Source organism: Archocentrus centrarchus, chromosome 2 (assembly GCF_007364275.1).
Source record: "Archocentrus centrarchus isolate MPI-CPG fArcCen1 chromosome 2, fArcCen1, whole genome shotgun sequence".
In the NCBI taxonomy this organism is placed as follows: domain Eukaryota; kingdom Metazoa; phylum Chordata; class Actinopteri; order Cichliformes; family Cichlidae; genus Archocentrus; species Archocentrus centrarchus.
In genome coordinates this window covers 9,418,912-9,491,000 of record NC_044347.1, presented here as the reverse complement: position 1 = coordinate 9,491,000, position 72,089 = coordinate 9,418,912, and the positions used below count along the sequence as shown (strand labels likewise).

The window sequence follows — 72,089 nt, the reverse complement described above, 5'->3', positions numbered from 1 at the left end:
AGCCAAGCCAAGCCAAGTTTATTTATAAAGCACTTTAAAAACAGTAACCACTGACCAAAGTGCTGTACATAAAACACATCAGGACAAGACAAGATAAAATTTAAAAAGGTAATTTAAAAAATATACAAATAAATAAATTTTTACATAAATAGAATAAAATAAATAAAAACTATAAAATACACAGTTTATCCTAAAAAATAAATAAATAAAATAAAAACAAAACAAAACAGCAGCTCATACTAGTCAAAGGCCAAATGAAAAAGATATGTCTTAAGAGCAGATTTAAAAGTGGCCAGTGACGAGGCCTGTTTAATGCCCAATGGCAGTGAATTCCAGAGTCTAAGAGCTGCCACAGCAAATCCTCTGTCTCCTCTGAGCCTCCGCTGTGTCCTCGGCACATCAAGGTGCAGTTGGTCAGCTGATCTGAGTGACTGGGAAGGAGCATGTAAGTGCAGAAACTCAGAGAGATAAGGTGGAGCACAGCCATGTAATGACTTAAAAACAAATAAAATGGACTCTTTGGTAGTGTAAATAAACTTTTAAAGGTCTGACTACTCCAAGCCTATGTTTAGTGTTTACTGTGAACATTATATTTCATCCTTTTTCCTCCAGCAATTTACCTAACATAACACAATTACTTTAAATAATGACATATTTAGGTATACTTTCTAAAGAGAGAGAAAAAAAGAATTAGTAACAAGGTTAGAGAATTAATTTAAAAAAGAAAATTTGCATAACTGATTGTTAACTAAAATGTGGTTTTCTTTTTAGTGGCTTTATATTATTTTAATGTATTACATTTTAATGTAACATTTCCTTTAATATGCTGTTCTTTGTTGAAAAGCTCTTTTAACTATCTTTGGTATGAACTGTTTTGTATTAATAAAACTCATATTTTCCTCATCAAACAATTTTGATTTGATTTTTTGGCAACTAGATGGAGGACACTGGAACATCCAAAAAGGATCGATTGATGTGATTTTGTAACTGTGCCCAAAAACTATTTTTAATATTTCATGAGAAGCAATTATAATGATGTGAAGCAGTTACACAAAAATAATGGTGCAGTTTCTGTTCATATTTGCTTGCACTTTTTTATATACAGAATAATAGGAGATCTATGCTGGGGCTTTACATGAATTACCGAACATCCTTGATACTGGTGTTACAACCTATTTTAGATGTTTCTGAAATTTCAGTTAAATTTCAGTTAAGATTTGGAACAGTAATCTGAAGTTTGGAGAAAGAGCTAAGCTAAATTTGAATTTCAGTGTTAACACCTTTTTAGGCATGCAACATTAGTACATAAAACCTAATTACTAGCTAACCTAATTTGGTTAAGAGCTGAACAATAAAGAGAAAACGATCCAAAACCCTTCAAATAATTGAACTAAATTCATATCATAATTACAAGACTGCCCTGGATATGAAGCTCTGGCACCCTGTGCCTCTTGAGGTTCAAACTGCACAACCCTCATGCAGGAGCTTTTAATCCAGGCTTAACATGGTAAGCTCCTCCTATACGATAAGCTGTGGTGGCCACATATATGCACATTTCACACCAGAATGCCCCAAGCTCTTATTGTGAAGAGAGAGACCGGAATAGATCTGGAAAAGGCGGGAGAGAGAGGCCTGGAATAAAAGGGCTTGACTTCTCCTTTTGAGAGGCAGTCATATTTTGAGTCCTAGCTTGTTGTGAGTTTACCGCCAATAAAGCTGAGACTACATACCTGCTCGTGTCTCCTTCCACGGACTCCTACATTGGTGACCCCGACTAAAGAACATGTCGGCTGACGACAGCTCAACGGCCGCGGCTGCTGTTTCCTCACCAGCTGCCGCCGTTTCCTCACCAGCCGCCGCCGTTTCTCCCGCTATTTTTGCGGCCACGGTCAAGCTCCTGGAGTTCTGGCAGCACGATCCAGAGCCTTGGTTCCAGCATGTGGAGGCCCAGTTTCACCTCCGCGGGATCACCTCAGACGACACCAAGTATTACCATGTCGTCGCGGCGCTGGACTCTGCTTCTACCCGCCGGCTGATGGGACTGCTCCGGAACCCGCCGCATGCTAACAAGTATGGAGCGCTGAAGGAGAACCTGCTGCGGATTTATCAGCTTTCAGACGAAGAGCGGGCTGATCGCCTGTTGTCCCTGAATGGCTTGGGAGATGGTAAACCCTCCGAACTGATGGAGCACATGCTGGTTCTGCTCGGCCCGGGCGACGCTTCGTTTCTCTTTACGCATCTGTTCCTGCGCCAGGTCCCCCCTCCCGTACGCACCGCGCTAGCCAGCTCCGCTCTGATACGGGCCAAGGATTACCGCGGGCTAGCTGAAGAGGCGGACAAGATTTTGCTGGCATCCAGGCATTCCGGAGTGCATGCACTTTTACCGAGTGCGGCTCTATCAGGGACGGAGACTAGAGAAGCTGGTGCTGTGGCCGCCGTCGCAGAGCGCCGGAGGAAGGAGAGCGTGCTCTGCTTCTATCATCGCCGGTTCGGAGTGAAGGCGAAGCGCTACATTCCGCCGTGTACCTTCCAGCACCAGGGAAACGAGAGGGCCAGTGCTCACTAGCAGCTGTGTGCGCTGGCAGCTCGGACAAGCTGCTCTTCATTGAGGACACTGCTTCGGGACGCCGTCTGCTTGTGGACTCGGGTGCTCAGCGTAGCATCATGCCGGCTTCAGCTGCGGACGCCTTGGGGCAACTATTTTTTCAAAGGTGGATTTGGTGAGGGGATACCATCAGGTTCCTGTCCATCCGCATGATGTGCCCAAGACCGCGGTTATCACTCCTTTTGGCCTTTTCGAGTTTTTGCGAATGCCCTTCGGTCTGAAGGGCGCGGCACAGACGTTTCAGCGCCTCATGGACTCCGTTTTGCAAGGTATGCCATTTTTGTTCGTCTATCTGGATGACATACTGGTTGCCAGTCCTTCCGCCGCGGAGCATTCAGTGCACCTCCGCCAGTTGTTTGAGCGTCTCAGTGAGCACGGTTTGATTGTGAATCCAGCTAAATGCCAGTTCGGTCTGCCAGCCATAGAGTTTTTGGGACACCTCGTTTCGCCCCAAGGGGCGTTTCCCCTGCCCGCTAAGGTGGAGGCGGTTTCTGCTTTTCCGCGCCCTCCCTCAGTGAAGCCCCTGCAGGAGTTTTTGGGGATGGTGAACTTTTATAACCGTTTCATCCCCCGGGCTGCTCACCTCATGCACCCTCTGTACAATGCACTTAAGGGCAAGAAAGGCAACCAAGAGATAGAGTGGACACCTGAGCGGGTGCAGGCATTTGACAGTGCCAAAGCTGCTCTTGCCAACGCTGCCCTGCTGGCCCACCCGTCTTCCGAGGCGCCTGTTGCCCTTACTACCGATGCCTCTGATTTTGCAGTCGGGGCCGTGTGCGAACAATGGGTGGGTGGTGCTTGGCAGCCCCCCGTTTCTATGCCTCACTCGGAGGACCTGCCCCCAGCTGCTGTTTTTTCCCCTGCGAGGGGGCAGTCTCGCCGTAGTCGGGGCTATGCCCCTCCCTTGTTTTCACCACCTGTGGTCGCCAAGCACAGCCGTAGCGGCCGCCTTGTTAAACCCCCTAGGAGATACTCTTGATGTGGTATTTTATTTTTGCTATGTTGAGTTGAAAATGGTTGCTGTTTTTTATTATTGTATTGTTTGCCATTCTGTGTGTTCAGGGGGGGGCCTGTGTGGTGGCCACATATATGCACATTTCACACCAGAATGCCCCAAGCTCTTATTGCGAAGAGAGAGACCGGAATAGATCTGGAAAAGGCGGGAGAGAGAGGCCTGGAATAAAAGGGCTTGACTTCTCCTTTTGAGAGGCAGTCATATTTTGAGTCCTAGCTTGTTGTGAGTTTACCGCCAATAAAGCTGAGACTACATACCTGCTCGTGTCTCCTTCCACGGACTCCTACAAAGCTACCATTAATTGGCATCAGTCACCATAGCAAAATTGCAAACAATCAAAACACCAAATATTAAGCAGTATCCAGAGCTAATGATAAAACTGTGATGCCATTAATTTGTTTGATTACAGCTTGTGTATATAAGGCTTTGGAGACCACTAGCTCTGGTTTGGTATTCTACACTGGAAAAAAAAAAAACACCTGACAGTAAGATGAAAACAAACAACACATCCTTTCATCCTAAACCAGCTACCACTAGGTGCCCTTGTGACAATGAAGAGTCTAAAAATAAAAGAAAAAATTAAATCCTGGATTCAAGGGACAAAATTAGTTTCTTCTGTAGGGTGGCTGGACTGGGCCCTAGAGATAGGGTGAAGAACTCTGTCTGGTGGAGCTCAAAGGAAAGAAACTGCTCCACCACACTGAAATTAGTCAACTGAGGTGGTTTAGCACGTGATCAGGTTGTCCACTTGGTACTTCTCTGGGCACATCCCAGTGACTGGGATCTCCCCTGAGAAAATCTAGAGTTTGCTGGAGAGACTATATATCCCTTTTGGCCTGGGAAAACATTGGGATCCACCAAAATGAGCAGCAAAGTATTGCCTGAGACACTGTAAAACCGTTCCTGATTTGGTGGTTGTCTCATTGTTGACCCTCAAATGCAGCTGTTTCTGTAAATACTAAAGCAGATATAATTTATTAAAAACTACATCTTGTACTTAATTGAACATACCAATATCCCAGAATTTTAAATGACTACATCAGGAGTCACCAACCTGGTTCTCCCTGGGCACCAAGTAGTATGAGTAGCCCGTGGAGTTGTTCCAAAATTAGATAAATCATTAAGTGATATAATTTTTAAAAAGCTGTATGTATCAATTTGGTAGCCCTTCGTATCACTTAGTACCCACGAAGTAGCTCTTAGCAGCCAAAAGGTTGGTGACTCCTGGACTACATGCTAAACTCTTTATTTAGCTTCTTTTATTTATTAGCAATGTAGTTCTGTAATTTATTTTTATTTATTTAATTTTACTTATCAACTTTATTTGAATATGTAAAAAACTATTTCAATCTAAGATAGAATATAATTACGACCTAATATTACTCTTTACATATTGTTACACTGTTTTGATAAAATGGAGCAATAACATCAACAACAATAAATAAGTAAAGCCATATTATTAAAACATTTAAAATATAAAAGTGATACTTAAGGCAACAGTTGGATTGTTTTTGCAAACAAAAGATTTTTGGTTTTTTTTATATTGGCCCTGCTGTCCTTACAGCAAGAGGGAAGGACAGCAGGGGAGGGGCGAGGAGGTATGGTCAGGCCTCAATGTCACGGTAGGCCTTTGCTACAGTCATGGCGGTGAGCACTGGAGAGCAGCAGCATGTGGAGCAAGTTTAAAGGTATGAAAAGTAGATTTAGACCTTTAGACCAATTTTTTATAACAAGGTAGTGTCTGAAAAGCAAAATCTACCAAAACATGAAATTTCAGTATTTTTCCCCTGATGGTATTTTTTTCTGACTCTCTGTTAGTTAGCTAGGTGTGCCCTTGAAAATTTAGAAAATGAGTCTAAGCTAATTAGCCGGAATTAGTTAGCCTCATGTAAATTAGACATTCAGAGCTGCTTAGCTTAGCTTAGCTTTGCTTAGCTTCGCTTAGCTTAAATCAGCTTCGCTTAGCTTAACTTAGCTTCGCTTAGCTTCGCTTAGCTTAACTTAGCTTCGTTTAGCTTAGCTAAGGCTTTTTTGGTTAAACTTGGTCTTTGACAAACAAACTTTAAATAGTTTAGGTCATTTTAGCTTTCTATGCTATGATGATTCCAATTTGAAAACATAAGTTTATTAGCAGCCTTACAAATTTAATGTGCAAGCTAACCATTGAGTTAATTAAGAGGTGCTAATTAAACAGCAAAACTCACTGAGCATCATGCACAGCACTATCATTTTTTCTTTAAACAATGTGACACACATAAGCTGCAGGGTCTTATTTATCTTCTGGGGCTTTGCAGTGAACTGTAACTTAAAAGTAGAAATGTTAAATTTCAACGTAATATGTAATCTTTAAAAGTATATAATACTCTATATAGTTCCATCTTCTATTTCTGCTTGAGCAATGTTATCATGCGCTTTGATAGGGAACCAGGGGAATAACAAGGTTTTTAAATCCCTCTTTACAGAGAGAAAACAGGTTTGATAGTAACAATGAAAACATCTATAAGGAGAAGAAGAGTTCAACCTCAACATGACGCAGAATACTATATTAAGCTGAAAATTGACAAGACTGGTCTAACAGAACAGTTCATCAACCCATGCAAAGGTATGGTGTCATTTTTACATTTGCAAAGTTAGATCACCAATAAACTTTTTTAAAAAAAGACCAATATTTTCTTCTTTTAAAGGTCGTGGTGTAATTGCCACACAGCTTTTCAAACAGGGAGATTTTATCCTTGAATACCGTGGAAAGCTTTCTAAAGCGGATCCTTACCTTCAAAGAGATAAATTCAATGATACAGTAGAAGTTTTTTTGTTTGATTTCAAATGGAAAGGGACCTGCTGGTGGTAAGATATATTTCATATTACAATATATTATGGACCTATGTTATACTTTTAAAATGGGTTGTCCCAAGATCTTAAAAACTATGCAAAGGTAATACAATACAATTTTAGCAACTACCTGTAATTCATTTGATATAGACATCTGATATACATCTTACTGATTTACTCTGATGTTGATGTTGTTTTCTTCAAGCATTGATGCTTCTATTGAAGACAAGTCACTGGGACGACTAGTGAACGATGACCACCGAAGGCCTAACTGTAAGATGAAAACAGTTGAAGTTGAAGGGATACCACATCTTTGCCTGTTTGCCCTCCGAGACATTGAACCAGGAGAAGAAATAACTTATAACTACGGAAAAGCTGATTGGCCTTGGCGCAAGATGGTAAGCCAATTTACTGCACACAATGTAAAATGAGATATGTTTTGCCATATTTTAATTTGACTCAAACATATACATAAACTGTGCATTTAAAACACATAAAAATTCTTCAGATCAAGGTGTTCTTATTTTTAACACTGAGATTTAAAGTCTTGTTTTTATTTTAACTAGGTATCAGTGTTTTGAATGTCAGTACACATTTTGGCAATTGCTTTGCTGATGTTTGAATGGCCCATAGTATAAATTAACTCTACACATGTAAATAGTTATCTATCTGATAGTTTTAAATAAAAGATATATTCAGCACAAAAAAATTGTTTTGCATAGTCACAGACTGCAATTATAGGCTCTTGAGATTTTTGGTTTTATTTATTAACTTTCTAGTAGCAGTAGATGACAACAAATGAATGCAGGTAAATGCAATGTTCTGAAATCCTCATGTCACTTTGGAAAAGACAGGATACAGAGCAATTTAGAATTCAAATTTGGATGAAGAAATCCATGGCCAAATCATAACAACTACTGCATCACCAAAGAATCTATTATTTATTGTCCAAAACAACCCACACTCTTGTAAGCATGATGTTCTGAAATCATTCATTATGTCAATGTTTTAAAACAACAGAAAACCTACCAATCAGTATCAGTACAGAGACAGAGAAATCTATCCAAAAGTCATGGAGCATACCTTAATACAAGCAATTCTTTAAAAATCAGAGAGTTAATTTTATTTATCAGTGCCCTCAGCCGGATTTTGATTTATTGTCCTCATTTAGGTTAAAGGAGAGTGTATTTGTATTTCTATATGATTTTTAGTAATCAGAAGGTTCATGGATTTATCCATTCCCTCAGTAGAATTTCTCTGTGATTGTCCTCATTTAGGTTAAAGGAGAGTGTATTTGTGTTAGAAATGTCCCCAAAAGTCGATAAAGTGAGGCGTGCTGGGGACTATGTCTAGATATGTTTTGGTAGATTTTAATGAAGTTATGTCTTTGTTTTCAGGACAAATCTTCTACCCCTGAAGTCAGCAACCAAACTGGCAATGATGAACACTGTGCTCAGGTAAGTTTCATCTGCACAAGTCCTTCAGTATGTCTAAGATTTAAAAATACAGGACATATACCAATCCAAATCAGGACCTAGATGAAGTAATCTATCCTAAAATCATAAAACATGCCTTAACAGCAGCAGATTTTTAGTAATCAGAGGGTTCATGGTTTTATCCATTCCCTCAGTAGACTTTCTCTGTGATTGTCCTCATTTAGGTTAAAGGAGAGTGTATTTGTGTTAGAAATGTCCCCAAAAGTCAATAAAGTGAGGCGTGCTGGGGACTATATCTGGATATGTTTTGGTAGTTTTTAATGAATTTATGTCATTCTTTTAAGGACAAATCCACCCCTGAAGTGAGCAACCAAACTGACAATGATGAACACTGCGCTCAGGTAAGTTTCATCTGCACAACTCCTTCAGTATGTCTAAGATTTAAAAATACAGGACATATACCAATCTAAATCAGGACCTAGATGAAGTAATCTATCCTAAAATCATAAAACATGCCTTAACAGCAGCAGATTTTTAGTAATCAGAGGGTTCATGGTTTTATCCATTCCCTCAGTAGACTTTCTCTTTGATTGTCCTTATTTAGGTTAAAGGAGAGTGTATTTTGTTAGAAACATCCCCAAAAGTCGATAAATTGAGGCGTGCTGGGGACTATGTCTAGATATGTTTTGGTACTTTTTAATGAAGTTATGTTTTTGTTTTAAGGACAAATCTTCTTCCCCTGAAGTGAGCAACCAAACTGGCAATGATGAACACTGTGCTCAGGTAAGTTTCATCTGCACAAGTCCTTCAGTATGTTTAAGATTTAAAAATACAGGACATATACCAATCCAAATCAGGACCTAGATGAAGAAATCTATCCTAAAATCATAAAACATGCCTTAACAGCAGCAGATTTTTAGTAATCAGAGGGTTCATGGTTTTAACCATTCCCTCGCTAGACATTCTCTGTGATTGTCCTCATTTAGGTTAAAGGAGAGTGTATTTGTGTTAGAAACGTCCCCAAAAGTCAATAAAGTGAGGCGTGCTGGGGACTATATCTGGATATGTTTTGGTAGATTTTAATGAAGTTATGTCTTTGTTTTCAGGACAAATCTTCTACCCCTGAAGTCAGCAACCAAACTGGCAATGATGAACACCGCCATCAGGTAAGTTTCATCTGCACAAGTCCTTCAGTATGTCTGTCATGTCCTGGGCCGGTGGCCCAGTGTTTTATGTTTTCTTGGTGTGGTTTCCGTTTTCTCAGGTTGTTTTGTTATCTGTTAGAGTTGCCCTCAGTTATTTCTAGTCCCTCGTGTCTCTCTGTATTCTGTGTCAGGTTTGCGTCTCTGTTCCCTTGTCATACTTCCTGTTTTATTTTGATATTCGTCCAGCCCCTGTCTGTTGTATTCAGTTTTGCTTCCCTCTGGTCTCGTCTTAGTTATCAGTGTCACCTGTGTTCCCACCTGTTTCCTCTTCCCTCATCAGCCCTTCTGTGTATTTAAGTCCTGCGTTTTCTATGCCTGTTGTCGCGTCGTTGATGTTTTGTGCCCGCATGTTCCTGTGTTCCCTGTGCCTGCCCTTCGTCTCCCTGTGCCTCCCTTCCAAGGTTTTTGTATTTGTGTTTCCCCGTTGAAATAAATCCCCTTTTAAGTTATGTTTGCTTCTGGAGTCCTTCATGTTGGTCCTTCCTCGTCCGTTTCCTCCCCGGCCATGATAATGTCTAAGATTTAAAAATACAGGACATATACCAATCCAAATCAGAACCTAGACGAAGTAATCTATCCTAAAATCGTAAAACATGCCTTAACAGCAGCAGATTTTAGTAATCAGAGGGTTCATGGTTTTATCTATTCCCTCAGTAGACTTTCTCTATGATTGTCCTCATTTAGGTTAAAGGAGAGTGTATTTGTGTTAGAAACATCCCCAAAAGTCGATAAAGTGAGGCGTGCTGGGGACTATGTCTAGATATGTTTTGGTACTTTTTAATGAAGTTGTGTTTTTGTTTTCAGGAGAAATCTTCTTCCCTGAAGTCAGCAACCAAACTGGCAATGATGAACACTGTGCTCAGGTAAGTTTCATCTGCACAAGTCCTTCAGTATGTTTAAGGTTTAAAAATACAGGACATAAACCAATCCAAATCAGGACCTAGATGAAGAAATATATCCTAAAATCATAAAACATGCCTTAACAGCAGCAGATTTTTAGTAATCAGAGGGTTCATGGTTTTATCTATTCCCTCAGTGGACTTTCTCTTTGATTGTCCTCATTTAGGTTAAAGGACAGTGTATTTGTGTTAGAAACGTCCCCAAAGTCAATAAAGTGAGGCGTGCTGGGGACTATATCTGGATATGTTTTGGTAGATTTTAATGAAGTTATGTCTTTGTTTTCAGGACAAATCTTCTACCCCTGAAGTCAGCAACCAAACCGGCAATGATGAACACCGCCATCAGGTAAGTTTCATCTGCACAAGTCCTTCAGTATGTCTAAGATTTAAAAATACAGGACATATACCAATCCAAATCAGGACCTAGATGAAGTAATCTATCCTAAAATCATAAAACATGCCTTAACAGCAACAGATTTTTAGTAATCAGAGGGTTCATGGTTTTATCCATTCCCTCAGTGGACTTTCTCTATGATTGTCCTCATTTAGGTTAAAGGAGAGTGTATTTGTGTTAGAAATGTCCCCAAAAGTCAATAAAGTGAGGCGTGCTGGGGACTATGTCTGGATATGTTTTGGTAGATTTTAATGAAGTTATGTCTTTGTTTTCAGGACAAATCTTCTTCCCCTGAAGTCAGCAACCAAACTGGCAATGATGAACACTGTGCTCAGGTAAGTTTCATCTGCACAAGTCCTTCAGTATGTTTAAGATTTAAAAATACAGGACATAAACCAATCCAAATCAGGACCTAGATGAAGAAATATATCCTAAAATCATAAAACATGCCTTAACAGCAGCAGATTTTTAGTAATCAGAGGGTTCATGGTTTTATCTATTCCCTCAGTGGACTTTCTCTTTGATTGTCCTCATTTAGGTTAAAGGAGAGTGTATTTGTGTTAGAAACGTCCCCAAAAGTCAATAAAGTGAGGCGTGCTGGGGACTATATCTGGATATGTTTTGGTAGATTTTAATGAAGTTATGTCTTTGTTTTCAGGACAAATCTTCTTCCCCTGAAGTCAGCAACCAAACTGGCAATGGTGAACACCGCCATCAGGTAAGTTTCATCTGCACAAGTCCTTCAGTCTGTCTAAGATTTAAAAATACAGGACATATACCAATCCAAATCAGGACCTAGATGAAGTAATCTATCCTAAAATCATAAAACATGCCTTAACAGCAGCAGATTTTTAGTAATCAGAGGGTTCATGGTTTTATCTATTCCCTCAGTGGACTTTCTCTTTGATTGTCCTCATTTAGGTTAAAGGAGAGTGTATTTGTTTTAGAAACGTCCCCAAAGGTCAATAAAGTGAGGCGTGCTGGGGACTATATCTGGATATGTTTTGGTAGATTTTAATGAAGTTATGTCTTTGTTTTCAGGACAAATCTTCTTCCCCTGAAGTCAGCAACCAAACTGGCAATGATGAACACCGCCATCAGGTAAGTTTCATCTGCACAAGTCCTTCAGTCTGTCTAAGATTTAAAAATACAGGACATATACCAATCCAAATCAGGACCTAGATGAAGTAATCTATCCTAAAATCATAAAACATGCCTTAACAGCAGCAGATTTTAGTAATCAGAGGGTTCATGGTTTTATCCATTCCCTCAGTAGACTTTCTCTATGATTGTCCTCAGTTTGGTTAAAGGAGAGTGTATTTGTGTTAGAAATGTCCCCAAAAGTCAATAAAGTGAGGCGTGCTGGGGACTATATCTGGATATGTTTTGGTAGATTTTAATGACGTTATGTCTTTGTTTTCAGGACAAATCTTCTTCCCCTGAAGTCAGCAACCAAACTGGCAATGATGAACACTGTGCTCAGGTAAGTTTCATCTGCACAAGTCCTTCAGTATGTTTAAGATTTAAAAATACAGGACATATACCAATCCAAATCAGGACCTAGATGAAGAAATATATCCTAAAATCATAAAACATGCCTTAACAGCAGCAGATTTTTAGTAATCAGAGGGTTCATGGTTTTATCTATTCCCTCAGTGGACTTTCTCTTTGATTGTCCTCATTTAGGTTAAAGGAGAGTGTATTTGTGTTAGAAACGTCCCCAAAGGTCAATAAAGTGAGGCGTGCGGGGGACTATATCTGGATATGTTTTGGTAGATTTTAATGAAGTTATGTCTTTGTTTTCAGGACAAATCTTCTTCCCCTGAAGTGAGCAACCAAACTGGCAATGATGAACACCGCCATCAGGTAAGTTTCATCTGCACAAGTCCTTCAGTCTGTCTAAGATTTAAAAATACAGGACATATACCAATCCAAATCAGGACCTAGATGAAGTAATCTATCCTAAAATCATAAAACATGCCTTAACAGCAGCAGATTTTTAGTAATCAGAGGGTTCATGGTTTTATCTATTCCCTCAGTGGACTTTCTCTTTGATTGTCCTCATTTAGGTTAAAGGAGAGTGTATTTGTGTTAGAAACGTCCCCAAAGGTCAATAAAGTGAGGCGTGCTGGGGACTATATCTGGATATGTTTTGGTAGATTTTAATGACGTTATGTCTTTGTTTTCAGGACAAATCTTCTTCCCCTGAAGTCAGCAACCAAACTGGCAATGATGAACACTGTGCTCAGGTAAGTTTCATCTGCACAAGTCCTTCAGTATGTTTAAGATTTAAAAATACAGGACATATACCAATCCAAATCAGGGCCTAGATGAAGAAATATATCCTAAAATCATAAAACATGCCTTAACAGCAGCAGATTTTTAGTAATCAGAGGGTTCATGGTTTTATCTATTCCCTCAGTGGACTTTCTCTTTGATTGTCCTCATTTAGGTTAAAGGAGAGTGTATTTGTGTTAGAAACGTCCCCAAAGGTCAATAAAGTGAGCCGTGCGGGGGACTATATCTGGATAAGTTTTGGTAGATTTTAATGAAGTTATGTCTTTGTTTTCAGGACAAATCTTCTTCCCCTGAAGTCAGCAACCAAACTGGCAATGATGAACACCGCCATCAGGCAAGTTTCATCTTCACAAATCAATCTAATTGAATTTAGGTTATTTATATAGCTCTAATTCACAACAAATGACGTCTCGAGCCACTTTACCAAAAGATAAAGAAATAAATCATTTCAATTCATTCACATATACATTCCAGTCGATCCTAGTTATCAAGCAGTACAGTAAACTTAATTTTTCAGTCATTTAAAAAGTTTCTGTCTAAGTAAATTCTACAGATTTCATCCAGTTATTCACCGTGATGTTCTAACAGCCTTCATTTTGGCATTGATTTCGAAAGACAAGACATTGACCAATCAAAATCAGGAGCAAAATGAACACTAAAGAGATTTCACTGTAGATTTTTGTCTCTTTTAGTGATGCTTAACCAATAACATTTTTAAACAAGAACTTGAAATTGATTTAACAAATGCTTCAAAGTTACAATAGTTTTTCTTCAAAAGTAATTAATGGATTAGAATGGTAATAATTGTGTGGTAACAATCCATTTGTGAAATTAGATGTCTTTTTTCAGTTGAATAAAATATACAAACTAGATGACTGTTTCTTTTTTTTTCTCTTTTTTTTTTTTTCTTTTTTAATTATTTAGTCACGGTTAACCAAGCTGCGGCAGCATCATGAGAAATGCCTGAAACGTCACAGAATGGCAGAGGAGGAGCATAATGCTAAAGAAAAACATTACACCATGATTTTAATGAAACGTGCAAAACTAGCGCAGGAACTGGCAAAACTGGATGCTCTTGTGAGTACTGTACTTGATTATTTAGCAAGTGTGTACAAACAGGCTTGAATATATATTTTTGTAATGGATGACAACATTTCTTATGTTAAGTGTACTGGACATGCAACACTCTGGCCGGGCCGGGCAGCGTTTATATTTAAAGTTGTTGCTGATTTGATTTTCTCTTTTACAAACTAACATGCCATTTTACGTTCTTGTTCACAGCTAAAATCCCAGCCTGAAAATACTACTGACATGAGTTCTCAGCATGATATTCAGGTACCATTACAACTTTCAGCCTATAAAAGGGATATTCAGATGTTTGATGAGTGGGACAGGTAGTGTATGAATTGTGATGTAATGACAAAAAGATTTATGTCAAATATTTGTCTACTATATAATGCATTTTTTTTTTTAATCTTCATAGCCACTACCTTCATCTGATAGTTCCTTCTTGGAGGAATTAAGGACCAGCGAAAGATTGGAAAAAGAGCAGCAGGTAACCGAAAGTCTGGTAACAAGTCTTTAAATTTAACATAGTTCATTGCTGTTCAGTCTACTTCAGTGTTATTATTCCTTTCATCTCCTTCAAAAAACAAAAGGCATATTCAAAAAAGAAATGTACAGTTTGAATTTTTTGTTGTACCAGTATTACTTTTATTACTTTTACTGTTTTTACTTTTCTATTACTTTTACTATTTCCTTATTTGGATTTTTAGTCCACAATAATAAATTGTAATAATTATAATATTTCTAGACACTCAATCTTTTTGTTAATCCTTATTTAAGGCAAGAGTTCCTTCTGTATTTTCCACATCACCAATTCAACCTGAAAATTGCTCTGTTGAATACTTAAAAAAGAGGCCATCAAGACAAAAACAGGTATTTTTTTATATTACTGTTGATCTTTAAATGGCTTTCACTTTTAAACTTTTCAAACCCAAATGCTTCACTTATGCCCTAAATATTAAATCGATGTTATTTTTCCTTAAGGTCTCTACATATACAGAAACATCTTTTGATGAATCTGATTACACAGACTGTAGTGATGCTGATTATATTCCAGACTCTGAAGGAAGTTCCTCTCAGAAAGACGAAGATGTGCCTCTTAATCCAATTGCAAAGAAGCCTCTGCCTTCTCTGCGATACCCCTATTTATCGCCATCAAAACAAGATATTTCTTCAGAAATTTCAGTGAATAGAAATGTTACCATTAGTCCTAAGAAGAAGATCTCTGAAACTCCAAGAAAGAGAAGGTTCTTATCCCAAAGTGCAACAAATAGCAATGAAAGTACACCAAAGAAAAGCAGAGTTGAAGAGATTTCGGACTCAATCAGAGTGTTACCACCTTTAAAGTCTGGAAATCGCCGTGTGTATAATAAGAGAAACTATTGTCTGTATTGTCTCCAACCCACATCAAAACTTGCACGACACCTGGAGGCTGTACATAAAAATGTAGAAGAGGTTGCTCTTGCCTTTCAATATCCCAAAAATTCAAGAGGGAGACGCAATAGGTTGAACATGCTTAGAAGACGTGGAAACTTTGCCCATAATGCCAGTGTGGTCAAGAGGGGAGCCGGTGAGCTCCAGGCCTGCTATAGACCAAGGAAATCCAGGGGTGCCATTGATTTCATTCACTGTTATCACTGCCAAGGACTCTATGCTAAGAAAACACTGTGGAAGCACATGAGAAGATGCCCAGCAAAGAAAGAAAGTAATGAAGACTCCAAGAATGGGAAGCAGAGAGTTCGATCCAAATGTGCACTGAAAACTGCTGTTGCTCGTGACATTGGAGAGGGTTTGAAAACTGTTATTTCCTGTATGAAATATGATGAAATTACTCAATTAATTCAAAATGACCAACTTCTTCTGCAGTTTGGACAGCACCTGTATGATCTGAATGGCTCAAGAAAGAACAGACATGACTACATAAGGCAAAGGCTTAGGGAACTTGGGCGACTGCTTCTTACGACTCGGAAGAATACTGCCATTCAAAAGGCAGAGGAACTGATTTATCCTGCGAACTTCAATCATTTGATATCTGCAGTGAAAGAGTTGGCTGGGTACAATCCAGAGGGAAATACCTTCCAGAAACCTTCCTTGGCTCTAAAAATTGGCAACAATCTGGGAATTATCTCTGAGCTTGTTGAGACTGACAACTTGTCCTCAGAAGACGGAGACCCAAGCCTTGTGCAATTTGCCCGAGAATTTAGGATGATCAAAAATTTTAGATGGAAGGGACTGATCACCAGAGGTGCAACAACAACTATGAAGGAGTCCAAGTGGAATGCACCACAGATTTTACCTTTGACAGATGATGTCAAATGTTTGGATAGTCATATGGAGACTGTTAAAGCTGGTGCTGAAAAAGTACTGAGATTGACGCCCACTCCATACCACTATGCAATGCTTGCCAAAGTAACACTTGCTCAAGTGATCATTTTTAACAGAAGAAGAGAAGGAGAGGTATCACGAATGGAGTTGTCCACCTTCAAAGATAGAAAAAAGTCAGAAATCAATGTGGACATGACTGCTTGCCTGACCCCACTTGAGAACAAAATGTGTGATTTCTTCACCAGAGTAGAAATCCGTGGAAAATGAGGGAGAGGCGTTCCTGTTCTCTTAAAACCATCCATGGTCTCTGCAATGGAGCTCCTTGTGGAAACGCGTGAATCTTGTGGTGTTTCCAAAGAGAACATCTACATGTTTGCTAGACCAGGAGCTTTATCTGCCTATCAAGGAGGAGACTGTATCCAGATGTTTGCAAAGGAGAGTGGTGCCAAACACCCTGAATTCTTAACATCAGCAAGGCTCCGAAAGCACATAGCAACAATGTCACAGGTGCTTAATCTTCAAGAAAATGAAGCAGACCAACTAGCAGACTTTCTGGGTCATGACATCCGTGTGCACAGGCAGTATTACCGCTTGCCTCAGGGAACCCTTCAGCTTGCTAAGATGAGCAAAGTGCTTTTGGCAGTGGAGAACGGAACTCTTTCACATTACAAAGGCCAAACACTCGATGATATTGAAATTGACCCTGAAGGTAGGAGTGTACATTTTGCTCAGATGCTCTGAAATGTAATGCCTACTTAACTGGTTTTATCATCATTATTATTATTATTAAATGCACTAGTGGTGGTTTGTTTTCTTTTAACTTTTAGAAAAAGTTGATTTGCAAGATCTGGATTCCTCAAGCGATGAGAGTGAGTCTCTTCATTCAGCTGTGGAGACAACAAATACACAAGAAACTGAGACAACAGATCAGGATGAAGACACTGGACCAGGGACTTCTTCAGGTCCAACAACTTGTTACCATCCTCCCTTGAAAAAGGGTCAGTGATAAATTTGTTTTGGCTTTTTTGGCATAGACAAACTATTGTAATGGAAAAAATATGGCTCACTGAATGTTGAAGCAGCAATGTGATATATAGTTGTGATTAATTAATTTATTCATTAATTTGGGGGTCGGGGGGAGGCGTTTAATATTTCAAACATTTAAATAGTATATTGATGCCTGTTATCTTTCCTTCAAAGGCAACCAAGGTAACTCCAAACGTAAGTGGGAAGACAGTGAGGTACGTGCAGTTGAAAGACACATGATGCGTTTCATCCACACATGCAAGGTGCCTCAGAAGCTGGACTGCATTCGGTGCATCAATGCAGAACCCTATGCACTCAAAGACAGAACCTGGACTGGGGTAAAAATTATGTTAGAAATCGCATTACTGCCTTGAAGAGAAGAGCTTGTGCAAAGGACTGAGAGCTGTTTGTTCATTTTCAGTTCCATTTAAGTTCTCTGTTTTTCAGGTAAAATGGTTCGGAATATGTTTTGAACAATTTTAGGCTCAGTGATTAGGTGTATTTTTACCTAAAGCCTTTCCTCATTCTGAGGGGTTACAAAAAACAAAAAACTTTTTTTAAGTTGACAGTTTTTAAACTTAGTTTTCATTATGTATCCACATCATGTTGAATGTATTTGGAAGCAAAGTTCTTATTTTATTAAAGTTTGGTTGAAGCAGGCACTCAGTGGTCCACATGTATTTTCTTTTGTAGTACGTTTCTGTACATGTATAGTGTGCATGTTAACTGCTAAAACAGAGTTGTAACAAAAGCCACAGAACATTTAAATTATTCTATGGCACAACAAGTTGGACAGAGCTGTAATTTCTTCAAAACAAATAGAGACCTGACTTTGAAGTTCTGGCAAGCCCCTTGCATGTTGTCAAATTAGCAAACTGAATTGTGAAATAATTACTGTAGGATTGGATAGAAAAATATGACCTTTTACATTGTGACACTGAACAGTAATAGTATACTGAAAATTTGGGGTGGGTGGGGGTGGGGTCTAGTGAAAATATTATGTTATACTTACTTTGAAAGACTTTAAGAAAAGTAAGGCCCCCAAAACTAACATAAAATAGTTTGTGTATGTGTATATTGCAGAAGACCCCAAAAGGAAGTAAGGTCCCCAAAAGTGGCATAAAATAGTTTGTTTACCTGTGTATTACTGAAGACCCCAAAGGGGACATTAAGCATTCCCAGTCCCCAATGAGAAGGTCAAAATACTGCATGGAGAAAAATAGCCTAAAATGAGAATCTCAAGTGATATATCTTTTCTGTGAATCTGGAGGTGTATAATTCAGTTCCAACCTTCCCGCTAAACCATACAGAAAGCAGTGTCCCCTAAGGTTGGGAGTTAAGAAATGCGACCTCAATTGTGACACAAGGGAGTATGTGTGTGTGTGTGTGTGTGTGTGTGTGTGTGCGTGTGTGTGTGTGTGTGTGTGAGAGAGAGAGAGAGAGAGAGAGAGAGAGAGAGAGAGAGAGAGAGATATAGATAGCTAGATCCATAAAATATCAGTTTCCAGTGGTTTTGATATGGATTTCAACATTTTTTCAAACTGTTTTCTCCTCAAAAATTGTCTATAAATGTTTGTCCAAAAGAAAGAAAGAAAAAAAAAAAATAAAACAATAACTTACATGACCTGTGATTGTAACTGATGCACTTCATGCATCCCCTTCGTTTTTTATACATCATTAATTTTGTTTCTCCGGTTTGTTTGAGGATTTCATCTTCTTTTTATTTACTGCAGTATCAGCCAAATCACAACAAACAGTCACCCAAGGCACTTTGTATTGTGGGTAAAGCCTGTCTGTGGCTGCCCCCACCCGCGAAAGAGGAATGAGTGCAGGGAGCTTCACAGGATCATAGTTCACATGGAAAGTAGTGTCCGCAGTCTCTTCTGTGGCCAATGTATAAGCAGCAATTGTTTTATGGGTCTCGGAAGGCAAAGTGCGTGCAGCCCAACTCGTTACTTGCTCAACATAGATCTGTTAATGTGGGTAATGAGTCCGTGAGCCAGGGGTCTTCTGACATTAATTCATGGAGTCTATGTGCGATGACCTTCCCCTGCTTGTCACAGGGTTGCCGAAACACTGAATGCATAATTCCAACACACGCTTATTGGTGTCCTGCTTAAACACCTCACTGGGCTGTTTAAGCCATTGTTCGCATTGGTCCAGCTCCATTACTTTATCTTTGGGTGGCATAGAAACAGGAAACGTAGGGCCTGATTTCACAGCCGGCTCGAAAAACTTGTGTTCTTTATTGGCCACTTTGTTAGGCACAATGCCCACAAACTTAGTTCAGTCTTAGCATTAAGAGGCATATTTACAAAAACACACATGGGCTCTCCCTGGGATACACTAGATGGGGGTGATAACGTGATCTTTCTGATCACGTTATCACTTCGTGTTTAGTTTATGCTAACTTCAAAGACAGTGTCACTAACAGAGGCTAACAGCAGTATAAACACCAGGGCTCACTGACTGAGGTCAGGATGTCCTCAGCAGCTCACCTCAGTATCACTGACACTGCTCAGCACTTACATTGAACTCCTTTAACAGTTTTCCAGCCTCCTCCAGAGTAACGTGGAAGTTTCTCACTGGCACACTGACAGAAACTCAGCTGTTTGTATTTAAAGTTAAAGGGTAAAAGTGGGCATTAATAAATGAATAACTCTGCTCTGGCTATCAGAGAGCCATCATCTATCAGTGAAGCTGATCTTAGATCAGATTATACATGTTTACATTAAAGCAAAGCTGATGTTTCTGTGTGGAAACCTTCTGAAGCATTTTGTATCCAGTAAAGCAGAAATAATAAAATCCTCAATAAAAAGTGAGCTTGTTGCAGCCCATCAGTGTGATGTTCACTGAACAATGACTTCAGAAAGGAAATGCTCATAAACTCTGGCAAAAACTTTATTCATCTAAAACACTTTAACAACAGTTCAGACATCAGTTTTAGGCAATTAAGCTCAAAATCATTATTTACACGAACCAAACTAAGCAAAGACTGTCTTCAATTCATGTTTTGAGTTATAAACATCCTCATATATCCAGCCACCCCACAGAAAGAGTGTAAATGTGTGGGAACCACTGAGAACTGAGTTTGACTCACCGAGTAAGAAACTGCTTCACCTTCTGTTTGCATCTCTGGACTTAAATCTCTGCTTCATCTGTTAGTCCAGTTTTTAGGAAATGTCACAGTTTCACATGTCGAACAAAAAGCTCTGGCTCCATAAAGTCCTCCATCCAAATCTGTTTGTGTCTGTGGAGCAGCAGTAACAGCATCTTCTTTCACAGGAACAGCAGCACACCTCCATCTGTCTGCTGCAGGCTGAAGGCTTTAGGATGTGTTCAGGGGCAGCCTGGGAAACACGACTCTGCATCTGTAATCACACAAGCAGCAGCATTTCAATAAAATTTAATTGAACACATCAGTTTACAGTGTTAGTGTCAGCAGCAGCCCTAAAGCATGAAGTCTGCCTGATGTAGGGCTGCAACTATCAATTATTTTATTATTTCAGTTAGTCAAGGAATTGTTGCAGCCCTAGTCTAATTATAAGAATAGGTAAAAATGCCTAAAACCTTCCACCCATGCATCAATATAATAATACTTAATAATTTGCTACAAAAGGATCTGTGTGTTTGAGGTCTTACTAGATGTCAGTAAAATGTGGAACCACTGAACTTGATAATCCTGCACTGCTGTGAAAACTCTGCAAAGCTGTCGCAGCTAAAAGTTGATTTTTTTTTCTTCCATAATAATGAGTGTAATGTAAAACTGAGTCAGTCACCATAAACTGCCATAAAGCGCTGTATGGGAGGCAGGAACTGGATCCTAATACAGACTCACGAGACAAGACTGAACTTAAAAACATGCAGCTTTATATGCTGCTAAACTCAGGGAAGGCATCCACCCATTCTTTGCTGACACCACAAAGAACTGAATACAGACGATATAAACAGAGACATATATACTTAGACATATACATGTAGACGCTGCATTGAGCACTGAAGTCAACATCCCCTCCATATTGGATGTGGCAAAAATAAACAGAGCGCTGCATCACTCTGGTGCTTGTTCAAATCGTTTACAGTCGAAACTGGATCACATGGGCTAACCTTTCACAGGTAAGAGTGAACAATTTTTTTTAAAATACTGCATTTGGCAAACAAAATTTTGAAAACATAACTTGCAAATAATACCATGTAGTCTGACGCTGAAACCAGCCTCCAAACAATGACACTCTTACTGAACTGCATCACCCTGAACTAACGACTCTGATACAAACAAACTGATCTTCAGACCTTCTGTTTGATGCTGTCTGCTCCTCACTTTGTTTCTGCATTTGTGTGATTATAATAATACATTTAATTTATCAAGCACTTTACAAATGTTGGAAACAGCTCTTTTTTGTTTTACTTATTAACCATAAAATTTTATTCGATGCAATAATACATGGATCTATAATTATAAATATAAAGTATACAGTTTCATTGGTAAAATAAAATAAAGTAGATCAGTGTCTATTGCTGTCTTATTTTAATTTGTAACCTTTGTTCATATTTTGTGTTAAAGATTTTCATCAATAATATATAAATTGCTAAAAAATCAGTGAATATAAAAATGTTTTTTTATTCATAAACCTGCAGATGTCATATCTCCATGTCAGCATCTGGTTATTGTAGACATTTATCATCACAGTAACAGCTTTACAAACAGCTGTAAACACTCATAAAAACATTAGAAATACAGAGGCTGGTTTGCTGCTGCACCCTAACATACCTGGATTATTTAACATGAATAATTATCAGATTAAGCGCATGTTTGACTGTGTGAGTGAAACACATAAACTTACAGAACTTTGCAGAAAGGCGCTTCATGAAGTTCAGTCCATTTACTTGGATTAGTTTACAGAGCAGATCTGCCACATCCAATATGGCGGATGTGCTGATGTGTCACAGCAACGGGCCGCCCCGCTTAATGCGGCGTCTGCGTATGTATGTCTACGAATATAAACACGAGGAAAGCAGAGGAAACTAAGAATTAAAGAGAGACAACAGAAGTGAAAGAGCAGAACAGAAACAGTCAGTTTGGTGACAGCGTTGCTCTGTGGCTGCAGACTCTTTTAAACATGACTCACACAGCAGGAACATCTTCCACACATCCAGCTGATTTCTCCCACATTCTTCCCGCTCTAACTGATCTTCCTCCAACATCTTCACAGGAAGGGAGCCAGGATGGAGGAAATCTATAGTGGAGAGCAGAGAGGGAGAAAAAACTTCAATCAGTATCATATAATACCTACAGTAATACACAAGTAATGCGTTATATTAAATACGCACAAGTGTGTGTTCCTATTGATGAAGCTACCAAGCACTGTTGGTCCAGTGCGAAAACTCTGGCTGGCTAAATAAATGAAAAACAAGCCAACAATAATCATGCAGAAAAAATGCAGTGAGGTTCTTTATGATTCTGTTTCATTATTATTGTTAATTTCCTCAAATAAATGTCCAAAACATAAATGTGCTGACTCAGCAACACTCTAATTAGTGTCTGTCAGATGTGAGATTCACAGTAAAATCTGCTGACTGACTGACTGATGTCTGCCTGCTTTTATACATTTTAAAAAGCTTAATTTAATTTAATTTCTGTTTGTCAAATGGTCAGAAAGACACAAGCGAGGTAACACAGACTCACTGCCCGCACTACAGACAGCTCCTCCTTAAGATTAGTTAACACACGCGCAACAACACCGTTAAACTTAAACAATAACAAAGATGATGACCCCTGTGGCTCACAGCTGACCTGGTATCAAAGCTCCTCCTCCATTCGGGCTCCTCCATGGTCACATCCACCTGCATGAGCACATGACACCAGAAGAGACACCACAACAGAGTGTTAGTGCTGCATAATTGATATTTTACAGGTGCATTAGTTAAGATAGATTTCTGATGTTACACAGACCCTGTTCACACAACATCTAAACAAAGAGTCACTGAAGCAAAGTTCAGATTGTATTGACCTTAATTAGGCAGCGTGCAGAGATGAGACCACCTGAATAAGATCAGCAGTGAGCTGCAGGCTGCAACACAACATAGAGGTGTAATAATAAAGATGATTCACCTGAAAGAAACTGATGACATTTCTATGTCCTAGAGTCCGTTCAGATAACATCCAGATTCTGCTCCATTGTTGTTCTTTAACTCTGGGAAATGACAGGATATCTGTGTACAGACAGGAGCAGCAACAAGGAAGCAAAGGCTGGATCATGGATGAGCTCAAAGTCAGGTAATATGAGGAGCTGCTGAATTTAAGTAAAATAAATAAATTTCATTTTATGATCTTTTGCTGAGCATACCTCAGTCTCTGCCTTCATCAAACATGCCTCAGTGTGATAAAGCATTCAGAATATGACTTTTACCCCCGATCAACATGGAAGCAGAAAAGAAATCACCTGAGAAATCTCATCTCTCATCATCAAGACTGTTCTGGAAAAAAAATAAGTTGAGCTCTGAAACAAACTGATTTTCTGATATTTGCTGAAAGAAATCTTTGCAAAGGGATCAATGTAGCATGAACAGGCTTCAGCACTGACAAAAGGTAAAATAATAACAGCTCCTTTGTGCTCACAGTGTGGATACAATCTTGTTCTGTTAGCTGTGGGGAGTTTCAGCTCCCACCATCAGCATGATAATGACCTGAATCATGGACACGGCTTACATTTTAATTCTTTTGTTCACACTCAGTCTTTGTACAAGAAAATTACAATTACATGTCCACAAAGGTTATTAGAGATGAAACACAACATTAGCATCTGATTGAGACGCTCCATCAGCCGTCTCTGGTCCTCAGACCACATTTTTTCAGTGACTTCCTTAAAGTTGCATCTTAACGCAAACTATTCATTAATTAATGTATTTATTTTGAGCTGTCTTTATTTCTATTATTATTATTAATGTTGGTTTGACAAACAGTGACAGACTCAGGTCTGAGTCTCTGCTGCTTTCTGTTTCCTGTTGATCTCCGCCTGTGTGGGTGTGGTGTCATGAGTCAGGATGCTCTGCATGTCTTTGGTCTTCTAATAACTGGGGCAGAAGTTACACAAACATGAACATTTTAAAAATCCTTCCAGGTTTCATGTGTCTCTGTGGTCTGACTAACTTTGTGCTCTTGTTCTGGGAAACTGAAGAATGAAACCCAAACAGAACTGAGTCTGTTTGGCTTGTTGGTGCAGCTTTAGAGCAGAACAGTGTTTGAGCAGTCAAACCAAACTGAGGGCAAAGATTTCCCTTCAGCTTTTCAACCTGCTCAATGTGACTGAAATGTAAACACATACAGGTCCATGAGGGAGAGGCAGAAACTCAGCTGAGACGATGTTTGAATGTTTCCTGGTAAATTCACACAGTGAAGAGTCACTGCTGAACCACTGGAGGAAGAGGCGGAGCAACATCTGAAAGAACTTCAGCTTCAAAACCCACAAGTGAAAGTTAAAGTAGGAACTGCAGCTCAGAGATGTGTTTGTCTTCAAAGGAGCATCAAAGTGAGCTCATCCTCGTCCTCAACAGCAGAGCTTCTGTCCAACACTGGTGAGTAAGGATGATCACGATCACCTGTTTTAGAGTCCAAACTCCTCCTCTCTTTAATATAAATATGCAGTTTATATACAGATGCAGTGCTTAAAATTCACATCCACACTCCTGAGTGAGCAGATCAGTCTGACGTCATTCTTTGTGTCATTCACAGTTAGAGCCTGAAGTCCAAGATGCTGTAAAACACAGAGCCGAGTCATTTTCACACATTTATTCACTCAAAGTCTCAAAGTCTGCTGCTGATCTCAGTAAATCTCAGTCTAAATCTTCTTGTACAGATGTGGGTCAAAGTCATCAAAGCAGACAGTTTACTTAGAATCTACTGCAGAGGGATAGTTATTATTTTTAAATGTCAGCATTTTGTGCTGTTGAAGTTTGAGATGATTCCACATTAAATACTGAAGTTAATGGCACAGCTGACCAAACAGCTGAGAGAGGAAGGACGAATTAATTCTGGCAAGTTAAACTGTTTGTATTATTAGTTTGATTGGATCCACTGAGTCTGAGGAGGAAAACATGAGACTGACAATCCTGCTCACAATGATGTCACTGAGAGAAAGAGTCATATTCTGTGTGACACTGAGTGTTTAGAGCAGTCTGAGCTTTTGGTCATGTTTAACATGAACATCCACCACTGGAACAGGAGATATGTGACAGGAAAGAAGGGAAAGCAGAATAGGTCCACTTTAAATAGAATTCAAACTGAATCTGAACTCAAATCAGTTCTTTCCTTTCTCACTCAGAGTGCAGACATGTCTGCTGCCAGCTGTCTTCTATCTGAAGATCAGTTTCTGTGCTCCATCTGTCTGGATGTGTTCACTGATCCAGTCACCACACCATGTGGACACAACTTCTGCAAAACATGCATCACTCAGTACTGGGACGATAAATTCCCATACAGTGTCCTCTGTGTAAGAAGGAGTTCTACACCAGACCTGAGCTGCACATCAACACTTTCATCTCTGAGATGGTTGCTCAGTTCAGACGTGAAGCTCAGCAGAAAGCCAGCAGCAGCAGCTCAGAGCAACAAGCTGCCAAACCAGGAGAAGTTCCCTGTGACGTCTGCACTGGAACCAAACTGAAGGCCCTGAAGTCCTGCCTGGTGTGTCTGACCTCCTACTGTCACACTCACCTGGAGCCTCATCTGACAATGAAAGGTCTGAAAAGACATCAGCTGATCGATCCTGAGGAGAACCTGGAAGGCAGGATGTGCATGAAGCACGATAAACCTCTGGAGCTGTTCTGTAAGACCAACCAGACAGTTGTCTGCATGCTCTGCTCTGTTGTAGACCACAAGACTCATGAGTTTGTTCCTCTGATAGAAGAATATGAAGGAAAGAAGGCAGAACTGGGGAAGACTGAGGCTGAAATTCAACAGATGATCCAGAAGAGACGACTGAAGCTTGAGGAGATCAAAGAGTCGGTGTAGATGAGTAAAGATGCTGCAGACAGAGAGAAAGCAGAAGGTGTTCAGGTCTTCACTGCTCTGAAGGAGTCTGTTGACAGAGGCCTGAACGAGCTCATAAAGCAGATCGAAGACAAACAGGAAACAACAGAGAAACAGGCTGAAGGTTTCATCAAAGATCTGGAACAGGAAATCTCTGAGCTGATGAAGAGAAGCTCTGAGGTGGAGCAGCTCTCACGCTCTAAAGACCACCTCCACCTCCTCCAGAGCTTCTCAACCCTGAAAGCTGCTCCACCCACCAAGGACTGGACAAAGGTCAGCATCCACCCACCATCATATGAGGGGACTGTGGTGAGAGTTGTGGTGAAAGCTGTGGATCAGCTGAAGAAGACACTCAGTGAAGAGTTTGAAGAACTGTTTGAGGCTGAGCTGAAGAGGGTCCAGCAGTATGCAGTGGATGTGACTCTTGATCCTGCTGGAGGAAAGGCTTCAACAACCTTTACCAGACAGCTCAAAGTTAGAAGCAGGAACATCCAAAGCAGAGTTCAGTCTGACTCTGACAGGAAGAGTCGCTGCAGCAGGATATGCTGGTTCCTCAGAGCTGATGGTAGCCTCAGGTCTGCTCTCTGAAGCAGGATTAGAGCCTTAGCGAGCTAACTTCAGGTTTAACCCTGAGTTTTCAGAGCTATGAAGGTTCATCATTCCGTGCACTGCAGACCTAACCAGTGCCTACTGACCAATCAGATCTCTGGAAAATAGCATCACCATCCCTGGAAGATCCCTCAGAGTGCAGATAACAGGAAGCTCTGCATTTCTTCAAGAGACAGTTTGAAGCAGGGGTGTCAAACTTATTTTAGCTCACAGCTACAAACAGCCAGTCATCAATGAGAAGTTCATTCTGGAAACGTTCACCTGAGCCACAACCATGATTTGAAGAAGCTGAAGCTCAAAGTGAAAGACGAGCCTTTAGTGAACTCCTTAAACTGTTCCTCACAGTAGAAGCTCTTCTTTAATGATCAGTCCTGTCACAAACTGATGAAGAACAGCCTGAGATATCTTCAGATCAACAGCATTTGAGTCTGCTGCCATCACACGTTCATTACACTTTATAACTACAACATTTTTCTGTCTCCATGATTCAAACTGCTCATTGAGATCCAGAAATATCTGAAACTTTCCAAACAGTTTCTCTCCCAAAGGAACAGAGATCCATTTGATTGGAATATCGGGATGAACCACAGAAAGCCGTCCTGTGGGGCTTCCTCTGATCTTTCTCTGCTGAGCATCAATAAGAAACACAGATCCATGGGAGCAGCTTTATTCTTTAGTTTTTACTTCTGGCTGCAAAACAGTTTTCAAACATTTTCATTGTTCTCTGAGCTTTAAAACAGAGTTCAGTCTGAAACAGCAGCTGAGCCTTGAACTCTGACCTGACCTCAGACCAGCACGTAGGCCTCCTTCAGTGTGACTGTTTAACAGCACCAGGTTTGGAGCTGGAAGAACGGGACTAAAACTGTCCTGCACACCAGAAGAAAACATCTCAGCAGCTCCTGAATTGAACTGAATAAAAACTCTTTGATGTGAACACACTCGTAGTTAGACTGATAAACTCTGGGCTGATTTATCCTGATGATAACAACCTTCATGTGATGATGTCAGAGGAAGAGAAGCCAGATAAGGAAAAGAGAACCTGGATATGTTGAAGCAGGTCTGGGCTCATTTTTAAGGATTTAAACAGCAGATATAAGAGTGTGTAAGACCTGAGGGACTGGAGACTTTATAGAGGAGGAGGAGGAGGAGGAGGAGGAGGAGGTCACAGGCAGGAGGATGGAGGAGACAAGGAGGTACCAAACAGCTCAGCTGCTCAGGTCATTTGTTTTTTTTTTACTTTCATGTTAGATTAGAGAAGCTTTGACTCCATGAGGGAGGAAGTTTGCTGGACTGATGAGGATCCTGTGTACAAACACCACACAATGCAAATCACTGAAACAGAGAGCTGTGAAGCTAAACTCACTCCTCCTTACACCAGTTATGCTTCATGTAACTTCCGACGCTGGATCACAGTGAAATATAAAAATCATTAATTCACACAAATTAATCAGACATGAGGAGCAGGCCCGGATTAAGGTGGGTCTGGGCCCCAGGGCAAGGAGATTGCAAGGGCCCCCCCCCTCCCGCTCCGAGCCCATACCAACCCAACCCCCCCCCCCCCCCCCCCCCCCCCCGACACACACTCCCCTACAAAAGTCTCTTTCTGCTCTTCCTTCGTGCAAAATCATCTACCAACTCATCAAAGATCAGCTGTTGCACAAACTGTGATTCAATTGCAAGAAGTGAGAGGGAGTTCAGACGATTTTGGGTCATTTTCATCCTGAGCTCATTTTTTATTCGAGCCATTCTGGAGAATGACCGTTCCCCTTCACAGTTCGTAATTGGCAGAGTCAAGAACAGTCGAAGTGCGATGTAAAGACTTGGAAAAGTGGACTGCAAATCCAAATTTACCACGGTCTTTAGCATTGTATTTGGGCATTTTTGTTCTTTTGGAATGAATGATTTGAATTGAACAAGTTCATCTGCCAGGCTCATGGTTAGATCAGTGGGATATGCTGCAGCAAGTGCTTCGGCCCTTGAAGTGAGCTCACTGATTGACATATTATCAGGCATGAAAAGAACATGAAAAAGATTGGTCAAGTGTGTGTATGCAGTTAACCGATGGTCAAGACAGGACACAAGCTTGTCAATTAGAACATTGAACGTTTCAATTCGAAACTTTTCTTTTCCACCTAATTTAACATCTGGCTCTGCACTTTCATCAGCCATATGTTTGCGCTTCTTTGTGCGCTGGAGATCATGTCTGTAGTCTTGGGAGACTGAATCAGTAACACTTAAGGCTGATCTTTCAAAATGGGCAAAATTGTCTCTCTGTGCTGCCACAAAATCACAAAGAGAACTGAGAAGCTGTGTTGCCGTATTTATGTTGATGTTAGGCTTCTGTAACTGCAGGCTTGTGGCTTGGAACCGCTGCAGTATTGTATCCCAATAGTATGCCATGACAGCTATCTCTAGGGTGTCCAGCTTGCCACAAAGTGCAGAGGCCTCACTTCTAGTGTCACGTTTCTCCTGTGGATCTTTGGAAATATTGTTCAGTGAATCTCTCAGTTGTGCATAATATTTCCACAGAGCATTTGTTGATTCAGCTCTTGCACTCCAGCGAGTGCCTGACAAGGACTTCAGTGTGAGTTTCACATTTGTATTTCTGAAAACCTTTCCCCACCTGTGTGTTGAAGAGGCACAAAATGTGTACAAAGATTGCAGGAAGTCAAAGAAACGCCCAGCTTCTGGGCTACTGTCAACAGCATTGACACCAACTAAATTCAATGAATGCGCAGCACAGGGGACATAACAAATCAATGGGTTTATGCGTTTCAGATGAGCTTGAACTCCATTGTACTTTCCTGACATATTACTTGCATTGTCGTAAGACTGGCCACGACCGTTACTTATGTCTAGGCCCAGGTTCTCCACCATTGCAACAACACACTCAGCCAAATTGCTCCCGCTATGATTCTCAATAGGCTCGAAACCCAGAAACCGCTCAACAACGTCTCCCCCAGCTTCAACAAATCTGAAAATAAAAGTGAGTTGGTCCACATGTGCAAGATCGGGAGTGGAGTCAACGATAACAGAAAAGTATTTGGCCTCTTTTATCTCACTGATAATCGCTTCCTTTGTTCTTTCTCCCATGAAGTGGATAAATTCCCCACAGATTGTGGATGAGAGATAGGACACAGAGCCTTTGCACTTGCCTCCAAACCTTTGGAGATGGTCAGCTAGAAAAGGGTCAAATTTGGCCAACAGTTCGATAATGCCTAAGAAATTACCATTGTGAGGTGATCCAAACTGCTCGTCATCTCCCCTGAACGCAAGGCCCCTCTCTCCCAAAAACGGAATTACAGCAACAACTCTTCTCAAAACGTCCCGCCAGTATTGCCTTTCTGCATCAATTTGTTTCATAAGATCAGAATCAATTCTTCCTGTGTCTTTGGAACGACTGTGTAATGCTAACATGCAAGCCCTATGCTCCTCATTCCTCTCATGCTCACCGATACGCTCAGAATGTTTCCAATCAGAAAACCCATTGACAAATGCATTGCACTTACTTGAGAACAGTTTGCAAGCAAAACAATAAATGCAACCAGAGGAAGGTGAGTAAAGGAGCCACTGCCTTTCCACAGACTGACCATTAGGTAGACAGCATTTGACTAAGGAATTTGTGAAACTCCTAGTGCCACCCCCCATGGTCATTGTTGGAAAGACCGACCTACTGGGCATGCGCCAAGTAGCAGTATAGCAGCAACGTAGCAGTAAGATCGGCAGTGGATGGCGAGTGCTGGAGTGGACTATGAGGGAAAACCTTAATGTGTGTAGTGTGCGTCATTGCTGAGGATGTGAGTGATCATTTAACTGCCTTTTTCTTTATTGTGTGTCGTACTTACGAGTAGCCTGAGTTGTAGGTGACGTAGTGTGATAAACTTACAGTTAAGTCCGATCCGTGATGAGCAGGACCAGTTCCCTTTGTATTCCAATACAATTTCTCCTAGTGTAAACTGTGGGCAGACTTCACCCTTCAGCTCACATCCATGTTAGAATGTTTACCTTGCTTGTGCCATGCATGTTATGGTGATACTAGTTGTAAGCTAGCGGTTGGCTTGCCGACCCATTTGCCGAGGGGCATGTAGCGACATGTCTCCATGTTATGAGCCATTGTAGCCACTAGATGGTAGTGTTGCATTACATTTGAATGTGAATTCCCTAATACCTGTAGAACTGTAGTGAAGTAGGAGAAATAGGTAGAATAGTGCACCTTCCTGACCTGTTGTCAGATGTTTAGTAAGTTGATGATGTTTATTCAGATTTATCTGTTTATTGAGTTTATTAATGTAAATATTATTTCTTTATTAATCTTTTTCAGACCACACATACTATCACGCATGCCTACTGATGTTACTGTGCTGTTCATATGCCAAAGCCTGATTAAAGTACACAACTGCATGTGATGGGCTGCTGAGTGTTCTGATCGACACACCAGGAAGACACCCAATATCACCTATACAGTCCTTTCTGCTAGCGCTATCTAACAGTCATATCTCTAATTGAGGCAGGGTACTTTTCACTCCGATTTTGAAAAGCAACTGCTCCTCTACTAACCAGAATCGACTTAGCCTGTTCAGTAATGGCATTTGGCCACAAAGCAGGGTCATTAACGGTTTCACACCAGGAGTTTGAGGTCCTAGCTGCTAATGGGATACTGGTCTCCAGTGACGTGCGGTGAGGGTCGTGACTGGTGAGGCACTGACGTCATCACATCAGATTTACAAACATATAGCTTATTCACCATTTGATTGGCAACAGTTGTTTTGTTTAACATTAACATAGTCTGAAGCAAACCTTTTAGCTCCGGTGTTGGTCTTCCTTTAATTATTATCTTCTGCTTCGATTGAAAGTCCAGTTTAGAAAATTCTTTCAGTTGAGTTATGTAATCTTCCATGTTGAACATAAGGCCAAGCAACAGGAAAAACTAACTGGCCTTGCTAACTGTTTATGGTAGCTTGCCGCCGAGGAGTCGTAGAGTCCCTGGGATCACCAGCGCCCCCTACCATGAGGCACGAGAACTGCGTGCCTCACCTAGTGTCTCTTCGCAGCAGTTTCATGATCGCTCAACACAAGAATGCATTACACACATACAGTTGTTAATGAAAAAAACAACAAAAAAAACTGTGCATTATATACACCAGCTAAAATATGGAAATTTAGTTCATATAGTAAAAGTGTTAGAACATTTTAATAGCCACATGCAAAGGGAAAGTAATCCGGTCTCACTGCATAGCATGCCAGCACAGTTAGTAGTCATTGGCAATGACTATACTGAGCCGCACCACGGATTGCGCAATCCGTGGTGCGGCTCGCCGGGCTGGTGCCTCACCGTTCGTCTCTTAGTATTTGACCGGCAAATGCGAAAATTCAGCGATTTTGAAAAAACTAATCTAAAAATGGTGTAGTTAAATGGAAAAGAACTTTAAAATACAAATCACTGAATGAATATAACCATTTAATTTATTTTTTAATTTTATATTTCCACGATGACAGGTGAGGCCGTGCCTCACCTGCCTCCCCTGACTGCACGTCACTGCTGGTCTCAGTGTACTCCTCCTGGTCTGACAGTGAGTCTGCTGTTGTAAGAGTACACGAGTCTGGAATGGCTGTGGTATTTGAGCATGAAGCAGAAGATCCATGACTGGAGATGGTGTCCCCAGCTTCTGGGTGGAAACTGAGCTCTGTGTGTGGCCCTGAAGCCTGAGCCTGAGAGGCCAGGTCTACACCGGATTGGATCTGTGTGGGCTCCGGCATGATCAAATCAGTGGTGCTCTCTACACTGCTGCAACTCGGACCACTGATGACATTATCAACATTGGTATCAACATTGGAATCCTTTGGCTTATCAAAAAAGCCAGAAATCGAAGGCACATTTTTAAGAAGTCAGCCTGTTTTGCCTCTGTTTTTTTTGGCTCTTCGCTTTGAAGCGCCACTTTTTGTTTGCAATCCATAGGCCTACTATTAATGACAGTTGCAAAAAAAAACAAAAAAAAAAACAAGACAAACAAAAAACCAAGTCGCCACTGGCTCTGTGAAAAGTCACTTGATGACAACACGATATATGATTAAGGGCAGAAGCTAGATAAAGGTAATATCTCAACCGTGTAAGACTTCCTAAGACAGAACAGAATATGATGAAATGATTAAAATGGGAAAAAGTCGCTTATCAGCTTTTTAGTTATTAAAGATGGCCAAAAGTTGCAGTGTGAAGCTTAAAGGCAGAAAGTAGCTGTTGTTCACATATCAAAACTAATAGGCAATGTCGCTAAATTCACTAAATGAAGTTGCCAGAGAATGGCCAAATACAATACAACACTTCTTAAAGTTCGGAAGGTGTTATATTTAAACACGAAATACACTAGCCTTTTAAGGTAGGCTTTTAACCTTTAAAGGTGTAATGTGATATGCGTATAATGTGATATAGTATAATGTGATATAGTACACAATAATAAAATATAAATGTATACAAGCCTTTAAAAAGGCTGTTGAATATTAAACTACATATGATGATATAGTATGATATAATATAATACAATATAATATAAATGTATACAAGCCTTTAAAAAGGCTGTTGAATATTAAACTATACATATAATGATATAGTATAGCTTAATATAATATGATACAAATGAATGCAAGCCTTTAAAAAGGCTGTTGATTATTACAACTAAACAAGTGATGTTGCACAGGTTGAATGCAAAGCAATTTGTCAAGCAGTAAGCCGAGGTCAAGTTCTGAGTGAACAGAAGTGATGCAGGGGGTTATATATATAGAGACAGAGCCAAAGTCTCCGCCCCTTCTTTCAGTCCACTACTTGTGGCCAATTCAGCGACTTTTGATGGTCCCTGGCAACTAAAAATGTCGTGTAGCGCCTTTGGCAACTTTTTGGTCAGCTGATGACTCAACTCATCTTTTCAGTGGCATTGTCCGTTGATTCTCGCTATCCCGACATGCCGCTATTCCGACAACTAATGTAATAAATATTTGCCTTTACTGACGGTTAGGGTTAGGAATAGTTTTAGGGTAAGGCATATGCCTTTATTGACGGTTAAGGTTAGGAATAGTTTTGGGTTAGGCACATTTAATTAAACAGTGTGTCAGTAATAAACAAAACCAAAACATACCGCTATGCCGACAATAGAAATCAATGGCAATAGCGACATGCACCCGGCATAGTCATTGTTTTTCAGCATAAATGTAACTCTGTGCTGCTATCAGAAGTGTTTCTCATGGTGAAATAGTGTTGCAGATTAGCTCTAATCTTTAAAAATTGCTAGCATTGCCCTTTTGCATTATGAACGCAGCCATGCATGCACGTTTTCTAGAGATGAGCGTTGTGTATGACGCTTTGCCGTCATATGTCACGTCATGACGTCATCTGGCGATTTTTCAGAGAGCCAATAGTGACTTTCTGTGATTTCCACAGGAAAATCCATATTGGACATCCAAATTTGTTCATATGGACATATGCAAGCGAAATCTGCAAAGTTGAGAGGTACAAAACCTTGTGTTCTTAAGGTGAATATCTACTGGTGTATTACTCTCCCCGAAGAGAACTAATAAGTTATAATGACAAGTGAATCACCATGTCATTTTGTGTGCAAACAATATTGTGCAGGAGCGAAATCACTTCCCACAGAATATAGATACAAGTTCTGCTAGCTCTCTACTGGGGCCAGCGTTAGGCCCAGGATACGTTGTGGTCACGAAGCAGGTGTTGTCAATTGAGAAACTTTGCCGTTAGATTTAGTGATTTGTGGGGGTTACACCTCTCCATTACGAAACCCCGCTACTCCGAAACCCGAAACCGGGGGTGCATATCCCTACCCCCTTACCCTAACCCTAACCCCGTTCGGAGTGGCGGGGTTTTGGAAAGGAAAAACGTCCGCACTTGTGGGCGTCCCTAGCGACAAAAAAACATTTAGCAACTTTCGCAACCTTTTGGTGAATCTGGCTGCTCGTCTTTAAAGTGACAAAAATCATTGTTCTCAACATAACTGTAGCTTTGCGCCGCTGTCAGAAGCATTTCTAACGGTGAATCAGTGCTGCAGATTAGCTCTGATCTGTAAAAATCCGCTAGCACTGTCTTCTACTACAGACATAACCGTCCCCACACGTTTTATAGAGATTGGCATTGCGTGCATGGTGATGTGACATCATTAGTAATGTCATGATGTCATCTGGTGACTTTAAGCGACTTTTCAGAGAGCCAATTGCGACTTTCTGTGATTTTTAGCAGGACTGAGTCCACTGGAAAATCCATATTGGTTTTTCTCTTACAATGGCTGCCGTTCCTCATGGCCCAGGGATCCTCTGGTTGTCGTCCCCCATGCCCCAGGGGCCCTCTGGTTGCCATACATCATGGCTCAGGGGCCCTCTGGTTGCCATATTCTGTGGCCCAGGGGCCCTCTGGTTTTCGTACTGCATGGCCCAGGGACCATCTGGTTGCCATATCCTGTAGCCCAGGGGCCCTTTGATTGCTGTCCCCCTAGGCGCTCTAGTCGCCATACCGCATAGCCCAGGGGCCCTTTGATTGCCGTTTCCTGTGGCCCAGGGGCCCTATGGTTGCCATATCCCGTGGCTCAGGGGCCCTTTGATAGCCGTCCCCCGTGGCCCAGGGGCCCTCTGATAGCCGTCCCCTGTGGCCCAGGGCCCCTCTGATTGCCGTCCCCCGTGGCCCAGGGGCCCTCTGGTTGCCATATCCCGTGGTTCAGGGGCCCTTTGCCATCCCCCGTGGCCCAGGGGCCCTCTGATTGCCGTCCTCCGTGGCCTAGGGGCCCTCTGGTTGCTGTACGACATGGCTCAGGGGCCCTCTGGTTCCTATGTCCTGTGGCCGAGGGCCCTCTGACTGCTGTCACTCCCCCCAGCCCATTTCAGTTAACCCTTATAGACTAAAGAAGTACAACTAAAGAAGATCCTAGAATAGAGGGCTCTATCGCAATCAGCATCGACATCGGTATCTGGATTGTTGTTGGGCCCCCCCTGGGCCCCCTGGATCCATGGGCCTCGGGGCGCCAGCCCCACTCGCCCGGTCGGTAATACGGCCCTGATGAGGAGCATGAAATGGACGCGACACAGCAGACAAACATCGACCTCCATCTGTGAAAAAGGCAGGTAGACAACAAGGTGAGTATCAGCTGATATCCATGAATCTGTCCTAAACTCTGGCAGATTATGGACTCAAATTGCTTTATATGATACTTACAGGACGTGTATTTAGTGAGATAAATACTTCAGTTAATGTGGGCACACTCCTGTCTTCATGTTCTCCTCTCACATGTTTACAGTGGTGTGAAAAAGTGTTTGCCCCCTGCCTCATTTCCTGTTTTTTTGCATGTTTGTCACACTTAAGTGTTTCGGAACATCAAACCAATTTAAACAATAGTCAAGGACAACACAAGTAAACACAAAATGCAAGTTGTAAATGAAGGTGTTTATTAGTGAAGGTGAAAAAATATCCAAACCATCATGGCCCTGTGTGAAAAAGTGATTGCCCCCCTTGTTAAAACATACTATAACTGTGGTTTTTCACACCTGAGTTCAATTTCCCTAGCCACACCTAGGCCTGATTATTGCCACACCTGTTCCCAATCAAGACATCACTTAAATAGGAGCTGCCTGACACAGTAAGGTCCACCAGAAGATCCTTGAAAACTACACATCATGCCGAGATCCAAAGAAATTCAGGAGCAATTGAGAAAGAAAGTAATTGAGATCTATCAGTCTGGAAAGGGTTATAAAGCCATTTCCAAAGCTTTGGGAATCCAGCGAACCACAGTGAGAGCCATTATCCACAAATGGCGAAGACATGGAACAGTGGTGAACCTTCCCAGGAGTGGCCGGCCGCCCAAAATTACCCCAAGGGCGCAGCGATGACTCATCCAAGAGGTCACAAAAGACCCCACAACAACGTCCAAAGAACTGCAGGCCTCACTTGCCTCAGTTAAGGTCAGCGTTCATGCCTCCACCATCAGAAAAAGACTGAGCAAAAATGGCCTGCATGGCAGAGTTCGAAGAAGAAAACCACTGCTGAGCAAAAAGAACATTAAAGCTCGTCTTAATTTTTCCAAAACGCATCTTGATGATCCCCAAGACTTTTGGGACAACATTCTGTGGACCGATGAGACAAAAGTGGAACTCTTTGGAAGGTGTGTGTCCCATTACATCTGGCGTAAAAGGAACACTGCATTTCAGAAAAAGAACATTATACCAACAGTAAAATATGGTGGTGGTAGTGTGATGGTCTGGGGCTGTTTTGCTGCATCAGGATTTGGAAGACTTGCTGTGATAAATGGAACTATGAATTCTGCTGTCTACCAAGAGATCCTGAGGGAGAATGTCAGACCATCTGTTCGTGTACTCAAGCTTAAACGTACTTGGGTTCTGCAGCAGGACAATGATCCTAAACACACCAGCAAGTCCACCACTGAATGGCTGAAGAAAAACAAAATGAAGACTTTGGAGTGGCCTAGCCAAAGTCCTGACCTGAATCCTATTGAGATGTTGTGGTATGACCTTAAAAAGGCCGTTCATGCTCGAAAACCCTCTAATGTAACTGAATTAGGACAATTCTGCAAAGATGAGTGGGCCAAAATTCCTCCAGAACGCTGTAAAAGCCTCATTGCAAGTTATTGCAGACACTTGGTTGCAGTTGTTGCTGCTAAGGGTGGCCCAACCAGTTATTAGGTTTAGGGGGCAATCACTTTTTCACACAGGGCCATGATGGTTTGGATTTTTTTTCACCTTTACTAATAAACACCTTCATTTACAACTTGCATTTTGTGTTTACTTGTGTTGTCCTTGACTATTGTTTAAATTGGTTTGATGTTCCGAAACACTTAAGTGTGACAAACATGCAAAAAAACAGGAAATGAGGCAGGGGGCAAACACTTTTTCACACCACTGTATTTTAGACCATTTTGTTCTTTTATTCTCTTCTTTTCTCCTTCAGATCATTTATTTCTCTGTATAACTGTGTGAGTTTATTTCTCCTGTTCCTGTCAGATATTCAGCAGACAGCTGAGACTCTTTGAGATCAGTGTGTTGTGTTTAAGGTCTTAGATTTGACTGGGAATTTACAGCTTTAACCTACTCAAACCTTCCTATTAATGGGTAACCTTAAATCAAAGATGGATGTTTCTAACAAAATTGAAGCTGGAATAAAGAGAAACTCTCAGAGTGACACACTGAAGCAGCTCTGATGAGTTCAATAATCACTAATCAAACACACACACCGGTTTAAATGGTTTCAATAAAGCACAGCAGCAGAGACTGAGCTGGTCTGGCTCAGAGCGCCCTCTGCTGGATGTTCACTCAAAGTGCTGCATTTACATTTCCAGCTGTCATCTTAATGCAGGCTGAACATCAGAGAGGAAACATAATGATAATAATGAACCATCAAAGGAGACAATAAAAGTTCATATTTTTATTCATGTCATTGTGAGCAAGCGTGTTGTACATGTTAAAACAGCAGAACAGTTTCTCCATCCTGTTTCTGATCTTTAACACCAGCTGAATGAAAAGAATCAAATATTAACAGTACATTTGTACTCATATCCGTATACAGTATCTGCTTTAATGTCTGTGCCTTTAAACACTGTAAGAAAAGAAAAGGAGAGTTTCTACTTTCTCACACTGGACTTCCTCAAATGGATCATTTTCTTCAACTTGAAAACACTTTAACAAAACATCAACTAAAGCTCAGCTTACTGGCTTGTTCTGCAGCTTCTGACCGTATCTCATGGTCTTCATCAGCAGGTGCAGTTTGCTCGCTTCTGTTTTTAGGACTTCTTCTCTGTGTCGGCTTAAATGTTGAGATTAATCTGTAATTAATCCAATTTCACCATGGAAATGGATCAGACTGATTGATTGACAGGACAGATGATCAGAGGTGCAGAGTTTTTACCACCAATATTAAAATCAGGAGAGAAGAATGGGTGGAGTTTCTCAGTGAAGGAGCAGCCAGTAAAGGAGTAGATAAGAGCTGCATCACCTACATCATAAAAGGAGACCAGACCCTCCTCATAATCCACAAACACCCCCACCTTCTCTGGATCAGACTGAAGAGAGAGACGAACTGGAGGATCATCAAGAGCTACAAAAATGTTTTCAAATGCCCCTACAATCCAGTAACCATTCTCACGACTCACTGTGAAATCTTCCTTCCTGTTGACTGACTCTCTGACCACTCCTAAACTCCAGTCAGTCTTGTCTTTAACCTGAACCTCAAAGTAAAATCTGCCTGAAGAGAAACTCTGATTTCCTAAAACAAAAACATGTTCAGAAAATCTCTCTGGGTTGTCTGGAAGTTTCTTCAGCTGAAGACCACAGTGAACTTGTCTTCCATCATCAGACAGGATGAGTTGAGGATTTGCTGTATCAGGATCAAGAGTCACATCCACTGCATACTGCTGGACCCTCTTCAGCTCAGCCTCAAACAGCTTCTTCATGTCTTTCCTGAGTATCTTCTTCAGCTGATCCACAGCTCTCACCACAACTCTCACCACAGTCCCCTCATATGATGGTGGGTGGATGCTGACCTCTGTCCAGTCCTTGGTGGGTGGAGCATCTTTCAGGGATGAGAAGCTCTGGAGGAGGTGGAGGTGGTCTTTAGAGCGTGAGAGCTGCTCCACCTCAGAGCTTCTCTTCATCAGCTCAGAGATTTCCTGTTCCAGATCTTTGATGAAACCTTCAGCCTGTTTCTTTGTTGTTTCCTGTTTGTCTTCAATCTGCTTTATGAGCTCGTTCAGGCCTCTGTCAACAGACTCCTTCAGAGCAGTGAAGACCTGAACACCTTCTGCTTTCTCTCTGTCTGCAGCATCTTTACTCATCTTCACCGACTCTTTGATCTCCTCAATCTTCAGTCGTCTCTTCTGGATCATCTGTTGAATTTCAGCCTCAGTCTTCCCCAGTTCTGCCTTCTTTCCTTCATATTCTTCTCTCAGAGGAACAAACTCATGAGTCTTGTGGTCTACAACAGAGCAGAGCATGCAGACACATGTCTGGTCGGTCTTACAGAACAGCTCCAGAGGTTTATCGTGCTTCATGCACATCCTGCCTTCCAGGTTCTCCTCAGGATCAATCAGCTGATGTCTTTTCAGACCTTTCATTGACAGATGAGGCTCCAGGTGAGTGTGACAGTAGGAGGTCAGACACACCAGGCAGGACTTCAGGGCCTTCAGTTTGGTTCCAGTGCAGACGTCACAGGGAACTTCTCCTGGTTTAGCAGCTTGTTGCTCTGAGCTGCTGCTGCTGGCTTTCTGCTGAGCTTCACGTCTGAACTGAGCAACCATCTGAGAGAACAAAGTATTGATGTGCAGCTCAGGTCTGGTGTAGAACTCCTTCTTACACAGAGGACACTGGTATGGGAAATTATCGTCCCAGTACTGAGTGATGCATGTTTTGCAGAAGTTGTGTCCACATGGTGTGGTGACTGGATCAGTGAACACATCCAGGCAGATGGAGCACAGAAACTGATCTTCAGATAGAAGACAGCTGGCAGCAGACATGTCTGCACTCTGAGTGAGAAAGAAAAGAAACTGATTTGAGTTCAGATTCAGTTTGAATTCTATTTAAAGTGGACCTATTCTGCTTTCCCTTCTTTCCTGTCACATATCTCCTGTTCCAGTGGTGGATGTTCATGTTAAACATGACCAAAGGTTCAAAGAATGAGCTCAGTGTATGTAAAAGTAATCCCTTTGAGCCAAAAGCTCAGACTGCTCTAAACACTCAGTTTCACACAGAATATGACTCTTTCTCTCAGTGACATCATTGTGAGCAGGATTGTCAGTCTCATGATGAAGCAGACAAGTGTTTGACACAAATCAGGAATCTTTCTGGGATTTTTTTTTTTTTTTTTCTTTATTTCTTGACGCTCTGAATCTGGTTCATTTCTTTTTACTTTCACTACAGTTTTGTCTCTGAACTGGAGCAGGATCCTCCCCCCAAGCGACGTCATCTCTGCTGTCACAGATCAGGACTAAAGTGAAACTTTCGGATTTTAATGCTTAGGTACCGCTAAAAATCGAAGGGAGTTTGATTTTATATTTGTATTTATAAATAATTTAGCAGAAGTGCCGACCAGAGGTGGGGAAATCTCTACCGCCCCCACGGTGAATCGCAGCATGTTTACAGGTTATAAAGAGGAGGATCCACATCTGGACTCTAAAACAGCTGATCGTGATCATCTGTACTCACCAGTGTTGGACAGCAGGGAAGCAGCAGGGAAGATTATTAAAGTTTGACAGAGTAACAGATTAAATGAATCACAGAGTTATTAGTTTGGATCGTCCTTCAGGCTGTCAGAGCATCACTTACAGCACGTGTCAAACTAAAGGCCCCTATACGGAAATAATTTCATGTGGCTGTTATTAATAGCCCTCCCATCACTTATACTACAAACCCCACAATGCACTGAAATAGATGCCGGCAGCTCAAGACCTGTGCGTTAACCCGTTTTCACCCATTGCCAATGACGCATTGATCAGAAGTCAGCGGTAAAAGTATCAGTCAGCACTTTTTACAGTGACAGGCTAACATTATTGTGCAGGCAGAGGACCTGATCGCTGACATCCGAGGTAAACCGTGTTTCTTTTCTTCGCCTGCGATGTGCGGGGAAAGCGCGGATTGGTGGGACAGATAGGGAGAAGATGCAGAGGGAGACCTGCACAGGTGAGTATATCACTGCGTCACACGGCAGGAAACGCTGTGCAGTCAAAGTACTGAGGTCAAGTGAGCCGTCAATTCTGAGCCGCAGATCAGCTGCCGCTTAAATTTTCTTGCGCTTCTACTCTAAGCTTTATGGTAAAGCTCCTGTTCCAGCTCATGAACCAAAGGTTCAAAGAATGAGCTCAGTGTATGTAAAAGTAATCCCTTTGAGCCAAAAGCTCAGACTGCTCTAAACACTCAGTTTCACACAGTTGTTTCTGCTCATGAATGAAGACAAGGCTGAGCTGGAGCTGTCAGGCAGGAGGAAAAGAGAAAGACCTCAGAGAAGGTTTATGGATGTAGTGACAGAGGACGTGCAGAAGGTTGGTGTGATGAACCCTCTCTTTAAGTTGTCTTAAAGGTGAAGGAACCTAAAACAGCTTGTTTCAGACTGATGAGCTGCACCAAGGCTCAGTATCAGACAAAGAAGGATCATTTTAAACTGTGAATCATGCAAAGCTACACTAGGAGAGTCCATGAATTAAATCATGGAGCTGAAATGAGCCAAGGTCCACTTTAATAAGAAAAACACTTTTTTTTTTTTTTTTCTCTTACCATGTGATTTTCAGTCTTTTTGAATCCTAGACGCTGTGACAGAGTTTGGACTCTAGTAAAAAGTCAGACTGATGAGCGGGTGAAACAGGTTCAAGTTTTGCTGATAAAACAACACAAACTGAATAACAGCTCTGCTAACAAAGTTAGCTTACTCAGTGAAAATACACACTGTGCTTTTTCTCACAGTTTCACAATAAAAGCATTCCTCTGCTTTGCCTTTATTGTGCTAAAGTAACACTGTGAGTGCAAGAAATAATCAGTAAATGAAAGCAAGCAGGGTGGATGAGACTGCAGTCCAAAGCACTCAGATTCAGTTCCAAAGTCCAGAGAAGTGACTCAGCTAAATGTTTCCACAGTGGATCTGTGGCTGAATGAGCACATTTCTACAGGAACCAATGTGACTGTGATGAGTCAGCATTAACTGAAGATTTGTGCTGAAACAGTGAATGTGATCAGCTGCATTCACCTCTGTTTGTAGAGACTCTGCTGTGTTGTTGAGGAAAACCTGATGGACTCGGCTGAATCCCGCCTCTCCCTGCAGGTGTGTCAGACACCAACAGGTGAGTTTTCCAGACTCTGAGATTAGAGATAAAAGTGTAAAAACACAGCAGCTTCAGCGGTGTTACAGTTATGTTTCCACACACACAGAGGAAGATCCACATTTGTCTGGACTTTAAAGTGATCGTGATCTTCTGTACTCACCAGTGTTGGACAGAAGCTCTGCTGTGCTGTTGAGAAAGGCTGGATGAGCTCAGTCTGATGCTCCTCTGAAGAAACTCCGAGTTTGCTAAGCTGCAGCTTTAAGTTTCACTTCTGGACTCTGAAGCTGAAGCTCTCGTCTTTCAAGTGTTGCTCCACCTCTACAAGCAGATGAGAGATGGTGGCTAAGCAGTGTGTTTTTACTGTGACTGTTTACCAGTAAACATACTATCACGGTCCTTCAACCCTCGGTCTTGGACTCAGGGCTTTGATTTTAGTCTTTCTCTAGTTTTATATCTTTTAATTATGGTTCTGTATTCTAGTTTGTTTCTTTATGTTTGTATGTATTCACTCAGGTTGTCTTTGTCCTTTCTTGATTTCTCCTTCATGGTTGTGTTTTCCCAGAAAAGCTGTAATGTTGGGCTATTTTTTCCTGACCTTGATTATATTGTATTTTGGCAAGAGCTCAACATGTTGCAATACCAAACAAATGAACCCTGAACAGTATACCCTTCTCCACTAAGCTGTGCAATAAATCAAGCACACATGCACAGAGACACACACAGATACAGACCACAGCAGGTTGTCTCTTCAACATGGAGACGACTGCAAATCTGGGCTGAACTACATTATTTTTTTTGGAAAACAGTGAAATTCCAGGTGAGTAAATCACACTGAATCCTGCAGTAAATTAAATCAGATATTTGACTGAGCTGAGAGACATGAAGAGAACAGTCTGTATCTCTGAATGAATGCACCTCATTTACAGCAACAAACATGTTTAATTTATTCTGTTTCTGCTTAATTACTAAACTGGAAGCTTTCTGAATGCTTCCTATTTGGAACATGACTGAGCACAGATTCGTGCTGCTGTTCTTGCTAAATATACAACACAATCACCTGTGTGTAGCATCCTGAGGGTGTGTGTTTTAGACATGAGCTAAAAAGATCTGCATGTTCAGTCATTAAGACTTGTTCTTTGTTCCTCTCTCTTTCTCCTCATTTCTCAGTTTGCACAAAGTTTCCTCAATCATAGCTCCTCCTGCAGCATCCTCTCTCCTCTGTCCTTTAGGAAACATCCCTCAGCGTGGAGCGCTGAAACTGATTTCCAGGTCACAATCAGGAGGATGGACAAAACAAAGAGGGATTGTGGCAGCAAGAGAGAGAAGGAGGGTGGGGGAAACCAATAATGACACACACAAGGATGATGGTTTGGTGACTGAGAGCTCAAAAGCTGTATGATTACAGAAAAAAAAACTTAAAGATAACAACCCCACACTGGGAATTTCACCCAGGGAATATCTAGTTTAAAACCAAACCAATTACCAAACAATCACTTAGATCCGTTATACCTCAGACAGAGATGTGGTTCAAGTCATTAACAAATTAGTTTATTGGCAACTATCCCAAAAAAAAAAAAAATCAATAAACAGAAGAGCCGTCAAACCCATCGTACATTTACTGTTAATCAACTCAGAGCTGCTGCAGTGGATTCCTAAGAAAACAGTCTGCTTTGATGAGTTTGACCCACATCAGTACAGGAAGGAGGAGCCTGAGATTTACTGAGATCAGCAGCAGACTTTGAGACTGTGAGAGTGAATAAATGTGTGAAAATGACTCGGCTCTGTGTTTTACAGCATCATGGACCACAACTTCTAACTGTGAATGATGCAAAGAATGACATCAGTTCAGGACTGATCTGCTCACTCAGGAGTGTGGATGCTCTCTGTCACCATCAGCTGCAAAGCCAACAAACTGTGTGCGTCATTTCTTCAGAGACTCCTTCATAACTGCAGGATGTCTCAGACAGCAGCCTCGGTGCAGAGCTGCAGCCCAACAAGAAGAAAGAAGAAGCTGCACAGCTGATCTTTGTACGAACTCTGATGTCTTTAAGATTCAGCAGGAATATGAAATATGGTCCTTTGTGTCAAATCTATCCAGTAAGACATTTATGAATACATTTGATCTGCAGTCACAAACTAGTGACTGCTGTGTGTTCATCTGTGTGTGTTTGTCTCCATCTAGTGCTCCGAGTCTTTGAATGAAGCTTTCAAATGAAGTTTGATGTTCAGAGTTCAGCTGTGGCTTTAACTCACTCTGAAGGTTCAAACATGTCAGCAGGTTATGGCATCAAATGGAAAACACAGTGTTAATGAACATTTCCATCATCTGTGTCCCTCCTCAGTTCCTCAGTTAGTTTCTTCTTTCCTTGGATGAAGGAAGCTCCAGTGTGTCCTCTGATAAAGGCAGGAATAAAGGAAGCACTGAAGCAGCTTTCCTCAGTATTCACAGGATCTGAGCAGCCATGTGTCCGTCTGAATTTTTCTGCTTAACACTGTATCTACCCAACAGCTCCTTATCACCTGTTTCCTTCACTTATGTGTCCACTGAAGTCTGCTGCAATCACCACTCTATCACTTCATCCAAATTATTCCTCTTTGTCTTCATCCAGCCTGTGGAGCGTACACACTGACAACATTTAACACAAGCCCTTCAGTTTCTAGCTTCAAACCCATGATTTTTTGTCTGTATAATAACAATAATTTTTTTTTTTTTTTTTTTTTTTTAATTTATGAGCAGAAACAACTGTGTGAAACTGAGTGTTTAGAGCAGTCTGAGCTTTTGGCTCACAGGGATTACTTTTACATACACTGAGCTCATTCTTTGAACCTTTGGTTGTGTTTAACATGAACATCCACCACTGGAACAGGAACATTACCATAAAGCTTAGAGTAGAAGCGCAAGAAAATTTAAGGGGCAGCTGATCTGCGGCTCAGAATTGACGGCTCACTTGACCGCAGTACTTTGACTGCACAGCGTTTCCTGCCGTGTGACGCAGTGATACACTCACCTGTGCAGGTCTCCCTCTGCATCTTCTCCCTATCTGTCCCACCAATCCGCGCTTTTCCCCGCACATCGCAGGCGAAGAAAAGAAACACGGTTTACCTCGGATGTCAGCGATCAGGTCCTCTGCCTGCACAATAATGTTAACCTGTCACTGTAAAAAGTGCTGACTGATACTTTTGACTTCTGATCAATGCGTCATTGGCAATGGGGGAAAACGGGTTAATGCACAGGTCTTGAGCCTCCGGCATCTATTGCAGTGCATTGTGGGGTTTGTAGTATAAGTGATGGGAGGGCTATTAATAACAGCCACATGAAATTATTTCCTTATAGGGGCCTTTAGTTTGACACAAGCTGTAAGTGATGCTCTGACAGCCTGAAGGACGATCCAAACTAATAACTCTGTCTGTGATTCATTTAATCTGTTACTCTGTCAAACTTTAATAATCTTCCCTGCTGCTTCTTCGCTCCTCCTGCTCTCCACCTGTGTGGGCGTGGTCTTCAGAGCATCCTTCAGGTGGCGCTGCTCCTCCTCTTGTCTGCCTTTCAACCAGGACGCTCTGTGCAAGCGTTTAGCCATTAAGATTTTGCTTTTTTTGCATTTTCCAAAAAGATAAAATAGGTGATGATTGAACGAAAGCACTAATCAGGTTTACTGAGAAACGTTGACTGCTGAGCCACCGCCTCTCAGAGGCGGAGCAACAACTGAAAAGCGAGTTTCAGCGTCAGAGTCCAGAAGTGAAACTTAAAGTGAGAACTGCAAACTGTGTTTGTCTTCAAAGGAGCATCAAACTGAGCTCATCCAGCCTTTCTCGAGTTGGATCTATGGTCTGTAGATGTCTGATCATTATCCTGCAGGCTTTACCTCCTTTTTTCCTCACTATATCAGTAAAGCAGCGTGCTCTGGCTGGGTTCTCCTCCAGTACTGACTCTTTTTCCAACTCATTCAAAACACTGTCTCTCACAAGGGCCTCAAGGAGCTGTGCGAGGATTTCTTTGATACCCTGCACACAAACTCTGTCCGCAGCATAGTAAGTTCATTCTCTACAGGAAGAAGAAAGAGACACGAACGTGTTTCTCTTTTTCGCTCTTTTTTTTTCTTTTAAGCACGAAGGATTAAGACATGCAGCAACATTTTTTTTTATCACATGTACTTATCACCATAAAGAACAGTTTGTATTCCTCTGGTGAAAACAAAGACACACAGGGATGTGTAAGAAAATATTTCAATGTTTTTTGTCTTTTTGTTTTGGTTTGTTTTTTGTTTTCAACACTGTTTTTTTTTCCTCGAGAAAAGTGCTATGTGTTCACATTCACATGAAACAGTCTAGACTGTAATCCCCTCAAGATTAGTGGGAGGAGTGCATTACAAGAGACCGATCAAGAAACGGAAAACTTTCAAGGTTTCAGATCTTACACTGAGGGGCAAGGCAATTGTTTTAACATTACCAGGGACTTTATTTATCATGATGACATATGCAAAACATTTATTTCCTTCATTATGAATTTGTGCAGTCACTTCAGAAAGTAGTCAGATTTGTTAATTTAGCTTCAGATTTATTTTGAATATGTAAAACTTTCCATCTGCACACAATGACCCATGTCACTGTCTCAGGGCCTTGAATGCAGTTTGATTTAAAAATCTGTGACAGCCTGTTTTGGAATTCATGAGGCTATCATTAAAGGATTGGTTGATGGAAATGTGAGATGGTCCAGCAGGTTCACGATGAAATCAATTAGCACTATGATTGGTCAGCATGGACTGCACATGTGTCTGCCTTAACGGCATCTCATCATACAAACAACTGATGTCCTACCTGCTGATGAAGGTGCTTGGGTTGAAGGGTCAAACTGTTTCTTCTCTTCAGGTTCGTCCATTGTTGATTTTTGAAAAAAAATCCAACATTTTCATCTGAAGGATTTGACCCCCTACAATCCAGACAGAATTCAGGGTCCAGTAGATTGTAATCTGTGTGCCACATGGGCTCATAGATAATCAATCAACCAATTACAGATACCCCTGATCTCAACTCTGTCAGGGTGTGTGGTGTAGGTATGGCTCCTTTCTTTTTCTTTTCCTGTAGTCTGAGCAGCTGGGTCTCCTCCTTTTCAGGGCAGAGCTGGAGGTTGTTTCTCAAGGACCAACTCAAGCCTCCAGTCTTTGCCGGGGTGTTTTTCTAACTGTCGTGGTAACCGGCCTTCTCTAGTCATCAGTTTTTGGATCCGTGTAGCAGTTTCCTGTTTTTGTGTCCTTTTGCAGTTCTGTCACTTACAGCCTTCTTGCTCTGCTGCTTCAGGTTTTTGACTACGCTCCTTGTGGATTACCCAGCCTGCCTGTTTGCCCGCTCGGACATTCGGAGCTGTAACTTCAACACACACCAGCTCTTCCCCTGGACCGAATTACCATTTATTCCGAGTAATCCATTCCATTTCACTCTCCACCTCCCACGTCAGTATTGAGTTCTATTGATATCCATTGCGTCCACTAACTATATCTTTCCTCTGTTTAGATTCATACTCACCTGTTCTGCATCACCTGCACTCTTCTCATCCCTGTAGAAGGGATTCTAGCCATTTCATGACTGTTGTGATCTCAGTGTGTTTAAAGTGTTTAGTGACTTGCAAACACCTCGTTACCGAGTCTGCATTTGGGTTCAAACCCTTGGTTGAGCCTCGGGATGACAAACTCATTCTGTGTATAAAGCACACCTGTCTATAGAAGAAGTTTTGTCCATTCCAACCTCAAGATTGTGGACTTACACAAGACTGATATGGGCTACAACACCATCAGCAAGAAGCTTGGTGAGATGTGATGACTGTTGTGTGACTATTTGGAAAAAGAAGAAATATAAAATCACCATAAATTGGCCTCAGTCTGGAGCTCCAGGCAAGATCTTATCTCATGGGGTGAGGATGATCATGAGAGCCTTTGGCATCAGCTTGGCCCACCATGTTTGGAGTAAAGGAAAGCACCTTGAGGTGACTGTTTGTTGTGATTTGGTGCTATATAAATAAAATTAAATTGAATATTCCTCAAAGTATTCCTGAGTATTCCCACAGTCAAACACAGAGGTGGAAACATTATGCTTTGGGATGGTTTTTCTGCTATGGGTACAGGATGACTTCACTACACTGAGGGGCCAATGGACAGGACCATGTACCATAAAATCTTGGGGCCTCAAAATCCCTCCAGAGATGTGTGCAAACCTGATGAGATTATGAAGACTGTTGCATTTTGAAAAGTATCTAAGCACTTCCTGAATTGAAATTGTTTTTATATGAGGTCCACTATGGAGAGAATACATATAATCTTAAACATCAAATAATTTCAAGGCTCTCTCTTTTAAATAGCCATTAAAATGTCTTTATCAAAGCCCTATGTGGAAGGAATTATGCTGGAAGGTAAATGTTAGATCTTTCAGAACACCATATATTATTTCTAAATATGACAAGAAACCTAAAAAAAAAAAAAAAAAAAAAAGACTTTCAGCACACAATCCTTTATCAGGGAATTAAACTGATTTGTGCACTATGTTTGAACCAAAGCTCAAAGGAGCCCCCTGCTGAACCAGCTGCAGTCCTACAGACACTCAGCCTCCTCAATACACAAACACCTCCTACAACAATCATTCTTTACACTCTGACTGCTGTTTGCATAAAGAAAAAAGGTCCAGTGTGAGCTGAGCTGACATTAAAAAAGTTGAACATTTATTCAGAAAACTGTTCAAACTGAGTCAATTACAACATTTAGATACAGTTTACACTTTGCTAAACTTTATACCAGCTTCCTCAATCGCTCTTTAAAGACACACAGCTGGGTTCAGGTTCAGGTTCAGGTTCAGGTTGGTTCCTGTGAATAATGATGCAGCAGTGATGTGAGTGCTGAGCTGTGACATGGAGAAGAGTCATGGACAGTTAGAGATGGTCATCTCACCTCTGAGCTTTGGTCTGGCTCTCATGTTCCCCACACAGAGTGGTTTTAGAGGGAGGGACTCCCTCCTCTCTGTCCTCACACTGATCCATGCTGCTGAATTCACATCAGCTCACACACACTTTCTACCTTCACCTGCAGAGGAAACACACATCAGCCCAGCACACACACACTGATTCACTTTGACTGGAAGCTTCAGTCCACTAATGTTCAGCCAGTTCAAAACATCTGAACATTTTCAAATATTTGAGCTGATCCAGGATTCAAAGAGGATCAGCAGAATTCAGAGCTTCACATTATTGATTCCTGCTTAGTTTCAGAGAACTGCACACACTGATTTGCTGACACACACTCCTGTGTGGTTTGTTGACTTCATCCAAACACTGATCATCATCTACAGACGTCTGCTCACAGAGCTGAGACAGAGTTACAAGTTTGTTTTCACACATCAGTCTGAGCAGCCAGACAACACACACACACACACACACACACACACACACACACACACACACACACACACACACACACACACACACACACACACACACACACACACACACACACACACAGCTGTAGTTAAATCCAGTTTGACCTGAAACACAAAGATCTTCATTGATTTGATGAAACTCAAGAATCAAATCAAAGAATCAAAATTGAAACAGAATAAAAACCAAACAGAATCCAGAATCAAAAAGTCAAATCTCAGATTCTCTGATCTCATTCTGACTTTATTTGAGGAATAACGTCTCTTTACAGTAATGACAGACTGACGTCTGCAGATTAATGCGCTCTGATATCAACTGAATGAGGAAATGAGTGACAGTTTGAGGCTCAGAAGGATGGAGGAGTCAGAGAGAAACGCAGAGAGCTGAAGAAATCCAAATGGTTTGGAGCTGTAATCATCTTTAAATACTGTCAGTGATTAACAGACAGATCAGAGTTTGATATGAACCCTTTTGGTGGCTCTGATCCAGTCTCTGAGTAACACGACTCCTCTGTCTGCTCATCAAGAGTCAGCATCACTTCCTGTTGGAGGCGAGCCAGCAGTTTGTCACAGTGTTTTTAATCAGAGGCCTCCATGTTGGATCTATATCTCAGCTACAACCACATTAAATAATGGTGCTCATGATCTAAAAAGGTCAAACACAACGGCTTCACCAAACCACCAACTATGAACCAAAGAAAAGTTTGATCATTAATATTCTCTGAAAAATGGACAAAAATCAATCAGTTCTGCTGTTTGTAAACTTTTGAGCACAACTGTTTGATTCTTTTTAATCTTTTGTGTTTTTGTCATGAATTCATAATTAAATTTGAAACACGGTCCCGTTCATAAAGTAACCTCTGACAATAAAAACCTGTTTTTCTCGACCTTTGAGAGCCAAACAATCAGGATCAAACACTCGAACATGAAACAGGATTTTTGTTCAAATCTGGTCAGAATGAAATCAGATGCAGGTGTTACAGGTTAAAGTGTTGGACAGTGAGTGTCCTCACAGCCGCTCCATCTGAGAGCAGCTGTCTCGTGCTGGATGTTCTTCTTAAGGAAACCATAAATGTTTGACCCAAACACACAGAACACTGAGAGCTCCGTCTCTGTGTTTTCTCTTCATTTAAGCCACATTTGGACACATGAAATCTTCCACTTCACGTTGGTTGGGCTTTTCTTTACCAGACTTGTTTCCCACACTCATAAATGTTCAGGTTTCTCTTTCTCACGTGCTTAATCTCTACTTCAGATGTGATTTTCATTGTGAATCAAACCATTTTTGGCTGAGATTTGGTATCAATAGATCCAGGAGAGCTCAGTCCTCGATTAGTTTCACCCTTTGAAAGCAGTTCCTTTAGTTTCCAGAACACTGGCTTTACTCATCCCTGTAATGACCTCCAGACCAGATGTGAGCTTGGAGAAAGAATCCACTTCCTGTTTTTTGTTTGTTTGTTTTTTATTTGTTTTATTTTAAAATGGAGCTGCAGTGTGGGTGGAGTCAGTCTTATGGAAATCATTGATCACAGCTGGTATTTTGGTGCAGACTAATCTGCACATTTGTCCTGATGGACTCGATGCTTTATGTTTGCAGAGTGACGTCAGCCTGTCAGTGACTGTCAGTGACTGTCAGTCATGCTCTGCTCTGCGTCTCCACCAACACCTGTTTGAACACGAGGAGTTTCCTCATCTGTTTCTTTCCTGTTAGTTTGCAGCTTTAGCTGAGCTCAGTTCTTTAACCGCTGTTTACACAAAGCTTTAATGAAGGAAGACTCCATGACGACCCTGTCTGAATTCATTCACTGCTTTTCTGGACTTAAAGACAATCAATACATTTTTAATTGGCACCATAAGGTCATGCTTGTGGCATCTATCATTCTTTACAGCTGCTGTTATTTTGGCCAACAGTTTAAGTCCCATTTTTGTAGCCTTAATGTATTTAATTAAAAAAATCTTACTCATGATTGATTTTTATATTGTCTGAATGTAACACCAGTGAAACATAATTAAACAGATCTTTTTGAAACTTCAATTTTTGCCTCTAAATTTTTTATTAATGTGACAAATTTGTGAGCAGAAACATCTAAAGTTTGTTAGGATTGTTTGTTAGGTTGAAATGACTGCCCCTCCCTGAGTACTGGCTTATCTCATTCATTGAGTCTTATCACTCACACACACACACACACACACACACACACACACACACACACACACACACACACACACACACACACACACACACACACACACACAGTAATGGTGTGCCAAAAAAGTGATCGTCTTCCAAAACCTGATTTCCTGTATTTGTGAGAAAACGACTGGCTTTATTTAAACCGATGTAAATTCCCTTTGAGCCTAAAATTTGTTCATCATATTTGGAACATTTCTGTGGTGAACGATATCAAAGCTTTTTAAGAGAGAAACACTCCTGTCACAAGGTGGAAACTACACTCACTTTTTGGCAAAGTGACTTTTTTCTCCTTCGTTTATCAGGGTAAAAACTGTCATTGACATTAAAATGTTATTTTTTCAGAGCGATCTGGCCAAGAGTCCATCAGAAACCACCACAAATATAACATCACATTCTATAAAGATATTTTAAGTGACCAAAAAGGACTGGATTGATTATAATGCAGATACAATAACACATACGAGTCATACAGATACTTGCAAAACAGGTCATTTCATCATTTTATACATAAACCCTTCATAAATCTTGTTGACTGCACTGTATTTACCAATATAAGTAAAGATATTACAATTAAAAAACCCAGAAACATCAGAAATCATTTTGTGTCAAATGATGATGTTTTTTGGCACAACAACAGTCGTTCCAGCTGTTCCAGCTAAAGCAGCAGATTTGTGCTGTTTCTAAGCTGCACACAGCTGATGTTAGCCAGGAAAAGCTCACACACTGATTTATTACCTTCACACAGAGCTTCACACGGAGACAACAAACTGCGCCACCAGATCAGGAAAGTGAAACTTTGTGAAGGAAGGAAACACCCAGAGAGGCGTTTGAGGACACGTTCACAGAGCGTCAGAAACGATCAGTCTGAATTCTGTTCAGGAGCAGAAATACTCTGAAGCCTAAAGGCGTGCTGGGGTCTTTACACAGACCAACGCCACTTTTTGTGTCCATTAATTACTTGGTTTAGAAACAATGGAGAAAAAAACTGTCCTGTTATTCAATTTACAAACTATTGATTATTTTAGTCTTATACTCTAGAAATTCAAAACACATCAAATTACAGATTAATGTTGTTTTCTTTGAGTTTGTCTCTTTTATTTATTGTATCGTGAATTGCTGGGAAACAATCTTTTAATTTCTCCATTTTTTTCACAGTGTGTTTGTTTTCTGCAGCTTGTTTAACCCTTTGATGCTCAGCATATGCACACCCCTTCTAACGCACAACATGGTCAAAAATGACCCGCATTCATTTTCCAGCTTATTTCATGCTGACTGAGTTTTTCTTTGCTCTATCTTTGAAATCAATTTATTTTATGATTGAATATTCCAAATATTCTTTAAATATCGTGTTTTTAATCACCACAGATGATTAATTTATTTTTTATTTCCTACTTTATGAACATACTTTTTATATTCCTACACATGGGTCATCCAAGTGTGATTTCAAATTAAATGTCTTAATACTATAATAAAAATTTGTTTCAAGTAATTCCTTTAGCAGTGAATGGGGCCAAACAGTTATTTATTTAATATTTGCAACATGTTTGTCATTTTGTCACACAGACACATACACTCCTGATCAAAATCCTAAGACCAGTTAAAAAAAATGCAAGAATTTGCATTTTGCACTATTGGATCTTAAGGACAACAAAAATTCATACACCGGATTATAATGCGCACTGCCGATTTTTGAGAAAATTTAAGGATTTTAAGCGCGCCTTATAGTCCGAAAAATACGGTATATCTTTTCATGGGACAACACTGACAAAATGACACTTTGACACAATGAAACGTAGTCTGTGTGCAGCTGATATAACAGTCTTCATGTAGAGCAACAATTCGTCTTTTAAGATCCTCAGAGAGTTCTTTGCCATGAGGCGCCATGTTGGAACTTTCAGTGACCAGTATGAGAGAGTGTGAGAGCTGTACTACAAAATTGAACACACGTGCTCTCTATGCACACCTGAGACCTAGTAACACTAACGAGTCACATGACATTTTGGAGGGGAAATGACAAGCAGTGCTCAATTTGGACATTTACAGATATAGTCTCTTAGGGGTGTACTCACTTTTGTTGCCGCTGGTTTAGACATTAATGGCTGTATATTGAGTTATTTTGAGGGAAGAATAAATTTATACTGTTATATAAGCTGCACACAGACTACTTTTCATTGTGTTACTTTGTCAGTGTTGTCCCATGAAAAGATATTAAATATCTGCAGAAATGTGAGGGGTGTACTCACTTTTGTGATACACTGTGTGTGTGTGTGTGTATATATATATATATATATATATATATATATATATATATATATATATATATATATATATATCATACAGGCTTGTAAATGTATTTATTTACAAGCCTGTATGAATACTTTTGACCTTGTGTGGATTAGAGAAAATCCAAAATCAACTTGTGCATCCAATTCTCTTTTTATAAATTCATTACAGTCATCATTCCACCCTGGAAAAAAACAAGTTCAAAGAAATCACTAAAATCCTAAAATTATTCATACACATACACATGTAAACTTCTGACTGCAACTGTAGTATTGGAAGGTGAAGCCAATACAGTAGCTACTCTTTGGCTCCCTTATCTGTGAGCATAGTAAACACTTTCTTGATGGGTTCATGGCCTTATTTGCTCATTTTAAGTCACAATGTAATGTTAAATAGGACAACAAAGCAGGGTATGATGTACTATGTGGCTGACAAGTCACTAGCCAATAGTTATGCAGTGTGCCTCGGTTTCATCATGTCCATTTCTAAATGTGATCGTGAAAAGGTTCAATTTGAGGCCTGCCAATGGGACTTCACTACATAATGGGCGGTCTCACATTGATTATGTTCATCTTTTATACACAGTCTGTGTTTGCAGGATTCTTTGTCCATCTTGTCACTGATGACAGTTCTTAATGAGTGTGGTTGTATACTCAGACTAAGAATAAATTTAGGATTTTGGACCGAGGAGATGCCTCCCTGATGTTACTGTGTGATAAATAAGAATCAAAACATCTGTGCCAAAGAGCAAGAGTGTGTTTGCACTCAAACCACTCTGTTTGAGACACAAACAAAATTCTGAAAAAGAGATGAAGAAGGGTTCAAACTACTGGGATACTTTCCCTTAGCAGTCACAACATGGCAAGGCTTCATTCACACTCATGTACAGGCATGTGCCTGATGTGCGCGCGCGCACACACACACACACACGGTCGGCCTGCCAGTTTTCTGTTTAGACCAGGGATCCTCACATCCAGGCCTTGAGAGCCAATGTCCTGCAGGTTTTAGATGTGTCTCTGCTTCAACACGCCTGAGTCAAATACAGAAGTCATTAGCAGGACTCTGGAAAACTTGAGTGCATACTGAGGGGGTAAATCAGCCATTTGATTCAGGTGTGTTGGATCAGGGTCACATCTAAAACCTGCAGGACACCGGCTCTCGAGGCCTGGATGCGAGGATCCCTGGTTTAGACTAATGCTTTACACCCTGGCCCATTTATTGGTAGTGAGGCTACCTCTGACACTGAGGCTTCAAAACACGCTTTGAACTCGATAGGTCAAGTCTTGTGAAGCAGTGGGCCGGAGCTTCCTTCAGTTGACATCACTGATGACGTTCGAACCATTTCACTGCTTCATTCAGACTGAATCAGCTGACTGGTTTGATTTCACAGGCGGTGCTTAGAAACTTTGGCGTGATACTCACGTCTTTTATTAAACCTGCTGTAACAGCTGGTTAGAGTGAATTTCGGACATCCAATAATTGAGCCATCTAATTTTTCCCAAGTATGGGAATATTTTTGATTTGGTGCCACCAATTAAGGTAAAATTTCCATCCATCCATCCATTTCTTTCCAGTTCTATTGAAAACTTGTGCAGGTAGGACGAGCATGGAAAAAGAAAAATGTTGATGCTTAAGCCACATCAATACCCCCCAAAATATAATGAGGTTACAGCCGATCTGTCAGTCGCCAGGCAAAAGAATCCGGCTTTTAATGTCGGAGCATTCTGGGTATTAATAAACTACTTTATGACCAACAAAACATGATGACACTAAGTCAGCTTTAATTTAAAACATAAAATTATGCATCCAACTTTAAATTGGTGACCAAATGTGCGATTTGCGTCCAGCAACGTTACACGTGTCGAAAAGCAAACAGGTGAGCTCGAACAACGTCAGTAGCCGAAGATGCAGTAATCACAACACACCTATTCAGTGGTTATTCAAATATAATACTCATAGCACCACATCATTCGAGAGTTGTCTTTCTTTCTCCCTTTCTTACTTCCTGGTGACGCCAGCTTCTTCTGTTCCGTGAGAAAGGATGGTCTCAGAGACTGGGGAAGGTGTCCCTAAAAAGGGAAACCACTGAAGCCCATCTACTGTGGAAAAAATATTCCTGAATTAAAAAAAAAAAAAAAACGAGGTGCATAAGCACACATTTCCTGCACACCAAGCACAATAACAAAGGAAACAACTGCACACAGAAAGAAGAGGGGGAAACGGATCAATCTCGTCTACTGCCTTATCATTATTGAACATCTTCCCTGTCCAGTATGTCATTTAGAATCATTGACAAACCAAACCATTTTCTGCATGTATTTATTTATTTATTATCATTTCATAGACGGAATTTCTCAGGCAGATCATTTTTAAATATGGTTTACAAAGAACAAATACATGAAACACAGTTGGATTGCAGGTCATCTGAGGAATTGTCCCAACACACATTAAGAAGTGTTATTATACACATGAAAGGTGTGTCACGTGCAGGGCTTCGTTTAGCTGTACAACAACCATTGTAGCCAGCAGATGTCACAGAAGAGTACTGAATGAACCTTCGAGTAGCGAACCAATTTTTGACAATGGTTCAAAAAGGTTCAGAGCTTCAGAAAGCCTCGTTTTGCCATCACTACTTATTGGACTGAGTATTTGGTTTATTGTGTAAACCAAATACTGTAGAGTCATTAGAGGTGATCCTATATGTATACAACCAAGCTTGAGATCCCACTAAGTTAATTAACTGTTCTGTTTTGTTGCGTTGGCGTCCAGTGTAGAACAAAGCCTTCAAAATTAAACAGAATTTCCAGAAGTCATTTAAATCGATTGTGAGAGGAGGAATTTTTCCCCTTTTGATTTGTTGTTTTATCTCCTAGGCATGTAGCAGGCCTAAATGTGAGCAGGGCACGGAGTGTCACAGAATGGAGAGAGCAGAACGGTCCCTTCATCAACAGGGAGCAGATCAAGCTGGTCAAAGGCATAGGGCCCAAGTCCTACCAGCAGTGTGCCGGCTTCATTAAAATCAGCCCACAAACCCTGTCCAGGTACACACGCTGTATATACTGATAGATAGACCTAAAAACAGGCAGATAAACATTCAAGTGCTGTTTCATAATGCTGTCTCATTTATTTTTCATTTAAGGGTCAGTTGGAACAAACTGCAAAAACAACCTTCATTGAGGGACATTTAGTGGTACTTAGTCATGTAAGTAGTTTTGGTTTACTTGTAGCCAAGTGTTGAGAATTCTTTCAGTAGTATTTAGTTTGTAGTGTTCAAAGCATTAAAAATTACAGTTAAAAAAATCAGCTGGATGTAGTATGCAAGGGTGTATATCATGCATGTATAGGTGGTAAAAGAAGTAAGTTTGTGGTTGTGTGAGGATTGTGAAGTGGAGCAGAAAAGAGTCTACAGAAACAGTGTTTCAGTTAATCTAGATAATTCATAAAAAGGTAGAAATAGAGTTGGGAAATAGTGACTCTGTATTTGCATTATTTTAAATATCCATCCATTCATTTTTTTTCCCCCAGCTTGTCTGCGTCCGTGTTGTGGGGGCAGCACTCAAAGCAGAGATGCCCAAACCTCCTGCTCCCCTGATACATTTTCAAGCTGTTTTGTTAGTTATTACTCTCTATATTGTGCTTGTACAGAACGGACTCGGACAGCTCTGTTAAACGTGACGACCTCTCTTTATTTAACATTTCAACCTCCTTTCCTCTAGTCCACAAGAGGGTGCTACATCCAATCTGTACTGACCCCGTCACTACCATAACACAAGCCAGTGTAACAGAGTTAAAAATGAACTTTATTAATTATTATTTCTAATTCATGTTATGTTGAGTATTTGTGAATTTGATCTCACTGAGCTATTTTTAATTTGTCATTGTTTTATTGATTTTGCTTGTGGGTAATGCCTTTCTGCACTCTGCCTTGTTTGTGTCTCCCGGGCTTCCGTAGCCCTTCCTAGCGTGTGTAGGAAGGGCACATGTTGTTTACCATTGTTTATTTGTATGTTGTGAAGCATTTCTGGGCTGTTTAGACCACTGTTATAAGTTTTATAGACGTTTTTCCTGTCACTTTTTTTTTGCGCGAACACTAGTTCGCTGTACAGGGTGCTTAGACACCGCTTTTGTTTGCAGTTTAGGAGCAGAGTGCAGGGAAAAGGCAGACAGAAGTGGATTAATGTGTTTTTAATCTCTTCTGCAGGTATGTGCTTTTATTTTAAGTTATACGTTTTATTTCTGTTCATTTCTTTAACTCTGCCCCTCTGCATTATGTGTAAATGTGGCCACTAGGTGGCGTTTTCTCCTCTTGTTAGTTTATTTCCATTTTTGTGAGGAAATTTGTTGAAAATTGAATTTAAAAAGAAAGAAAACATGTTGCACAGTGTTGTTCTGCGCTGCTGAGGGAGCAGAGTGCAGGGAAAAGGCAGACAGAAGTGGATTAACGTGTTTTTAACCTCTTCTGCAGCAAATAAATGTCCCAAACCACCTGAGTGAGCTGTCTTCTTCAGTAACCTATACGATCAGGAATCAATCCCGTTACACCAGCTTAGAATTATAATCTTTCCAGGGTGTCCCAGGTCTACCCCATGGTCTCCTCCCAGCAGGATGTGTCTGAAGCACTTAAGAGCCATCTTAATCAGACAACTGTACCATCTCAACTGGCTCCTTTCGATATGGAGAAAAAGTCGCTGTCCACAGTCTTATTCTTTTGAGTTCTATCCGCAACTCATAGCCATAGATGAGGGTGAGCACGCTGAGCGACTAGTAAACCAACAGCACTTCACCAAAGCAGACTGGTACAACATCCTTATTACTGCCGATGTTGCACCACCTGTCAATGTCCCAGTCCCTTCTTCCCTCACTTGTGAACAAGACCTTGAGATACTTAAACTCCTTCACTTGGGGAATCAATCCATTCCCAACCTGGAGTGGCCACTCCAACCTTTTCTGGCAACATCCTGAGACCACTGAACATGACAAATTTTTGATTAGAAATTTTTAATGGTGCAAACAAAATGAACTGCCATTGTATTTGGGTAGAAGGAGGATTCACAGTGCTCAGTAAAGTAAAACGCAACATATTTCCATGGCTTGATAGATTTAAAAAAAATTTTGTTTGTTTTTTTGCAGGGTGACAATGTTTTTATTATGCACTATAAAGTCTGAGAGCAGGAGTACTTCATTGATTTTAAAATGCATTCCTTTCTTGTCAAAACAGCGTTGGATTATCCTCGAAGCCTACACCAGAAGAGCCAGAGAAACCTGCAGCTAAGAAAGCCAAAGGAAAGACTGGTGTCAAAGTACCAACGTCATTTAAGCCGCTGGACCAGACCTGTATACACCCAGAGTCCTACCATGTAGCACAGAGGTACAGTACACACAAACATACAAACAGACACAAACACTTGAACAGCAGCCCACCCCACTGGCTAAAGCATGATCAGCCTATGATGGAGTTGATTTTGACACCAGCTCATATGGGATTGGTTATAGTGGTGGAGGGCTCTGATTTGATTTACTCAGACATCCAATACAAGAGAGGAGGTGTTGGCTGTGGTGTGTGTGTGTGTGTGTGTGTGTGTGTGTGTGTGTGTGTGTGTGTGTGTGTGTGTGTGTGTGTGTGTGTGTGTGTGTGTTTAAACTGGACAAAAATGAAACTTCAAATTCTAAATTGCTCATAGATCCATCCATCCATCCATCCATCCATTTTCTTCCGCTTATCCGGGGCCGGGTCGCGGGGGCAGAAGCCTAAGCAGAGAAGCCCAGGCTTCCCTCTCCCCAGCCACCTCCTCCAGCTCATCCGGAGGGACCCCAAGGCGTTCCCAGGCCAGCCGAGATACATAATCTCTCCAGCGTGTCCTGGGTCTACCACGGGGCCTCTTCCCGGTGGGACATGCCCGGAACACCTCACCCAAGAGGCGGCCAGGAGGCATCCTAATCAGATGCCCGAGCCACCTCAACTGGCTCCTTTCGATGGGGAGGAGCAGCGGCTCTACTCTGAGCCCCTCCTGGATGGCCGCACTCCTCACCTTATCTCTAAGGAAGAGGCCAGCCACCCTTCGAAGGAAACTCATTTCTGCCGCTTGTATTCGCGATCTTATTCTTTCGGTCACTACCCAAAGCTCGTGACCATAGGTGAGGGTAGGAACGTAGATCGACCGGTAAATCGAGAGCTTCGCTTTTACGCTAAGCTCCCTCTTCACCACGACGGACCGGTGCAGCGTCCGCATCACTGTAGAAGCAGCCCCGATCCGCCTGTCGATCTCCCGTTCCCTTCTCCCATCACTCGTGAACAAGACCCCGAGATACTTAAACTCCTCCACTTGAGGCAAGAACTCGTTCCTGAGCCGGAGATGGCACTCCACCCTTTTCCGGCTGAGGACCATGGCCTCAGACTTAGAGGTGCTGATTCTCATGCCAGCCGCTTCACACTCGGCTGCGAACCGTTCCACTGCGAGCTGGAGGCCCCCCCCTGATGAAGCCAACAGAACCGCATCATCTGCAAAAAGCAGAGATGAGACTCTGAGGCCACCAAGGAAGAAGCCTTCCGCCACCTGGCTACGCCTAGAAATTCTGTCCATAAAAATTATGAACAGAATCGGTGACAAAGGGCAGCCCTGACGGAGTCCAACACCCACAGGAAACAAATCCGACTTATTACCGGCTATACGGACCAAGCTCTCACTGTGGTTGTACAAGGACTGAATGGCCCGCAACAACGGGCCAGACACCCCATACTCCCGCAGAACCTCCCAAAGAACACCCCGAGGAACACGGTCGAATGCCTTCTCCAAGTCCACAAAGCACATGTAGACTGGTTGGGCAAACTCCCACGCACACTCGAATATCCTTGAGAGGATAAAGAGCTGGTCCAGCGTTCCACGACCAGGACGAAAACCGCATTGTTCCTCCTGAATCCGAGGTTCGACTAACGGACGCACCCTCCTTTCCAGCACCCTGGCATAGACCTTACCGGGGAGGCTGAGTAGTGTGATACCCCGAAAGTTGGAGCTCATAGATATTTAATCAAACTTCACTTTGGTCTTTTTTAGTCATAATGTATTTTGTTTGAACAATAAAACGAGCAATAAAATAGATTTATCGAGCACTTACAAACAACATCATGTTTCAGTTACATTAGAATTATATTATGTGATTGAGTTGAATTAGCAGATCCTTTGTTAGGCACCAATGACAGAAGATGATCACCATCACTCCATCTACTTTCACTGACGAGGATTTTTGGTTTTATTGTGAAATCAAGTTTATTTGGTGATCAGGTGCAGTGAGTTATTGAATAAACTGCTGATAACTTTAAACTGATGAGAGAAATATGGTCAATACTTGTAATGACTAACCTTTAAAGAAACAAATTAAAATGAATCAATTATTGCTTAATTATAGCAAAACAAATGATCCCGTATTTAGAAATAGGAACAAAACTACATTTAAATTTATGATGAACAAAGTTGAAATACAAATGCATGAACATAAACTGAGACCTAACTATGCTGAAACGTTCATATAAACACTGGAAAAACAAACATGTCAAAATGATTGCAGTATTATCTAAAACTAAATGGACAATCATTTATGCACTAACTGTATTGTTCCATAACCACACGCGGTCCACTCTGTGGAGGTGTGGAGAAATGTACAAAGCACACAACACTAACACAGTTTATCTGCTGCAGAAGGTTTGAGAATGACAAAAGGAGGAGATCATTACAAACAACCTACAGATTGTTGCGGATCATTGACCTCAACAACCAGTGATACTGTACAAAGCACAAAATCATAATTAGCTGTGTTCAATTAGACAATTAGATGTCCAAAGTTTTGGTGTTGTATTTAATGACTTGTGCTACATAGCAACAGCATTCCTCTGGGGGGGAATGAGCTTTGCTGCTACAGCTATGAGGGGAAATGGAAACAGTGTTTGCTTGATGCAGCTGGTTCTTCAGTCTTATGCTGCTTTTGTCAGCTTTCAGTATTTATAGCTAAAAACCCCTCTCATCCACACAGTTACTGCTAAGCTGCAGAGAAACAAAAAGAGTTTGTTTGGTTTTTTTGACAAAGGACAGAGTTTTCAATCTTGTCTCTTTCTAATAAGACTGTGGTCCCCTCAGGTGTATCTTCAGAGCCTGGGTCCAGAAACAGTGATGTCTTGTAAATGCTGACTGAGTTTGTGGTGAATTCAAACGTATCTCTTAGTTGTAAAGATGAAGCCAGCACACAAGCATCTACATCTTGGTTGAATGTGGACTTTTTGTTTTTGTCGTTGTGGAGCCGACATATCTGAAAGACACAAAACAGAAACAGATGAAAAAACTCTCCTTGGCAAACTGGAATGTTAGAGATGCCGTGAAGGTGGAACACAGATACCCGTTGCTCTCAGCCTCTTCGGCTGTCTCAGGAAGCTCTCTTCTTTTGGTCTCGGGAAGCAGGAAGCCAACAGCTCCACCTAACGATGTAAGGCAGCTGAAGACTACGATGGGTATGGCCGAGTGGTACGTGGCCATACCCATATTGAATATTGACATATTGAATTTATGTCACCACCAGTTACCATGATCTTAATGAGGACTGAGATCTTTCATGGTTTTTCTAGGTGGTACCTTGGTCCTTAAATTAGGATCACAGTTGTTGTAATTGACTAGAGTTGACCCACAATGTTGTCTTTCATTACTAGCACTGCGGTATGTTTAATATTACTGTGGCTTCAGTGTATTTGTTCTCTGTTTTCAGTGGTGCAGACACAAGAAGTTAAAATCTATGTTTGGTTAGAAACACGTGGTTGTTGTTTTGAAAAAGGTATGCACTCTCATAACTATGAACATTAGCATTATCCAAATGGTTCTATGAAGGCTTTCACAGTGCTTGTTTATGCTGTTTTCTTTAGCAGTTTAACATGGGGGTCTGAGCAGACTGACTCACTTTTGCCCTCAGCCTCATTTTGATGCTCAGTGAAACCAGTAATGACCAAAGATCACAAGACTGAAGCTCACCATGAGAATAACAGGAGCCAAAAATGTAATCCCAAAATCCCCAAACTGAGAAACATGACTAAATCCAGGAACCATAACATTTTGAAGCACTGTGTAAAATAATGGGTAAAAAGCCTGAACATTCCTGTTCACATAGACATGAAAGCTGCATGTACAAAGTCACCCAGTGCTTCCCAGGAAGCAAGGCAAGCAGTGCTTTTGTAGTGAAATCTAAAAAACAAGCATTCATTAAAACACAGCAAAATAAAGGAATCTCTGTCCTTTTATCTCAAACAGACTTCTGTCATAAAGCTTCTCTCATGCCTGTTTCTTTCCATCCTTTACATCACTGCCATCTTGTGGCCACACTTGGCAAATGTCTCTGAAAGCAGAATTCATTGAACCACTGATTGTGTGATTGGCACTCTCAGCAATGTGTCTGTGTCACAGTGTTAATGTCAGTTGATGCAATAATTGTAACTTGCAAGTGGAAAGATTCCCTCATTGTTCCCCTAAAGGAAGGACTTATCTGCCAACCAAAGCTGGCTCTCTTTCACCATCACTCACCTGGAGAAGTCACCTGCCTGCCCACTCTCCACTGACACCACTTTGTGGAACCTTCACTGCAAATCACAGTTTGATGAGGTGTGATAAGCTGGGGGAGTGAAGACACACTTTGAGTTTGTGTTTTATCCTCAGGCCTGTGTTTGTCCTTCATGTTTGGTGTTGTTGTGCAGCACTTTGGTCAGCCCTGTTATTGCTTTTAAAAGTGCTTTAGAAATAAAGTGCTCTTTTCCATCACTGCATTTTATGACTTGGAGGCTTCTTTATTTTGTGCTGTAAAACTCTTTAAAACGCAGGTTTTGAAAAATGGTCTGGAATTAAATAAAGGTTATTGAAGTAGAGTTTGTTTTTTTAAGAGCACAACAGGAATTTCTAAAATATTCCTATAATATTCCTAAACACTAGCATGGCAATCAACTACTTTCATTTCATTTTTGCAAGATTTCCAGCTGTCAGCCGCTGGTAAGATACTGACATATTTTACTATATGTCACTATGCCACAGATTTCCTCAGATAGAAACAGATTCCATTGTGTTCTACTGGTTTTGTTGGGCATTTTTATTAAAGAAAAACAAATGATCTCATGTGGCTTTGCTTTACACCTCTCACACTATGTAATGACAATAACTTATTGTGATATATTCATTTTAACTTGGCACCAACGTACAAGCCGTACTGAATGGAAACACACCAAGAACACAATCACACACACGCGTGCTTGTACAAGAGAGCTGGACATTGGGAGTGTGGTAATGGAAATGTATTTAAGCGTTTGTGGTGCCACAATATTTGTATCTATAAAATAATAATAATAATATCTATACAGACAGACCTGCTCTGCATGTTCTCAGTACTGTGTCTGGTTTCAAAAGCATCCTTTCAGAGGTTTTAAATGAAGCCAATAGCCAATCACTGGCTGTTAAAGCAGCCCCTTGTGCCCTGCTTCCAGTGGACACAGTTGTGGTGAATTTGATGATGAAAACCACGACTGACAAAGACAGGGAGGATGAGGAGCTGCATGCTGAATTATAACTTCCCTGCATTGCCACATGTATTTTATTGCTAAATGTTTTGGTGTGCTGCTTCTCTTTTCATTTGCACTAGAACTGCCTTTGAAATCACAAACTGACATAAACTAGGACGATACTGTGACTCTTACTTCCTCTTGACTAGTGTGTGAATTGTGTTGCTATACTGACAATATTCAATGAATGCACAGGTGTGCTTTATGTGATGACATATGAATTGTGAAATAACTGAATAACTACATCAAGTTCCATTTAAAATTAAAATTGCACCTTTGCTCTTAATAAATGATGAAATCCTGATGAAATTGTTTGATACCTTTTTTCTCTGTGAGCATAAAATCTGAACGAGAGACTGATTGTCAGTCTAAGTTTGCTGATCTGAATTTTCTATCACACTGACACATTCACATGATTTTTTTTTTTTTTTGGTTTTATTGATAAAACAGCAAAATTCCAACTCAAGCAACGGGGAGAGGAGTAAGGGTGAAAGAGGAGGAGGGAGGAGAGAAAAGGGTGGATGAGGATGAGGGAGACAGAGGAAACTAATGCCAGGAGTGAAGTTAGTCATCCTCCTCCTGAGCCCCTTTGATGCAGCTGAACCAGCTGAAAATGCGGCTCATCTTTGACTTTTTCTTCTTTTTCAGCACCTTTTTTACTTCCTCCTGTTTGTGCGCATCTTCACACTCTGTCACCACAGCATCAGGCCCTTCTGCTTCTTGGCTTCTTGCCTCCTCCAGCGCTCTTTGGACCTCCAACAATTCCAGCTTTGCATTTTCAAGTTTCAGTGTTGCCATCTCGGCTTCCACTGTAACATTTTCGCATTGAATTTTAGCAACTTCAGTTGCGTGCTTGGTCTCCAGTATTGCCTTCTTCTCCTCTTCCATTTCTCTTTGGAGCTCCAACAATTCCTTCTTTGAACTGTCAGCTTCCTTTCTTACGCTTTCAGTTTCCATCTCTGATTCTTGCAGAGCTCTTTTCTCCTCTTTCAAGGACTTCTGGACCTCCAACAATTCCATCTTTATATTTTCAAGTTTCAGTGTTGCCATCTCGGCTTCCACTGTAACATTTTCGCATTGAATTTTAGCAACTTCAGTTGCTTTCTTGGCCTCAAGCATTGCCTTCTTCTCCTCTTCCATTTCTCTTTGGAGCTCCAACAATTCCATCTTTATAGTTTCAAGTTTCAGTGTTGCCATCTCGGCTTCCACTGTAACATTTTCACACTGAATTTTAGCAACTTCAGTTGCTTTCTTGGCCTCCAGCATTGCCTTCTTCTCCTCTTCCATTTCTCTTTGGAGCTCCAACAATTCCCTCTTTGAACTGTCAGCTTCCTTTTTTAAGCTTTCAGTTTCCATCTTTGCTTCTTCCAGAGCTTTTTTCTCCTCTTTCAGGGACGTCTGAACCTCCAACAATGATTTTGATTTTTCAGATTCCATCCTCATTTCTATTATTGCCCTTTTCTCCTCCTCTAACGCTGCTTGGACCTCCTGGAACTCTTTCTTAGCATTTTCAGATTTATTTTTTGTCTCTTGCAGCTTTTTCTTCTCCTTATCCAGAGCCTTCTGAGCCTCCCGCAGTCTCTTCATTACGTTCTCAGCTTCCTTACTTGTGTCCTTCAGTTCCTTGTTGGCCTTTTCTATTTCTTCTCTCTTCTCTTGCAGTTTTTTCTTGCCTTCCATCAGTTCTATGTTTGCCCTTTTTACTTTCAGCTCTGCAATTTCTTCTTGAAGCTCTAACGTTTCAACTGAGTTCTTTGCCTTCTGTAGGTTTTTCTTCTCTTCTTTCAGTATCTTCAGGACTAACACAGTTTCTCTCTTTACCTCCTCGAATCTTCTTCTCTCCTCCTCGTGTTGTCTCTGGAGCTCCACCAACTCCTTCTTTGCAGCTTCCTTTTCAGCATTTTCATGCATCTGCATGTTTCTGCAAGTTTTCTTTTGTGTGGCTGACATATTAAATGATAAAGTCGTAAAATAGTTTTAGCTTCTGCTGTTTGCTTTACGTTTTTAACCGTCTTGCTCTCTGTTTCTGCCGTCTGAGATTCGTGATCACTAAATCTGGCTGACGAGCGTACTTATACCTTTTCAGATCAAAGGCGGTGAAATCCTCTCTTTGTGTCTTTGATGGAATGAATCTCTTTTGATGTGATTCTTTACTCCTTTCAAAATACCAGACCGATAATTCTACCAGAATTATAGTAAGAACAAAATCAAACCATAACATTCTACAGTGAGATTCTATGGTGGCGCCATCACCAGAGAGATAGCATAACATATTAATATTCAAACAATAACTCAAGTATGCAAAACAAATATCACAGGTGAGTTTGTAATACCACAAGCACTGTCGAGAGGTCCAGTTCAGTGACACAGACACAAGGCAGCTATCAGCTGCAACCGCGTATATGTCAGAACCCACCTGCCATCTATAGCAGCCTTGTCATGCCTTACTGTGCGTAACTTTGAGCCTTAATACATTTTCAATGTAACTGCAATGCACTACAGGAAGATATGGGGGAAGTATTAATGTATTAATGTCAATTTTTTAATGGACTTTGAGAGACATTCTCTGTGTGGATTTTCTATATTTAGGGATACTGTGTTTAACCCTTACTGGTGCTGTTATTGGATGTTACAGATTTTTGCAACTATGTAACTTTCATAAAGTCCGACTTGTTGTTGGCTGTCTCAGAATAATTTCAGACTTTATTAAGAATGTCATGGGATATTCTCACTGATCACTGTTACACTTTGTATCAAAAAATATGAACCCAGGACGCACTGTGAATACAGTAATCCCTCGATATGTCGCTGTTCGCTGACTCGCTGTTTCGCGGGTTTTGGCAGTACTCGTTCTTCACATGCGTAGTACGTGTTGTACAGTAATGTATATATTTGGTGCATAAGTATTAAAATAAATATAATGTCACTACTTCGCGGATTTTCACTTATCGCGGGTGGTCCTGGAACGTAACACCCGCGATAAGTGAGGGATTACTGTACTTCCATACTCCTCTTATCCATAATTGGAATTTGCACTTTTCCAGCCAACACTCATTAAAACAGTGACTCTCTGTCTTCGGGGGAGGGGCGGGTCACAAACAGACTGACGGGTCACGTGCAGATGAGCAGGCCAGGTGGAGAAATGTTCATTTTAGACTTTCAGACTCATTTTCTTTCTGCGTCTCAGCCGTTCTTCAGTCAGATAGTTATTTTTTTATATTTTACAAAAAAAAAAGTTACAGTTTCAAGCACTATACCCAAAATTCAAGCACTTTTCAAACTTTGAAAGGGCAATATTAAAATCCAAGCATTTTCAAGGATTTCCAGCACCTGTACATAAACTCTGCATACAAATATTTTCATCTACCATTAAAGTCCAGTAACCATTCTCAGGACTCACTGAGATCTCTTCCTTCCTGTTGACTGACTCTCTGTCTGCTCCTAAAATCCAGATGGTCTTTTCTTTAACCTGAACTTCAAAATAAAATCTGCCTGAACAGAAACTCTGATTTCCTAAACAATTTCTCTGGCCTGTCTGGAAGATTCTTCTCATCATCACAGTATACAGAACAGCTTCAAAAGTTTATTGTGCTTCATACACATCCTACTTTCCAGGTTCTCCACAGGATCGATCAGCTGATGTCTTTTCAGACCGTTCATTTTCAGATGAGGCTCCAGGTGAGTGTGACAGTAGGAGGTCAGACACACCAGGCAGGACTTCAGGGCCTTCACTTTGGTTCCAGTGCAGACGTCACAGGGAACTTCTGGTCTGGCAGCTTGTTGCTCTGAGCTGCTGCTGCTGGCTTTCTGCTGAGCTTCACATCTGAACTGAGCAACCATCTCAGAGATGAAGGTGTTGATGTGCAGCTCAGGTCTGGTCTCAAACAGCTTGATACACAGGGGACACCTGCACCTCTCACTGATATCCCAGTAGTGAGTGATGCATGTTTTGCAGAAGTTGTGTCCACATGGTGTGGTGACTGGAGCAGTGAACACATCCAGGCAGATGGAGCACCGAAACTGATCTTCAGATAGAAGACAGCTGGCAGCAGACATGTCTGCACTCTGAGTGAGAAAGAAAAGAAACTGATTTGAGTTCAGATTCAGTTTGAATTCTATTTAAAGTGGACCTATTCTGCTTTCCCTTCTTTCCTGTCACATATCTCCTGTTCCAGTGGTGGATGTTCATATTAAACATGACCAGAGTTTCAAAAAATGAGCTCAGTGTATGTAAAAGTAATCCCAGTGAGCCAAAAGCTCAGACTGCAGACTGCTCTAAACACTTAGTTTCAAACAGTTTTTTATTTGACTGGGGCCTCTACCGTGCTACAAGGGAGCCACAAGCTAGTCAAGTCAAGCTTTATTGTCATATGCACAGTATAGAAACAGTGTTTCCCGGTACAATAAATTTGCATTCCAGAACACCCATCAAGCAGACAAAAAAACAAACATAAGATAAGATAAGATAAGATAAAACTTTAATGATCCCACGACGGGGAAATTTGTGCATTACAGCAGCTCAATACAGAGAAAAAATGAAAAGGATGAGTAAGAACAAATAACTAAACTAAAAACTAAAACTAAAATTCAATAGAATAAAATAAAATAGCAAAAAACTATACACATATACATAACATGTATAACATAACATGGGGAGACAGGTGAACTGTGGCCATGCTGCCCCCTTCTGGAGGTGCTGCCATTACAAAGATGGAAACAACTGCAAAAACATATCAGGATGAGTGAGGAAAAAAAATCATCGCATACTTTGTATACATACACATATACACATGCACAGCATGAGGTTGCAAAAACCTCTGCGATAGTGCAAGAAGCACATACATATAGCATGGGAGCACTAGGGTGGGGAGGAATGGAGGGGGAGCCAGTGGAGGTGAGAGAGGGGGGATCGGGCTGCTGTGGGGCTGACTCAAACTCCCCTCCTCAGCTAACAGTTCTGATAAGATGTAGAGTTCATCAGCAGCAAGGTCAGGGAGATCAGTCCAACACAGGTCAGAAGAAGACAGGACAGCGGGGGCGTAGAACATCTTTTTACAAAACATCTCGGAGAAGAATGAAATAAGCGGCAGTCCAAGGCCACCAGGAAGCCAAGTTTCTGATTCTATGACTTGTTTTGGGTACAAACTGTACTGATTAATTTGGTGACAGCCTTCAGTTTTTCTGGCACCTCTCTGTGGCAAAAAAAATCCAATTCATCCGAATCTTTTGGTTCGTTCCTTCACCATGCAGAAACAGATCTAATCCCTCTGAATCAACTCCAGATATACTGAGTCTGAGTTTGTGTCATGGTCCCTTCTCCCTCCGGTGTCTGTGTGTGTCTGTGTGTGTGTGTGTGTGTCTCTCTCTCGCTCTCTCTCTCTCTCTCGTCATCTGCCACACCTGGGAGTAAGCAGACACACCTGGGCAGGCTCATCAAGTCTCCTATATAAGCTGGCCGGTGACAGTTAGTCTTCGCTGGATCGTTGCCATCAACAGTCAGTGTGGACAGCTTCCCTTCAAGCTAGCTTGGTATTTTTTGCACTTGCCTCTTGTTAATCTTTGCTTTTGATTTTTGCACCCAGGTGCCCAGCCGGACAAGCGAGATATTCCTAGAGGACAAACGGATGTGAGCTCTGGACTTGTGGACCATCCCTAGAGAGGGTCAGGGTGGAGTGAGAGTGGATTCCCCGGACAAGAGAAAACAACATACCCATTGTTTTTCACCTTTCCTTTGCACCCTGTAAATAAACACTGACTAAACTCTAACCCGGAATCCCTGCCTTGAGTCCTTTTAGCCCTCATCATGACAGTTTGAGTCTGAAACTTCCTGCATTCCCTTCATAAGCAGCCTTACCAAGGTCCAGACAGCTGCCCAGACTTCCTGAATTGCAATGACAAGCCAGGTACCTCCAGGTCCAATTTGGAGAAATCCCAGTGTCAATAATCCAAATGTGTGTGTCCTCCATCGACAATACGGTCAGGCACATCATCTTCCACACCACACAGGAATCCATAACGTAGCCAGCTGGAATGTCACTTAATAAGAGGGAATAGGGTTCTCCTTCCCCCAATCTCCTCATGGTGAAAATTCGATCAAAAACAATGGCATTGAGAGATCAGCTGACCAGATCCATAATTATAAATTCCAGTTCGGAAGTTGTGTGAAGAGAGGCTCTAAAGCAGCAAAGCAGCAAAGCAGGATTTGGGAGAGAAGAACAGTGCGTCCGTCTCCGCTGAGAGCTGTGCACAAGCTAGTGCACACCTACTGCCGATTCCAAGCCCATATAAATGGGCAGGGTTGCATCTGGAAGGTAATCCGGCCTAAAAATCACTGCCAGATCAAACACACAGCACATCAGTAACCCTTCCATGTCGGATCAGGTTAACAACCGCTTCTGGTGCCACTGGGCAACAGGGTGCTGGTGGAAACTGTGCTACTGTTGGCTAAAGACAATAGAAGGAGAAAGGTGGATGGCAGTTAGGAGGCAGTGAGAGAGCAGGTAACAGGAGTGTGGAGGTGACAGGTGGGACTTCATATGTTGGGACTATGACTGGTAAAGAGTGAAGAGAGAGACGAGGAATGAACGTCAATAGAAGGAAAACTCTGGTGAAGGCTCAACACTGACATGCTGGCTGCACTGTTATAAGTCTGGTTAGGATGCTGTCCTGTGTTCCCTCAAGTCTGAAGACAAAGAATATCTGCACAGCTGAAAGGTTTACTGCTTTTTAATGCATCACAGTGAGAAGATATGAGACACAATATCCTGTGCACAGCACAGCAGAGTAATCCACACCATGCCTTCTCTTCCTGCTCTTGTCGGAGACGGTCGCACTATATCTCTCTCCCTGCCCTCCCCATCTTTCCGCTTGCTGCTTGCTGTGAGAGCGTCTTTTACACACTGTCCGAATAAGAACAAGATTGAAACATGGATCTGGCAAACTAGGCATTCTCCATCATTGATCGAATTTTTTCCACTATGAGATCTGGGACAGGGGAGCCTGCGTGTCCGAGTGGAACAGACCCGGTTGGATACGTCATCGACTCTTGGAGCTCGTGGAGACCGGTGTGCTTCTCAGCCCTTG

General features: G+C 41.3%; 2 protein-coding genes and 4 long non-coding RNA genes across 7 annotated transcripts; 2 read left to right on the top strand and 4 right to left on the bottom strand.

The window, feature by feature from the left end:
- Positions 1-13,731: 13,731 nt before the first annotated feature.
- Positions 13,732-14,774, top strand: LOC115798052 (uncharacterized). The gene is made up of 5 exons (XR_004021471.1): positions 13,732-13,758; positions 13,963-14,016; positions 14,165-14,236; positions 14,527-14,619; positions 14,731-14,774. It is a non-coding gene; the product is annotated as an uncharacterized LOC115798052 (long non-coding RNA).
- A 5,135-nt stretch (positions 14,775-19,909) lies between these two features.
- LOC115798048 (uncharacterized) lies at positions 19,910-23,237 on the bottom strand. The gene is made up of 5 exons (XR_004021470.1): positions 23,210-23,237; positions 22,892-22,941; positions 22,227-22,334; positions 21,942-22,089; positions 19,910-20,468 (listed from the first exon to the last, which is right to left on the bottom strand). It is a non-coding gene; the product is annotated as an uncharacterized LOC115798048 (long non-coding RNA).
- Positions 23,238-23,247: 10 nt separating this feature from the next.
- Positions 23,248-42,838, bottom strand: LOC115797965 (E3 ubiquitin-protein ligase TRIM21-like). Of its 2 annotated transcripts, none has more exons than XR_004021468.1 (3): positions 42,698-42,838; positions 42,462-42,571; positions 23,248-23,291 (listed from the first exon to the last, which is right to left on the bottom strand). XR_004021468.1 is itself a non-coding variant. In XM_030754580.1 (3 exons), the coding sequence occupies exon 3, from the start codon at positions 40,240-40,242 to the stop codon at positions 38,590-38,592; it is 1,653 nt and encodes a 550-aa protein (XP_030610440.1). In that variant the 5' UTR covers positions 40,243-40,251; positions 42,462-42,571; positions 42,698-42,838; the 3' UTR covers positions 38,186-38,589. The 2 variants fall into 2 exon arrangements, 1 of the variants encoding a protein (XP_030610440.1); XM_030754580.1 differs by lacking the exon at positions 23,248-23,291 and adding an exon at positions 38,186-40,251.
- LOC115798058 (uncharacterized) lies at positions 42,317-45,370 on the top strand. The gene is made up of 3 exons (XR_004021472.1): positions 42,317-42,555; positions 42,701-43,354; positions 43,767-45,370. It is a non-coding gene; the product is annotated as an uncharacterized LOC115798058 (long non-coding RNA).
- A 3,854-nt stretch (positions 45,371-49,224) lies between these two features.
- LOC115798066 (uncharacterized) lies at positions 49,225-49,537 on the bottom strand. The gene is made up of 2 exons (XR_004021474.1): positions 49,473-49,537; positions 49,225-49,388 (listed from the first exon to the last, which is right to left on the bottom strand). It is a non-coding gene; the product is annotated as an uncharacterized LOC115798066 (long non-coding RNA).
- Positions 49,538-65,564: 16,027 nt separating this feature from the next.
- LOC115798014 (tropomyosin isoforms c/e-like) lies at positions 65,565-67,166 on the bottom strand. The gene has a single exon (XM_030754662.1). The coding sequence runs from the start codon at positions 66,954-66,956 to the stop codon at positions 65,571-65,573; it is 1,386 nt and encodes a 461-aa protein (XP_030610522.1). The 5' UTR covers positions 66,957-67,166; the 3' UTR covers positions 65,565-65,570.
- Positions 67,167-72,089: the final 4,923 nt, after the last annotated feature.

Bases quoted from the DNA above. Each gene is read 5' to 3' on its own strand.
- LOC115797965 (XM_030754580.1), bottom strand. From the start codon at position 40,242: ATGTCTGCTGCCAGCTGTCTTCTATCTGAAGATCAGTTTCTGTGCTCC.
- LOC115798014 (XM_030754662.1), bottom strand. From the start codon at position 66,956: ATGTCAGCCACACAAAAGAAAACTTGCAGAAACATGCAGATGCATGAA.